Below are 71,405 nucleotides of genomic sequence, written 5' to 3'. Positions count from 1 at the left end.
AAATAAAGTGAATAACGCAAAAATAACAAAAATAATAGCAGGTAAAGAAGATCACACACTGGGGGGAAGTATTGGGTTATGGGGGAGGGAGGTGAAGGGATTAATTGAAATTGTTAAAGAATGGTATAGGATTTAAGAGATTTAAATTTTCATAAAGATTCTATAAGGAAAGCAGAAAAAACAGCAAGAAATATCAAGTACAGTGGTGCCTCGCAAGATGAAAAGAATCCGTTCTGCGAGTCTCTTCATCTAGCGGTTTCTTCGTCTTGCGAAGCAAGCCCATTGACGGCTTAGCGGATTAGCGCTATTAGCGGCTTTTAGCGGCTTATCGGCTTATCTGCTTAGAAAAAGGGGGGGGGGGAGGGAAAAAAACCCGCAGGAACTCGCAAGACATTTTCGTCTTGCGAAGCAAGCCCATAGGAAATTCGTTTTGCGAAGCACCTCCAAAACGGAAAACTCTTTCGTCCAGCGAGTTTTCCGTCTTGCGAGGCATTCGTCTTGCGGGGCACCACTGTAAATGTATCAGGGAGGAGATCAGTGTAAATGAAAACATGAGACTTATGGTTTTGTTACATATGATTTTATTTTGGAGTTGTCTGTTTATTTTGGAGTTGTTTGTTATAAAGGTAAAGGGACCCCTGACCATTAGGTCCAGTCGTGGCCGACTCTGGGGTTGTGGTGCTCATCTCGCTTTATTGGCCGAGGGAGCCGGCGTACAGCTTCCGGGTCATGTGGCCAGCAGGACTAAGCCGCTTATAGAGAACCAGAGCAGCGCACGGAAACGCCGTTTACCTTCCCGCCGGAGCGGTACCTATTTATCTACTTGCACTTTGATGTGCTTTCGAACTGCTAGGTTGGCAGGAGCAGGGACCGAGCAACAGGAGCTCATCCCGTCGCGGGGATTCGAACCACCAACCTTCTGATCAGCAAGTCCTAGGCTCTGTGGTTTAACCCACAGCGCCACCTGCGTCCCGTAAAGAATGTATATTATGTGAATAAAACAAAGGATTTGGAAAAGTGAAAAAAAGAATCTCAGACAGCATCCCCACCTCATCGGAAAGGGACACGTTAAAGCAAAGCATCGTTCTGCACAAATCCTTCCGCTTTCCAGAAAAGGCAGACCCCTTCAGGGCAGGGCAAGAGGCTCTTCTCCATTGGCAAAACTCATCAGCGAGCAATAGAGAGAGAGGTGCAGCTCACATCCTGTGGGGGCACATCTGGTTCTAGTAATGGAAAAAGATGGTACTCGGGAGCAGATCGCGTGAGTCAGCAGACGACTCAGCGAGAAAGCAGGGACAGGGAAAGGCTGAGGAGGACTCAGAGAAAGTGCGGTTGCTCCAGCCAAAAAGCAACTAAGAGGCAACATGATACAAGCCCATAAAATTCCTCCTCCTCTCTCGACGCTAGAACTCGTTGACCTCTCACAAAGCGGAACATTGCAAGATTCAGGTCCATAGCTGTCAACCGCCCTTATTTGGCGGGAAAGTCCCTTATCCCAGCACCGTTTCCCGCTGCTGTCCCTTATTGATGATGTCCCTTAAATTTCCCGGGTTTCAAAGGAAGCAGCTCCTCTCCCTCCCTCCCTGCCGGCCAAGGAGGAGGGAGGCTCCAACTGTGTTGCTTGGCACGTTGCTCACCCAATAAGGAGTCTAAGAACGACTGGGGTGTGGAGCTTGCATGCCTTGTGCCGATCAAATCGGCCGCATTGCCTGGGGACTTGCCTTTGCTCAGCGCTTCCCAGCAGAGAGGTGACGGTGGTTTTCCTTGCTGCATCCCCTTTGCCAGGTTGCTGCACTGTGGGAACCACCGCTTGAGGCTTTGTTTGGCTGCTGGCTGGGCTTTCTGCCTTTGCCTCGGAGGGGCTCAGAAGTTGAACATACCTGTGCTGGGAAAATTCCTTATTTTTGCTGCTGATCCCTTATTTTCGAGGCTGCTGGTCCCTTATTTTCAAATCGGTAAGTTGACAGCTATGTTCAGGTCAGATAAAGGAAAGCAATCTTTCACACAGAGTGGCGTTAATCTACGGAACTCACCGCCACAGGAGGCAGCGCCGGCCACCAACCTAGATGGTTTTGGAAGGATATGAGACAAATGCATGGAGGAGATGAGTGCTATGGGGGAGACAGACTTTTATCTCTCCACTTTCTCCATGCCATGCAGAATTTTATAAACTTGTATCATGCCACGAAAACGTCCTGAATGTTGTGACCTTTGAGGAGTCGCTCCATCCTCTTCAACCAAACACTGGGCCTTTAAACATTACAGCAATGCTGTGGGGTGACCCCATTAAAGAATATATATATATATATATATATATATATATATATATATATATATATATATACACACACACACACACCCACACACCTATTTGCACAGTCCAGCTGTGACATTTGCATCAGGTGCAACAGCTAAGCGCAGCCTCCATGCATCAAATGCAGCCATCTGCCTCTATTTAGCTTACCCACAATTCGCTTTTCAGCAAGAGCAGGAAAATCTGCTTTCCTGTCATCTATCAGGATCAAGAAATCACTTGGATGGTCTTTGGGGGGGTTCTGTGTCCACGTTTTGCAAACCGCAACAGCCAAAAGCGAATCCAAGCACCAACCTCACTAGACAATACAAACGTCATGGGTTCCTCTGAAATCAATCAATCTATTGAAAATATTTATATACCGATAATTCATAAAGGAAAATATCAAAACGGTTCCTCCTCCATAAATTTGTCTAATTCTCTTTTAAGGCATCCAAGCTGCCCAGAGGGGCTGGAGCAACCTCGTCAGATGGGTGGGGTAAAAATGAATTATTGCTACTATTAAGTTGGTGGCCCTCACTGTCTCATGTGGCAGTGAGTTCCAGAGTTTAATTATGCTCTGCGAGAAGAAAGACACCCTTTTATTTGTCCTGAATCCTGTCCTGTTGACAGGGTGGGAATGTCTTTGACTGATGCAAGGGACGAATTAGGAATGGCTTAAGGACTCCAGTTGGTGTGGAGCTGGTTTGCAAAACAAGCCAACAAAGAGTAGTATTTTATAAGAGAGCACAGCATACTGTTTTAGCGGGGTGGTGTGGTGTGTGTGTGACCCCCTAAACACTAGAAATTAATAAATGGAAGGATTTTGATTATTTGGGATAGATATTGGCAAGCTGGAAGGTGTGCAGAGGAGGGCAACCAAGATGATCAAGGGTCTGGAAACCAAGCCTTATGAGGAACGGTTGAAGGAGCTGGGTATGTTTAGGCTGGAAAAGAGGAGACTGAGAGGAGATATGATTGATGTTGTCATTTAGTCGTGTCTGACTCTTCGTGACCCCATGGACCAGAGCACGCCAGGCACTCCTGTCTTCCACTGCCTCCGTCAGATTGGTCAAACTCATGCTGGTAGCTTCGAGAACACTATCCAACCATCTCACCCTCTGTTGTCCCCTTCTCCTTGTTCCCTCCATCTTTCCCAACATCAGGGTCTTTTCCAGGGAGTATTCTCTTCTCATGAGGTGGCCAAAGTATTGGAGCCTCAGCTTCAGGATCTGTCCTTTCAGTGAGCACTCAGGGCTGATTTCCTTCAGAATGGATCGCTTTGATCTTCTTGCAGTCCATGGGACTCTCAAGAGTCTCCTCCAGCACCATAATTCAAAAGCATCCATTCTTCAGCGATCAGCCTTCTTTATGGTCCAGCTCTCACTTCCATACATCACTACTGGGAAAACCATAGCTTTGACTATACAGGCCTTTGTTGGCAAGGTGATGTCTCTGCTTTTTAAGATGCTGTCTAGGTTTGTCGGAGATATGATAGCCATCTTCAAATATCTTAAGGGCTGTCCCATGGAGGAGGGAGTATGCTTGTTTTCTCCTGCTCTGGAGGGCAGGATTCGAACAAATGACTTCAAGTTGCAAGAAAGGAGATTCCGACTAAACATTTGGAAGAACTTTCTGACAGTAAGAGCTGCTCAGCAGTGGAACAGACGCCCACAAGAAGTTGTGGACCTTCCTTCCTTGGAAGTTTTTAAGCAGAGGTTAGATGACCAGGGGGTTGGACTAAATGACCCTTTAGGTCCCTTCCAACTCTATGATTCTATATGCATCTTTGAGAACGTCATGTGAGCAAAGATTTAAAACCAGCACTGGAAACCCAGTGACTGCACAGTAAATAGGAATGTGAACACAGCAACAGTTAGTTAAAATGGAGAGGGCAACCAAGAACCAGGAGTTGTCTTTTTGGAGTCTTCCTTCGTGCATGAAGCCCATGAAATGAATCATTAGAACCAAAAAAATGAAATTAACATCCCAGACATGGAAGCCCAATAGGCTCGCATGTGCGTTAAGAGAGAAAAGTAAACACACACACATCCCTTTTGGAATTGCGAGATCTGAGAACAGCAAACGTCTCTCAAAATAAGCAGAGTCAGCCTGGGAAATTGGACATCAAAACAGGATTTCGGCTTCCCATCGCACTGCTCGCCGTCTGCTTTGAAGACAAGAAGCACAGTTTATTTATTGGCTGTGGATAGGCTTCTGAAGCTGTTTCTGCAACCTATTTTGGACATAATCCTTCAAGGAGGGGACGGGGAAGAAATGCGGTTCAGTCTGCATTGAACAGAGAACCGGCTTCGTTTGCACTTCCCAGAACGAGACACAAATTGAAACCCAGCCACCCCTTGAAATAAATAAATAAATAAATAAATAAATAAATAAATAAATAAATAAATTATTATTTATACCCCGCCCATCTGGCTGGGTTTCCCCAGCCACTCTGGGCAGCTTCCAACAAAACACTAAAATACAATAACCTATTAAACATTAAAAGCTTCCCTAAACAGGGCTGCTTTCAGATGTCTTCTAAAAGTCTGGTAGTTGTTGTTCTCTTTGACATCTGGTGGGAGGGCATTCCACAGGGCGGGTGCCACCACCAAGAAGGCCCTCTGCCTGGTTCCCTGTAACCTCACTTCTCGCAGGGAGGGAACCGCCAGAAGGCCCTCGGCGCTAGACCTCAGTGTCCGGGCCGAACGATGGAGGTGGAGACGCTCCTTCAGGTATACTGGACCGAGGCCGTTTAGAGCTTCTCTGAATTTTGCACAGCTAGTAACGTGTTCTGATATGCACAGGCTAGGGAAAGGTATGCATTAAAACACACCTATACCAGCCAAAATCATGTGTGAAAATTGTGCTAGGGAAACTTGTACACAAAAATGTATGTAACAGGAGACATTCTCAATCTGGAGAAATGAACGTGAAAATGGGAAAATGCAAAACAGAGAGGAGCCAAAATCGACAGATTCACCTGATCCTTAGCTTCAACCCAAATGAGAAGCATGGCAGGCAGTTTAAGATAAGCAAGGCTGTTTTCAGGTGTCACAAGAAACCATGGTTTGCTGTAAAAAGAACAGTGCTTGATATTGAAAACAATGCATTTACCAGAACGTAGGAAGGTGTCTAATGGGTCAGACAACTGGTCCATTAATCTCAGTACTGTCTACACAGATGGGCAGCAGCTTTCCATGGTTTCAGGGAGGGGGCATTGCCAGGCCTAACTGGAGATGCAGGAATTGAACCTGCAACCTTCTGCAAAAGCAGGGGCTCTGCCACTGAGCTACAGCCTGTGAAAATGGCAAGAAAGTACAATGTGCTGGTAAAGGTAAAGGGACCCCTGACCATTAGGTCCAGTCGTGGCTGACTCTGGGGTTGCGGTGCTCATCTCGCTTTACTGGCTGAGGGAGCCGGCGTACAGCTTCCAGGTCATGTGGCCACCATGACTAAGCCTCTTCTGGCAAACCAGAGCAGCACACGGAAACGCCGTTTACCTTCCCGCCAGAGCAGTACCTATTTATCTACTTGCACTTTGACGTGCTTTTGAACTGCTAGGTTGGCAGGAGCAGGGACTGAGCAATGGGAGCTCACCCCATCGTGGGGATTCGAACCACCGACCTTCTGATCGGCAAGTCCTAGGCTCTGCGGTTTAACTCACAGCGCCACCCACATCCCTTATGTGCTGGTAAAGGTAGAGGTAAAGGGACCCCTGACCGACTCTGGGATTGCTGCGCTCATCTCGCTTTATTGGCCGAGGGAGGCGGCGTACAGCTTCCGGGTCATGTGGCCAGCATGACTAAGCCACTTCTGGCGAACCAGAGAAGCGCACGGAAATGCTGTTTACCTTCCCGCCAGAGTGGTACCTATTTATCTACTTGCACTTTGACGTGCTTTCGAACTCTAGGTTGGCAGGAGCAGGGACCGAGCCACGGGAGCTCACCCCGTCGCGGAGATTCAAACCGCCGACCTTCTGATCGGCAAGTCCTAGGCTCTGTGGTTTAACCCACAGCCTCACCTGCGTCCCTAATGCCTATTTCCCATACCGGGAGTCGAACCCGGGCCACCTGGGTGAAAACCAGGAATCCTAACCGCTAGACCATATGGGAGACTATGTTCTGGTACAGCGCCCCAAATTTAGTCACTTTACTGCTGCAAGAAAACGGATTGTTTGCAAAATGATTATTTCTAGAACCAATTAACACGAAAATGAGCTCAAACAAAATATGGGAATTAACCATTAGGGAAATGTCAGGGAAATGGAATAAACTGTCGTGGGAATGCAGCCACAGTGCATTCTGCAAGCCTTGGATCTGCCTGCCCCTGGTCTACAGTACACCGAATGACAACAGCTGTCCGGGGCCTTTCCCAGTGCTAAGCAGAGAAGGCAGGACTGGAACTTGCGACCCTCTGCATGCAAAGCAGATGTCTGCCTCTGGGCTAAAGCAGGGGTGCAGACACATAAAAGTGTAGAATAATCTTGTTGATAACCACACTCCTTCCTTTAGTTTGTTGTTGTCATGAGGTTAATTGGGTTGTCTTCGCTTTTGAAATCCCATCCAAGCTTTCAAGCTGCAAAGCCCATAAAAACAACCAAGCCGAAGAGATTGTTTAGACTCCATATAAATGCAAACCATTTGTTCCAGGCATGTGATCCTCCTGTTTGTTAACCAGGGTGAAGCATTCCCCCTGCTCCGCTCCTAATCTCTGTGCGCTGCAAGACCCCCAGTCTTTGCAAAAAAAGATGTGATTTTTAGCTAAGCTTGGGCATATATACCTGCTAAGGTTTCTCCAAGAGCCCTCCATTAAGTAGATCAAAAAACTTCTGTTTTCCCAGAGATGAAGGCTCCTTAAGAAAAAAAGCATGACTTAACATCACTTTTGCCAAACGTAACAGCCAATGCAAAAGTTCTCCCAGATGTGCAATTTTCACAAATAAGAAACGAAGTGCTGTTTTGACGACAGACTCTCCTCAAAGTGTTACAATCAACTTCAATATATATTCAAAAGGCATGGGGCAGGGAAAGGAAGGTTTTCCAGGTGTAAATGGATCAAAGCTGCCAACATGAGGATGGGTTGTATGTCGTTGGCACCTGTCTGTCTTGAGAGACAATGGAGTGTGCTTCCAGGGGTGAACTCAGCACTGCAGCACTGAAGGTGGAAGTCTGGATGTCATGGGTCTAGCATGAGAATCAGGTGGGTGAACCTCTCACCTCACCCTAGACCAGCCTTTCTCAACCTGTGGGTCCCCAGGTGTTATTGAACTTTAACTTCCATCACCCCTAGCTAGTAAGGCCAGAGCTCAGGGATGATGGGAGTTATAGTCCAACAACATCTGGGGACCCACAGGTTGAGAAAGGCTGGTCTAGAACATGGGCAGGCAAACTAAGGCCCGGGGGCCTGATCTGGCCCAATCGCCTTCTAAATCCTGTCCGCGGACAGTCCGGGAATCAGCATGTTTTTACGAGTAGAATGTGTCCTTTTATGCATCTCTGGGTTATTTGTGGGGCATAGGAATTTGTTGCTTTTTTTCAAAATATAGTCCGGCTCCCCACAAGGTCTGGAAGACAGTGGACTGGTCCCCTGCTGAAAAAGTTTGCTGACCCCTGCCCTAGAATATGCCAGTTTGCATCACCAGGTTGCAGAACCATACTGCAAAATTTGAAAGGTGTCTGTATTCTGTGTTCTACCCAAGTTTGCTTTAATTTTTGCAAGCCTCCTCAAGTTCAGATTCTGGGGAGAAGAGCAGGATATTAATAAACTAGGGTTGCCATACATTTCCAGAATTTCAAAGGCGGAATTGATGTCTGGGGGGGATTTCCAAAAGTTGGCGCTCTGTCCTGGATCTTAGGCTGATCAATCTATTTTATTTTTCTGACGTTTTTGTAAAAAACAAAACAAAAAACAGCTCAACAGCTCTCATGTTTTCCTTTAAAAAAAAACTCAACTATTTTGGGGGTTCCTTTAAAAAGTTCAACAATTTTGGGGGCTTCCTAAAAAAAAAGTTCAACAACTTTCGGGGTGTCCTGGCTTTTACTTTTTGAAATGTGGAAAAATAGGAAGAGGAGGAGGGAGATTTAAAGTTCTGTATCATTTGGGGAAAGGGACACAGGTGGCGCTGTTGGTTAAACCACAGAGCCCAGGACTTGCCGATCAGAAGGTCAGCGGTTCGAATCCCCATGACGGGGTGAGCTCCAGTTGCTCGGTCCCTGCTCCTGCCCACCTAGCAGTTCGAAAGCACGTCAAAGTGCAAGTAGATAAATAGGTAGTGCTCCAGCGGGAAGGTAAACGGCGTTTCCGTGCGCTGCTCTGGTTCACCAGAAGCGGCTTAGTCATGCTGGCCACATGACCCAGAAGCTGTACGCCGGCTCCCTCGGCCAATAAAGCGAGATGAGCGCTGCAACCCCAGAGTCGGCCACGACTGGACCTAATGGTCAGGGGTCCCTTTACCCTTTACCTTTATCATTTGGGGAAATGTGACTGAGGCAGGCTCACTTCTAAACATTAAGCGAACAGAATCCCCCACCCCGGGGATGTCAAAAGATGTCAAACCTGTGACAGCCCCGCTGCACAATCAAGAGGGTGAGAGGAAGAGCAGAAATGAAAGCCAGGTGAGCATATGAGGCTACTTCAGTGGAGGCGAGGTGTTCAAGGAAGGCTTGGAGAAAGTGGAAGCACCCCTAAAGTGTGACAACGTCATAAGGCCCAGGGAGGAAATTGCAGCGGCTCCTATAATTAGATGCATAGCTGTCAACTTTTCCCTTTTCTTGCGAGGAATCCTATTCAGAATAAGGGAATTTCCCTTTAAAAAAAGGGAAACGTTGACAGCTATGATTAGATGCTGCGGAGGGGATGCAGGTTCTCAAATTAGGAACCACACGACTGAAAGCTCTCCGTGGCGGGGGAAATAATGTTGGATTTCCCCCAAAAGGGACCGACGGTTCCATGTGGCAGAAATTCCCCGCAGTTAAGGGTTTGCCACCTTTCCTGCTGGCCCTGTAACGGTGGCCGGAGAGCCAGAAATCGAACGTGAAGCTTTTCCTTCCTCGCTTTTTACCCGCCAGAGGGGAAAAGCACAGCCGGTCTGATTTCTTTGCAGGAATCTGGTGGGGTTGTTCTAGGGCAAAACAACCAACAGAGATGGGGCTCTGCAAATATAAGTAACACAAGACAAAGGTTTCAGGAAACTAAGCAACAATGAAATGATACAGAATAGGACGGCTATTTAAACATGAGCGTCTAAGTGCATGTGCACGGAATTGCAAAACGCAAATGACAAAATACATTTGCTCCAAACCACAGCCACAATGTGGAGAAGGGCTATAGATCAGGGATAAACGATTTGCGTGCAGAAGGTTCAATCCTCTAGCACCCCTTGGGAATGCCTAAAATCCTGGACAGTCGTTGCCAATCGGTGTAGACAATACTAAGGTAGGTGGATCAATGGTCTGCCTTGACTTCCTATGTTTCTATGGCCACGTTCACATCACACCTTTAAAGCCACTTTAAACAGCCATGGCTCCCCCTCCCCCCAAGAATAATGGGAGCTATAGTTCGTTAAGGATGCTGAGAGTTATTAGGAGGGCTCCTATTCTCCTCAAAGAGCTACAATTCCCCGAACGGTTCAAGCACGCTAGGTGCATGCAGCCAGAGCCAATGGCAGGCAGAGAAAACTAAATCGAGCCTTGCCTCCCTGCAGAGTTCTGCAAGGGCTCACCCAGATTTGCCCTTGCCCCGCTGCTTCCCTCCAGAGAAAAGTGATCTTTATTGCTGAATCGGAGCAAACATCAATGGGTTTTTTCCTCCAGGTTGACATTTGCTCAGATTTATCACTGTTGTTGTTCAGTCGTTTAGTCATGTCCGACACTTCGTGACCCCATGGACCAGAGCACGCCAGGCACTCCTGTTTTCCACTGCCTCCCGCAGTTTGGTCAAACTCATGCTGGTAGCTTCAAGAACACTGTCCAACCATCTCGTCCTCTGTCGTCCCCTTCTCCTTGTGCCCTCAGGGTCTTTTCCAGGGAGTCTTCTCTTCTCATGAGGTGGCCAAAGTCTTGGAGCCATCAGCTTCAGGATCTGTCCTTCCAGTGAGCACTCAGGGCTGATTTCCTTCAGAATGGATCGGTTTGATCTTCTTGCAGTCCGTGGGACTCTCAAGAGTCTCCTCCAGCACCATAATTCAAAAGCATCCATTCTTCGGCGATCAACCTTCTTTATGGTCCAGCTCTCACTTCCGTACATCACTACTGGGAAAACCATAGCTTTAACTATACGGAACTTTGTTGGCAAGGTGATGTCTCTGCTTCTTATCACTAGAGAGCGGGTTTTCCTGAGCCTAGAAGGCATGGTAAAAGCAAAAAAACCACTCAGACCCGTGCTTTCCAGTCTTGAGACAAACGCATCCCCGTTAACTGCCCGGAAAAGTTGGGACATCCCATTTTTCCCTGCAAGGAAACGGCAACCATTCTTGGGCGCCTTGCTCTAGCAAGATTTCGGAGCGACATCTTGTCCTGAAAAAAGCGTGATTATTTCCAGGTCCATGATCTCGAACAGGTCACGTGACTCGCATGGCATTTCAGACCCGGAAGATGGCTTCCCAGATTTGGGCCACGTTGTGTTGGAGGGTATGGAAGTGTAGACAGTGCTACCCTCTAGATTGGTTGAAAGTAAGAAGGCACAGCAAGTAGGCACTAGCTAAGAGAGACTTGCGGGCGGCGCTGTGGGTAAAAGCCTCAGCGCCTAGGGCTTGCCGATCGAAAGGTTGGCGGTTCGAATCCCCGTGGCGGGGTGCGCTCCCGCTGCTCGATCCCAGCGCCTGCCAACCTAGCAGTTCGAAAGCACCCCCGGGTGCAAATAGATAAATAGGGACCGCTTACTAGCGGGAAGGTAAACGGCGTTTCCGTGTGCAGCTCTGGCTCGCCAGAGCAGCAATGTCACGCTGGCCACGTGACCCGGAAGTGTCTCCGGACAGCGCTGGCCCCCGGCCTCTTGAGATGGGCGCACAACCCCAGAGTCTGTCAAGACTGGCCCGTACGGGCAGGGGTACCTTTACCTTTACCTTTAAGAGAGACTTAATTTGGCTGTCCACACTATGGGCCAGACTCTACTGCCTCTTTGTCAGGTGGGGAAGATTGTGATAGTCACTGGTTCCTCTTCTGCAAAACGGTTATTCTGTGGTGCCCGCGACAGTTTTAAATTTCCAAACGTACCACAGCTCCCAGGCCTGAGAAAGGTTGGAGACTCCTGCAAACCTATTGAACACTCAGAAGCAGAAAACAATTACAGTGGTACCTCGGGTTAAGTACTTAATTCGTTCCGGAGGTCTGTACTTAACCTGAAACTGTTCTTAACCTGAAGCACCACTTTAGCTAATGGGGCCTCCTGCTGCCGCCAGAGCACGATTTGTTCTCATCCTGAAGCAAAGTTCTTAACCTGAAGTACTATTTCTGGTTTAGCGGAGTCTGTAACCTGAAGCGTATGTAACTTGAAGCGTATGTAACCCGAGGTTCCACTGTACAGCTTATTGAACTGCGTCCACACAGGGCGCAAATGAACTTCTCATAGCGCTGCATGCAAGGCGAAGTGCTAAGTGATTTCGGAGCCAGCCTTTTAAAAATAAAATAGACGCTGTTTTGCAGCCAGCAGATAAGGCGGCTGTTCTTCCTTAAGACACCTCTTTCCAAGCCTGCCTACACAACTCGGGTTTAGCCGTTGCAAGAGTGGAGGGGTTTTTGTTTTGCTTTTGGCTATGCTGATTCCGGTTTCCTGAGAAAGGCTGCAACCGGGGGAGAGACAGAAGACAAAAGTCCACCCAACCCACTCATCGCAAGGGGCCCTGCGGTGAACAGCGTGGGTGGTGTTGAGAGAAGACACTGATTTAAACGGAGGTAGGAAAACTGGAGTGTCTTTGGCACACCCTTTAGGACAATGAAAGATTTTCAGTCTCAGCAAAAAGTACCAGCATGATCGTGTTATTTTAGGATAAGATGGCCACAATAAACACAGCGCCAAAATAATAATGATGATGTATTAGCAGAATACATAAAATCTGCTGCCAGGGGATTGGCTGGGCACTGAGAAGTAATCGCCAGATACTGAAGAGTGGGTCACTGGAAGAAAGGGGTTTGGAGACCGACTTGGAAAAGGGATCAGGACGAGACACAAGCATCAGCAGTGGGTTCCACCAAAACAGTGGGGCCCTGGCTTCTGCTTGAGGACACCAGGTCCTGCATTGTGGAATCAACTGATCTACACTTTAGACTGAACTAAAGGTAAAGGGACCCCTGAACATTAGGTCCAGTCGCAGACGACTCTGGGGTTGCGGTGCTCATCTCACTTTACTGGCCGATGGAGCTGGCATACAGCTTCTGAGTCATGTGGCCAGCATGACTAAGCCACTTCTGGCGAACTAGAGCAGCGCACGGAAACGCCGTTTACCTTCCCACCGGAGCGGTACCTATTTATCTACTAGCACTGGCGTGCTTTCAAACTGCTAGGTTGGCAGGAGCAGGGACCGAGCAACAGGATCTCACCCCGTCGCAGGGATTCGAACCGCCAACCTTCTGACCAGCAAGCCCTAGGCTCTGTAGTTTAGACCACAGCACCACCTGCGTCCATAGACTGAACTAGTCTCCTATTTGAAAAGGTCCATCACATCTCTATTTCCTTTCGCCAAAAACCTTTCCCTGCCTGTACATTTCTCAAAGCTTTCACTTTGCATTTATCTCATCCCTCCCTCTCCAGCCCAATCTGTCCAATTCTTTACATTGGGTTGCCATCCTTTTTAGGCTTACAGGCCAATTTGGGGTTTCAGAGTCCGTCCCCCAAACCCTGCCCCATCGGCCACCCTCCCCCAAGAGACCATGCTGGGTAGATGCATGGGCTTCGATTTTCCGAGGGATCTCCGCAGAAGCTGAATCGGGGAGAACCGATGTGAGCCTCAAAAAGTGAATAGAGTTGAAAGAGGAAGTAGGAACGAGGGGCACACTCTTCCAACTTCCTCTTTCATCTCTACGTACTTTCAGGGGGAGAACAAAGGTAGCTGCTCTCATGACCAAGGGGGCAGTGAGCATATGTGCATGTGTGGGTGTTCAGAGCCTTCGTGGGTTCTAGGGGAAGCCTCAACAGCATCTGAAGGAGAAGCTGTGGTTTCTTATTGAAAGAAGCACACCCAGACTCACAAGGAGCGCTGGCCAATCTCTCTTTCATAAGAACATGGGTAGGCAAACTAAGGCCTGGGGGCCGGATTCGGCCCAATCGCCTTCTCAGTCTAGGAATCAGCATGTTTTTACATGAGTAGAATGTGTCCTTTTATTTAAAATGCATCTCTGGGTTATTTGTGGGGCTTGCCTGGTGTTTTTTACATGAGTAGAATGTGTCCTTTTATTTAAAATGCATCTCTGGGTTATTTGTGGGGCTTGCCTGGTGTTTTTTACATGAGTAGAATGTGTCCTTTTATTTAAAATGCATCTCTGGGTTATTTGTGGGGCATAGGAATTCATTCATTTCCCTCCCAAAATATAGTCTGGCCCCCCACAAGGTCTGAGGGACAGCGGACTGGCCCCCTGCTGAAAAAGTCTGCTGGCCCCTGCACAAGAACATGAGAAGACCCCTGCAGGATCCGGCCAATGGCCCATCTGTTCCAGCATCTTGTTCTCACAGCGACCAACCAGAAGACTGGGGGGAAAGTCGTAAGCACGATTCGAACGCGAGCCCTCTCCCCTCCTAGAGCCATAAGGAGGATTATCGCAACAGGGGAGAGCGTGGTTGACTTTTTATAGAGATGTTAACAAGGAATGGTCAACAGTGCCACCTGGTGGGGAGAGCCAAGCCATACACACAGATACAAGATGCTTAAATGGACAACAGAGCGTTTTTGGTTATCATACTTCACTTCCCGGAGTGTTCTCTCAAGCGGCCATTTAATTACAAAACACTAAAATCACCATTTAGAAAATATTTGACACAAGTTGTATTAGAGCCTTCAGAGGATATCTACTTGAAGTAGTATTTCAGCACCAAAAAAAAACAGGGCAGTTCAACTGATATGTATATACAGGATACATCAAAAATGCTTATTTATAATGAAATCTATACAAAAAAGAAAAATCACGTTAAAAAACCAGTTCCTATATACAGTTCTTTCTTTTCTTTTTCTTTAAAAAAGCAATGTCTTCATTACTAAGTTGTACAGACCGTTTCTTACTTTTTACTATGGTTGATTCAGTCGACGCAACACACACACCTTTAAAAAAATTGTATTATTCGTTGTGCAAACAAAAATGGTAAGGCTTGGAAAAGGATCATCTCGGAAACAACAGAAGGTCAGTAATTTTAAGGTGTGTTTTTTTCCTTTGTAAAGTCTCTTAACAGTCATAATTAAATTTCCTCTTTTTTAAAAAGAAAAAAAAGCACATAAGAACAAAAGAAATGTCTGAATGTCACAACCCACAACACAGTTCCTCTCTCGGATTATCAATGCCCTTTGTTCTGTTTTTGAGACGTATTTCTCCCACCCTGCAGCTTAAAGATCAAACCGTTTCTCTTTACAAAAAAGAAAAGAAAGTATTGAGGTTGCTGGGCCTGTTTAACAGGACCAAGGAGCGTGAAGCTGGAATTCTCTCTTCAGGTTTTCCTATTTTGAATAAATAAAAATAACTTTAAATGTGGGACGATTTCATCTATGCCCGGAAGAAATGTGATTTTCTTGGTGTCTGATCCAGTAAGAGGATCTCCTCGCAGCGTGTTTTCCCTGTGATCCTGAGTGTTCCTGGACAATACTGCTTTGTGTTTAGAAGCGGCTGATCTTCATAAGCTTATTTGAAAATAAAATGGCACATCAGTGCAGGGAAGCCACAACACACACCAGACAAAATTTCTTAAGTGCTTTCCCAGCACCAAAGGACCCAGGGCATGCTACGTTTTAAAAAAATAAAATAAAATTACAAACATCTTGCGATGGGAGTTTCATTCAACTACAAACGGAGAGCGCTGCTGCCTGTTTTCAACCAAGAACGTTTTTAGCAGCTGGTCCAGAATGTCGTAGCAAACAAAAACTTCGGTGACACACCTTTAAGAAATAAAAACCGCCACGTGTTTGTCTTCTTTGCTTGAAAAAAAATACATTCCCACTGTCGTACGGCTAAACCGGCGCGGCAACACCATCTACCTCCGAAATCGTTTCGCGACCACCGCTGTTCCCTGCCAGCGCCCCGATGCTTGGCGAGCCCCCCCCCAAATTGCCTCCGAAGGGCAAAGTGCTTCTGGAGAATACTACAAGGGAGTCATCGACACCAGCAGCTGAGTCTTTGCTTTGCCTTCCAGGGACCGTCATCCTTTTAAAGTGCACGCCGGCATCGCAGGCACGCTACGAGTGTTCGGAGCTCTGCATTGGGCTGGGCTCGGTCCCGTCCTCGTTGCCGCTGTCGAGGTCCTGTTCCATTGCGGTCTCCTCCTCGTCGAGGCGCTGGCTGGTGAAGTTGTTGAGCTCAAGGAGGCCGCTGGGCTCCACAACCACGTTGGAGGTGGAATGGCAGGCCACGGAAAACTGAGGGATCGTCTGGAAAAGGAGGAGGGAAACTGTGCATTAACAGCCATACGAGAAATATGTAAAATAACAACAACAACAACAACAACAATAATAATAATAATTTATTATTTATACTCCGCCCATCTGGGTGGGCTTCCTTCCTCCTCTTTTTGCGGTTCCTTAAATTCATCTTTTCTCTCCCCCCAGTTTACCTGGATCAAGATCTCCGCAGGAATCTCCTCCACTTTCTTTGGGGCGATGTTCTGGATGCGAATGAAGTGGTTGCCGGCAGCCGGGGTGCCCTGCTTCCTCTCTGGCAAGGGCAGCCTGACGGCAGGGGGGCTCGAGGCACAGTCCAGGCGCTTGGGCTGCTGGAGGACCGACGCTGCCATCCCGACCGTGGCCACTCTCAGCACGGAGGCGGGCACGGATTCCGCTTCGCCGGGCACCCCGCCGGTGGCGGGGGAGGCCTTGCTGTTTGGCGGGTCCGCCGCCACGCGGTCCACACTGGTGTCGATCTGGGCTTCCATCATGGACATTTTCAAAATGTCCGCCACCGCCGTCTTTGCGGACACCTGGGCAGGAAAGAGGTTCGGAAGGGGTGCTGCCAGCTTGGGCACCGCGCTGATGCTGGTCACCTTGGAGACGGTGGGCGGCTGGTGGCCTTCAAAGGTTATCTTTGTAACAGAGGATCCTTGGGTTATGATGGGCTGGTGCACCTGGAAATTAAAAGGGGGTTTATGCACGTTAAAGGCAGGCTGGCTGGACGCATGGCGCTACTTAAACCTAAATGACAGTAATAAACACCAGCAATGGGGGCATGATTTTGAAAGTCAAAGTGCTGTGAGACAGAATAATCCATAGCAACATAAGGGGGATAATACGTTAAGAGGCAGGAGAGGCTTTCAGACTGCGAGGTGCCTTGCTTAGGCATCTACAACCCGCAGTCTCGTATTCCTTTGGGATTTACACCCCCCAAAGCATTTCCCTGCTCAATTCCACCCCTGCCCCCACCTCAAAAGGCTCAGAGAGCCAGTTTTAAAAAGAGAGGAGTGACTTTTTGCCCCTAAGCGTCTATGGCAATCGATATATGTTTTTGTCTGCTGATTCATTTTTCCTTGGTTTCCCCTTCGTGGTTTTGCACCCTTCCCCAAGGAAAAGGAGGTTTGCTCTTCTCAAAGAAAGCAGTTTTTACTAAGCTGAGGGTGATGTAAAACGACAAAGGAAGACGTACAATGGAGGTCCTTAGAGTGCCGCCGGGCCTTCGTCTTTACGCTCCACAGAAATTAACAAAAAAAGGTATTACGGGGACAGAAATCAATAACTTTATACCTAAAAAGAAGAACAAAACAAAAGTGAAAATGAAATAAAATCAGGAAATCGGTCCATGCAATGGCAGTTGCAAAAGATCTGTATTTAGAAAGCGTCTGAAACTAATAGAAATCACTAGCCTGGCGGGGCTTCTCTTCCTAGCACAGAGAGGGGTTGCTCCTTCCTTGCACCCAGCTCTGACTTTCAAAAAATACACTCCTGGCACAGCTTAGGTTAAATGTGAGCTTAATCACAGCGCAACTATGAAGTTAAATGGGTGACCTTGGAGCCAGACACTCCCTCAGCCTAAGGGTCACAGCTCAGATCAGCTACCTGGCATGCCAAAGCTCCCAATTTAAATCCCTAGCAGCATTCCCAGGTAGGGCTCAGAGATACCTCTGAAACCACGAAGAGCCTCTGTCAAGTCATGTCTGTCAATGCTGAGCTAGGGAGATCCACGGTCTGACTGCATATAAGACAGCTTTCTATGTTCTTCCTATGCTACCTCACAGGGCTGTAGCAAGGATAAAATGGGGACAAGGATTACCAAGAAATCTACCTTGTGCTCCTTGGAGGAGAGAAATCATCATACATACAGAACGATTGCAACTTATGTGCATTTAACTTGCACAATTTCTACCACTGAAGCCGGGCTGGTTGAAACCGTGCAACTTAAATCCAAGCAAGGTGGAGCATTTAAAAGTTCCTTTGGGCTTCCCTGGCACAGAAAGAGATGTGAAGCTTTCCGCCTTGCTATTGAGGTGGAGGGAGGGCAAAACCCTCTTGGAGCATGGATTATGGGAGGCTCTCAATGTCCCGTAAAGCTGTCTGAGATGCGGCAAGATCTCAAATGAGCATCGCTGTGTTACTTTTATTGTTGTTAGCCGCTCTGAGCCCAGCTTTGGCTGGGGAGGGCGGGATATAATTATTATTGTTGTTGTTGTTGTTGTTATTACTACCAGAGTGGGCACACCGAATAGGCCTTGCCCCCCAAACATAGAATCATAGAGGTGCTCGCTTCGGCAGCACATATACTAAAATTGGAACGATACAGAGAAGATTAGCATGGCCCCTGCGCAAGGATGACACGCAAGTTCGTGAAGCGTTCCATATTTTTAATAAAAAAATTACTAGCAAAAAAAAAAAAAGAATCATAGAGCTGGAAGAGACCCTGAGGGTCATCTAGTCCAACCCCCTACAATGCAGGAATCTCATCTAAAGCATCCATGGCAGATGGTCATCTAACCTTTACTTAAACACCTCCAAGGAAAGAGAGTCCACAATCTCCCAAGAGAGACCATTCCACTGTCTAACAGTTCTGACTGTTAGAGCAGTTCTTTGTGCTGTTTAGTCCGACTCTCCTTTCTTGTAACATGAAGCCATTGGTTCGAGTCCTACCGTCCAGAGCAGGAGAAAACAAGCTGGTTCTCTCTTCCATGTGACAACCCTTTAGCTATTTGAAGATGGCGGATATCTGAAGCAAGGGGGAGATCTTAAAAGCTCCTAAACGGCCTCAGTCCAGTACACCTGAAGGAGCGTCTCCACCTCCATCATTCTGCCCGGACTCTGAGGTCCAGCGCCGAGGGCCTTCTGGTGGTTCCCTCGCTGCGAGAAGTGAGGTTACAGGGAACCAGGCAGAGGGCCTTCTCGGTAGTGGCACCCAGCCTGTGGAACGCCCTCCCAACCAGATGTCAAAGAGAAAAATAACTACCAAACTTTTAGAAGACATCTAAATGAAGCCCTGTTTAGGGAAGCTTTTAATGTTTAATAGGTTATTCTATTTTAGTGTTTTGTTGGAAGCCGCCCAGATGGGCTGGGGAAACCCAGCCAGATGGGCGGGGTATAAATAATTTATTAGTATTATTATTAATTATTATTATTACTACTACTACTACTACTATTATTATTACCCTGGGTTTGCATGGAACGAAAAGAGCGTTTAGCCTCTCTGCTTTGCTTGGAGGGCAAGACCTGCTTGAAAGGCCTGGGCTCTGACAGTGCTGGGCACACTCTCTGTCTCCCACCCGCCCCAACTTGCCAGACATGAGACGGCTCTAAGGGTCTGCGTTCAGGCGGTTTTGGGGTTTAATTGGAACCCTTGGACCCAACCCCCTGCGAATGATATGACTGTATTGTAATAAAAATTGTAAGAGCAGAGGGAAGGGTGCTTGGGAACGGGAGCACAAGCATGGAAAGCCTACAAAGGCCCTATATATTTGCCACTGATTCTCTGCCCCCTTAGCTCTGTCCTCGCCAAAGCCTCAACTTCTTCACAGGCAAATCATATGAGTGCTACCAATTGGCGTCCATCGACAGGAGGAAACGGTGGCTGCTCTGTTCAACATGGCATTACACAAAAGAAATTACCGTGAAAATCCCTGAAACGAGAAGTAATCGACTATAGATTAACAAAAATAAAAAAATAAACTAGAATTAAACAAAGACTTTATGAGATGCCGGGTACAAAACTCATTTCACTGAACTAATCAGTTTCCTCAAAAGGAAATAAAGAAACAAGCTGAATTTCTTATTACTACTTCTTGGTTCTCTTAAATAAGGTTCATGTTCAAAACTTCTTTGAGTTTCTGCCCTGCTTTTTGAGTTTGTTTGAAACTTTAAAACCTCAATTTCTTCTCACTACTGCTGGATTCTCTTAAATAGGGCTATGTTTAAAACTTGTCATTGAGGTTTTTATACCTTTTTTGTAAACTCGAGGAAGCATTTTCTGTTAGGATATTTCCGTTCCACCTTAAAAGAGAGCAGGCTTTGTGAGTCACAGAGTCTGCGTATTTCCTGTTCACAGGATGTTTCTGTTGTGTCTATGCTTTTGTTTCTCTCTGTGCCTGAGCAGACCGAAGCAGGCAGTCATGTTTTTTCTTTGTTCTGACCAACGCTGAATAAACTTCTAAATAATGCTCTTCTGCGTGCATCTTTCGCTGTGCATTATCTGCTGATAGAGCATGCATCTGCTCTGGAATGTCACAAGCTATTTTCTGGAGCTCGTGTCGCTAATTGCTGATACTGTGTTTCTACAGGAGGTCGATGGACTTCCGGAAACGGCTTGGGAGCCATGATGGACTTTGTCTCCCTGGCAGTATCCCAACATTTTCAGCCCTGCTCTTGAGCCCGTTTGATCTCACTTAAAATCTTATAGTTTCTTTATTTCCTTCTGAGGAAACAGATTAGTTCAGTGAAACAAGTTTTGTAGCTGGCATCTCATAAAGTCTTTGTTTAATTCTAGTCTATTTTTTATTTTTTTGTTATTCTATAGTCGATTACCGTATTTTTAGCTCTATAAGACTCACTTTTCCCCTCCTAAAAAGTAAGGGGAAATGTGTGTGTGTCTTATGGAGCGAATGCAGGCTGCGCAGCTATCCCAGAAGCCAGGAACAGCAAGAGGGATTGCTGCTTTCGCTGCGCAGCGATCCCTCTTGCTGTTCTGGCTTCTGAGATTCAGAATATTTTTTCTTCTTGTTTTCCTCCTCCAATAACCAGGTGCATCTTGTGGGCTGGTGCGACTTATAGAGCGAAAAATACGGTACTTCTCGTTCCAGGGATTTTCGTGGTTAATTTTTTTTGCTTTGTGTAATTTCTTGGTTACGTGACTGTCTTTTTTTCACTGTTCGACATGGCAGCTTCCATGGGGCCCTCAAGGCAAGTGGAATTCTCCCCCCCTCAACCCCTCACAGCACCCCCAGCGCCCTGAGTGCTTTACCTGGCTTGCCGGCTGCTTCTCAGGAGGGGTGGAAAGCTGCATCTGTCCCTGGGGCGGCTGGGGCTGGACGTAGATCTTTTGGGCGGTGGGCGCCTGCTGCAGTTTAGGCAGCTGCTGGGTGGTCTTGACGGCCAGGACCTGGACCACCGTCTGCTGGGGCTGGGCCACCAAGGTGGGCAGCTGCCTCTCACGGGCTATGGGGTGGTGGGGAGGAGGGGGCGGTGCTGCCGCCTGCGGGGCATCCAGCTTGGGCTGAGCCAGCTCCTGCGGCAGCGGGGCGAGCTTCTGGTGCCGGATGGAGAGCTGGGGCATCTGGGGCAGCTTGTGGGGCAGCTGTTCTGCCTGGAGGTGGATGGTCTGCTTCTGTTTGGCCTGGAAGCACTGCAGGGTCTTGACCTGAAGCTGCGTCTGCTCCAGCTGGGGCGGCTGGCTCAGCTTCTGCTGCTTCTGTGCCTGCACCAGCGCCGAGCGGTAGAAGAGGCCCGTCTGGGGGTCCAAGGTGTCCATCTCCTCCACCTCCCCTTCCTCTGTCCCCAGCTGCTCGCTGTGCTTGGTGAAGGCCGTGTGGCTGCTCAGGGCCTTGAGGAGAGGGAGCAAAAAGGCGTCAGCGTTCAATGCATTCTTACGGGATACCACTCCCCTTATGAACTAGCCTGGACCCTGCAATTATGATCTGAGGGTTAGAATTCCTGAACTATGACTGCAGTCATGGGATTGTTGTCTTTCACATGACGGTGTATGTTTTGACTTCACAGAGTGGGAAGTGACGGAGACAGGATGTTTGCGTTACTGTGTTCCGTGAAGTGGGACTATTGTCCTTTTTCTCTTTGCTGTCTGATGCTAGAGAGAGAGGGAGCCATGTTGCAGTGTTCCGTGTGTGTTTATGTGTAAATAAAGTAGATTAGCCAAAATGCTGAGTTGCTGAGGTCTGTTATGCAAGCTGCGAAGACTCTGCAGATCTCCAAGTGTGTCTGTTGGCATCGGTCACTGCGATGTTCGGGCAGAAAAAAGCTTTTGAAGCTCCCAAACAATCGACCAGTAGGGAGGGAACATGCCAGTCGGGCATGTGTCTCTGCCAGCGTCCTACTCAAGTGTAGGCTGAACTCCTGACACTGAGGTCCTTCTTCACGTGCCTCCTCCATGAGATGTCTGGAGGGTGGCAACACGAGAATGGATCTTTTCTGAGCTGGCTCCCTGTCTGTGGAATGCTCTCCCCAGGGATGTGTGCCTGGTGCCATCCTTACATACTGTACCCCTAGGTGCCAGGCAAAAACATTCCTTTTCTCCTAATGTTTTGGCTGATTGAAAAATCCGTGGTCTTTTAAATGTGTATGTAAGGGGTATTATTATTATTATTATAGTGGTAACTTCCTTCTCAAACTTAATCTGGTCCGGAAGTCCGTTCCAAAACCAAAGTGTTCCAAAACCAAGGCGCGCTTTCCCATAGAAAGTAATGCAAAAAGGATTAATCCATTCCAGACTTTTAAAAACAACCCCTAAAACAGCATTTTAACATGAATTTTACTATCTAATGAGACCATTGACCCATAAAATGAAAGCGATAAACAATGTACTGCCGTCGCACAATCAATCAATCAATCAGTAGCTGAACTGAGTTCCACACAGTCACAAAAACAAAACAAAAAGAGCCACAAAAAAGCAAAATAAATAGCAAAACCAGACAGGCCTCAGCGTAACACTCAAAACAGAAGTGTGGCACTCAAATTGGATGCATAACACTCAAAATGGAGCACATTCGGCTTCCAAAAAAAAAGTTTGCAAATCAGTACACTTATTTCCGGGTTTGCAGTGTTTGGATTCCAAGTTGTTTGAATACCAAGGCATTTGAGAACCAAGGTACTGTATTAGCTTCTCCGGGGAGGGAGTTTCCAAATCTCTAGCATCAACCCCTCAAGAGGGGAAACACAGCTAGATACCGGAGGCCCAATCACAGGAACCTCTCTGGATCGAAAAAAGGCTGCGCTGGAGAGACAGTTACTGACCTGCTGCATGATGTGGGTGATGGCGCCCGTGGAGGAGGCTGGGATAGATTTCACCACGACCGACGTTTGCGTTGCTGTCTGGGACTGGGCCACGTGCTGCAGCAGAGTCCGCTGGGGCTGGGAGGACTGCTGGTGAGGCTGGGACCGGTGGCTAACTGGAAGTGAGAAAGGGAAGGAAGGACAGGAAGGAAGGAAGGAAGGAAGGAAGGAAGGAAGGAAGGAAAAGATCAACGGTAGCCTCTCAGGGCGTGTCACAAAGCTGCCTGCTCCACTGGAATTCTCATGAAGCCATGGAAAAACTGGTGAGATTTAAAGTAAGTGTGTTCAGCAGCAGTGCTAGTCTTACATGCTGGGGTCAAAGGGACGTGGATCAGCCTTAGCCTCTAAGTGCTTTGAACTACAACTCCCCACAGCACTAGGGCTGGTGAAGTCTGATGTACAGCTACAGGAAGGTGGAGAATGTCACCTAAAGTGACAGTGTAGATCTGGGAGGGGCGGGTGGGGCAGGAAGGAACAGAGAGCACCGCTTCTAAGCGGCCACCACGTTCCAAAACTTGCTCAAGAATGCCAAAGAGTACTGCACGGAGTGGGGTTGTACACTGCAAGGATCCCAGCCTGCACCATTCTCCTACGTGCACAGACACACACACGGGATCTCCGTCAGCAGGTTTCCGGGGGAAAGAGCAGAGACTGTCCTTGATGCATTGTTGACCCCACCTGCGGAGCTTTAACTTCACCCACTATAAATGGAAAAGAGGGTTGTCGACAGCTACTAGCCATGATGGTTATTGCTCTGCCACCACGGCCGGGAGGCAGGGATGCTTCTGAATGCCGGTTGTTGGAAACCACAGAAGGGGAGAGGGGGCACTTGCGTTTGAATCCTGCTTGCGCGTTTCCCGTAACGAGCATCTGGTTGGCCACTGTAAGAGCAGAGTGTGGCACTACTTGGGTCATTGGCCTGATCCAGCAGGCTCTTCTTATGTTCTTATGGCCAATTGTTCTTGGCCATTTGTTCATTCCTACGGAGAAAAGCAAAGGGTGGGTGGAATGGGGCCAAATCCGCTCCCTGCCCTGGGATTCCAAGTCTCCTCCTGCTGAGTCTTTTGAGTCACAGTGGAGCTTGACAGAAAGGTTGCAAGCTGGTTTTCCACCGCTATCCCCAAAACAGGTGGAGTCTTTTGAAGGCTCAGGAAAACCAAGTCCCCGTCAGAATGTCTCGTTTCCCCGTACTTTGCAGTTCAAGTGAACGTACAAGGGGTCTTCCAAAAGCCTACGCACTAGTAAGGCTTAAGAACAAAACCACATTCTTAACACCCTGTGCAAATACACACAAGTGGATAACACAGTTAAAAAGAGCCTGGAAACTGGATCAGGTCAAAGGTCCAACTAGCTGAGAATCCTGTTCTCACAGTGGCCAACCAGACGCCTACCAGGAACCCTGTGGACTCATCCTGGTTAAAGGTGCCATGTTTTGGGTCTTTTCTATCATCTTCTGTATCACAGCAATGGCACAAGTGAAACTCGCTCTTGAGTAATTGCTTTAAATAACTCTGCCCTCGCAGAAAATTCTGTACACCAAGAAACTCAAAGGAATCCTGGTTAATCATTGTGAGTAGGCAAAGGCCCAGCAATGTTATGCTTTAAAAAACAACAACCACCAACGAGTAATTTGTTGGCACACTCCAGTGAGAGAGAAAAAAAGGCAGTCCTAAATCTTCAAAGGAAGTGTGGGAAATCAATAGGCTTATTAAAATCCAGCAACAGTTACCTAGGAATTTACCCAGGCTAAGATCCAGACCATCTCCACACCTCTTCCCCAGTTACGTAGTTTACATAGATGCCTTGTGAACAAGCCTCTATGTGGTCAGAAGCCTCCAGATGACTATTGGAAGCTGTCAATTCTCACAACTGCTACAGTCACCCACACAAAGCTTCCTTCCAGACCCTAGAGCAGCGGTTCTCAACCTGTGGGTCCCCAGATGTTGTTGGACTACAACTCCCATCATCCCTGAGCTGTGGCCTTGCTAGATAGGGGTGATGGGAGTTGTAGTTCAACAACATCTGGGGACCCACAGGTTAAGAACTGCTGCCTTAGAGCCATCAGTCACATGCTTGCCCACTCCTTGCCAGGCTTTTCTTCGCTTTTTGCAATGGTGCAGAGGAACAAGTAGTCACGGCAACGTTCTAGTTCTCTCTGCTACCACAGAAAGGCTAAAATGAAGTGTCCGTGGTTGACAGTAGCAGCTGTCAGAACCAACAGCCAATACAGTCAACTGGAGACTTCAAACTGCTAATCTATAAGCATTTGAGCAAAGCTTTCCAATGTAAAAAATACAGGTGAAACTTGAAAAATTAGAATATCGTGGAAAAGTTTATTGATTTCAGGAATTCAACTTAAAAGGTGAAACTAACATATGAGATCGACTCATGGCATGCAAAGCGAGATATGCTTCTACTTCTCAGAGATCCAATCTTGCTCTATTTGAAATCCTTGTTTTGCTGATTTCATTGAATATTCTAATTTTCTGAGATGGTTAATTTGGGGTTTTCATCAGCTGTACATCATGATCATCACAATGATAACAAAGAAAGACTTAGCATATCTCGCTTTGCATGTCATGAGTCTATCTCATATATGAGTTTCACCTTTTAAGTTGAATTACAGAAATCAAGAAACTTTCCCACGATATTCTAATTTTTCGAGTTTCACCAGTAGAACAAATCAAGGCTTGACATATCTCACTTTGCATGTCATGAGTCTATCTCATATATTAGTTTCACCTTTGAAATTGAATTAGTGAAAGAAAGGAACTTTTCCACGATATTCTAAGTGTTTGAGTTTCACCTGTAAAATAAAAAATTGGAAACCTAATGTACTGATCCAGACAAAATAACGGATCCCAATGCTGATGCACACCAGCTGTATAAGGTCACCCCAAGGGCCTCCAGAACAGTCTATAAATTTTGTTAATGTCTTTTAGAAATAAAACATCTAACCTATGTGGCTTTGGAGGTATTCTTCCGAATGTGAAGGAATACAGTGCTGTCTTCCTGAGTCTGCAGATAGACAAAGATGTTAGAGATACGAGAAGAGGCGATTTGCTCTGCTCATCTCCAAGCCAGTGCTTGCTCTAAAGCAAAACCAACTATTTATCGTGATCCGCCCAGGACAGGAGTCTTCCCCAGCCCTGTAGACGCTGGGGCTTGAACCTGGGACCTTCTGCATGCAAAGCGAGTGCTCCAACCAGCGTGTTGCAAAATGTTCCTCAAATGCAAACAGAGCGCCGGCTAGATCAGAACGAAGACTAACCTAACATCCAATGCCAGCTTCAGCACACGTTCTGCAGGAGTCAAGCCATGAAGTGGAGAGGAAGGGTAGGCTATATAGCCACCAAGGAAATTTTCGAGCGTTAGGGAGGCAGACATCAAGTGCTCTGCATTGCAGGGGGTTGGGCTCAAGGACGCTTTGGCTCCCACCCAACTCTACAGTTCTATGGTTCTGTTTGACAAGAACCTGTGGCAAGCTATTCCACAGGCTCCGTTATTTGGGCAGGGGTGTGTGTGAGAGGGAGAGTGGGCGAGAGGGGAGACATACAGCGGTTGAGAAAAGCAGCCACCTACAACCTTCCCAGATACACACCTTGGAGACTGCCTCATTCCCAAATACAATCCATAAAGCCAGGCAAAAAACAGGATCTGCTAGGCATGAAGGAGGGATGGGAAATGGAGAGGCCTTCACAGTACTTCCAAATCCTGGAGTTGTGAGTTGGTTGTCCCCCTTTTTCTTGGAGGGGATCAAGTGCGGGTAGTGAGAGAGGCACTCTGCATTTACTCAGAAGCTCCACTAATTCCTGAACATGGTTCAGCTGCAGGCTCCAAGATGGAGCCGTAGTACAAATTACACCCCAACTATTCTCTCTAGCCAATTCCCAGAGTTGGCACTTTCTTCTGCCCAAGATCTGTCAATGCTCAAAAGTAAGAATTTAACAGCAGCCCTGCTGATCAGATCACAAGGCCTAGGAAGACCTTCATTCTCTGCCCCAAAGTGGATAACCAGCCCACAAGCAGGGCATTAAAGCAACAGTCCTCTTTCCACTGTTTGTCCCCAGGTAAAAAGGTAAAGGTAAAGGGACCCCTGACCATTAGGTCCAGTCATGGCTGACTCTGGGGTTGCAGCGCTCATCCCACTTTATGGGCCGAGGGAGCCGGCGTACAGCTTCTGGGTCATGTGGCCAGCAGGACTAAGCCGCTTCTGGAGAACCAGAGCAGCGCACAGAAACGCCGTTTACCTTCCCGCTGCAGCGGTACCTATTTATCTACTTGCACTTTGACGTGCTTTCAAACTACTAGGTGGGCAGGAGCTGGGACTGAGCAACGGGAGCTCGGGGATTCGAACCGCCGGCCTTCTGATCGGCAAGTCCTAGGCTCCGTGGTTTAACCCACAGCGCCACCCGCGTTCTCAGGCAGGTTGCCTCTAAATATGGAAGTTCCATTTAGCTATCATGGCTACTAGCAATTGATGCAACTTCTCTTCTGCCAAGGATTTCTCTAATCCCCCTTCCAAACCAAGCGCCACAACCACAACCTGTGGCAGCAAGTTCCATGCTAATCATGTACTCTTCAGAGACAATCTACTCTAAGCACCCCCAAACTCGGCCCTCCTGGTGTGTTAGGACTACAACTCCCATGATCCCTAGCTAACAGGACCAGTGGTCAGGGATGATGGGAACTGTAGTCCCAAAACATCTGGAGGCCTGAGTTTTGGGGTGCCTGAGCAGGGCGCTCTCTGCCCTGCTCATTCATTCAGAGCTCTACTGCATCAAACCTGCTTCCCCAAGAGATTGTTTTTTTGCGGTAAGGAAAGTGATGGGAATGCAAAGGAAAGCAAGGGATAGCACATCTTCTAAATCAGGATGGATGCTCAATAAACTGGTCGTTGGGAGGTCCCAAAAGTGTGAAGTTTTCCGCATCCTGCTTGCAATATATATATATATATATATATATATATATATATATATACACACACACACACACACACACACACATATATATATATAGGTTCCACCAGGACCTTATCCCCCTCGCATGTCTCTTACGTGACTCACCAGTGGTGATGTATTCTGCAACCAGTTCTGACTCCACCACGGCGATAGAGGGGCTTTCTGGAGAATGTCGCTTCTCTTGGGTCATCTGGATGGGAACTGCCATTTGGCTCAGATCAATCGTTGGCTGCCTTGGCTTGGATTCCAATTTCTCCTTCACTGCTCCGGCAATAGGAGGAAAAAAGGAACAGAGAACACTGTTGTTGCTTTTTGTTTTGGTCTCAAGACTAAGCAGATGTTATTTTTATTTCAGACTATCACCATAATTAAGGGGAATAGAATTTTTAAAGAGTGGCAAAGAGCGATTTCAAGATATATTTGGCAGGGCAAAAAGCCAAGAATTCAATTTAAGTTGCTAACAGATATAAGAGAAAGGGGAGGCTTTGCCCTGCCGGACTTGAAATTGTATTATGAGGCATCATGCCTTTGCTGGTTGAAAGAGTGGATTAAACTAGAAAATAATGAATTGTTGGACTTAGAGGGGTTTGATAATATATTTGGATGGCATGCGTACCTATGGCACGAGAAAAAGGGAGTCCATAAAGGTTTTGAGAACCACATCTTCCGAGGTCCTTTAATCGAGGTATGGGATAGGTATAAAAACCTATTAGAACCTAGAATGCCACGCTGGCTATCACCTCTAGAAGTTATGAGCATAAAGAAAACCAATATGAGAAGTAAGTGGATAACATGTGGTCAACTGCTATTTAAAGAAGGAGGAAAATGGAAGATAAAACCTTATGAGCAGGTTAAAGAACATGTATATGATTGGTTGCATTATTTCCAAACAAATGAGATGTTTAGGAAAGATGGTAAAGAACGAGGTTTTGCGGACAAGGATTCTAAATTTCAGAGTGAAATTATAGATAATGATGGTAAAAATCTATCCAAAATGTATAAGCTGTTGTTAGAATGGAATTTAAAGGATGAAGAAGTTAAATCGGTAATGATTCGTTGGGCCAGAGTTGTGGGTTACAATATACAATTTGAGGATTGGGAAAAATTATGGAAGGAAGGCCTAAAATTTACTGCATGTATGACGTTGAAAGAGAATGTGATGAAAATGTTTTATAGATGGTATATGACACTGACAAAATTAGCAAAAATGTATAAGACATGCAATAAGTGTTGGAAATGTAAAGATAAAGAAGGTACTTTTTATCACATGTGGTGGGAATGTAAGAAAGTGAAAGACTTCTGGGAAAAGATATACAATGAACTGAAGAAGATTTTAAAATACACATTTATAAAGAAACCAGAAGTCTTTCTGTTAGGAATAGTAGGAAATGAGATAAAAAGAAAAGACGGTAAATTTTTTCTGTATGCAGTAACAGCAGCAAGAGTGTTACTGGCCCAGAAATGGAAACAACAAGAAATACCGACTGTGGAAGAATGGAGAATGAAACTGTTAGACTACGCAGAGTTAGATAAACTGACAGGGAAGATTAGATACTTAAGAGACCAAAAGTTCATCGAGGACTGGGGGAAATTTGTGGAATATCTGGAACATATAAGTGAGGGACAGATGACGCTAAAGGGATTTAAAGAAGCACTGTGAAAAAGTAAGAAGTATTGTCTAAAGGGAATAGGAAAAAAGAGATAAATAATGTCAATATAAATTTGAGGAATGCGTAATTAAAATTATAACTATGGATGATTTACGGAACAGCTGAGGGAAGTCCTAAAAAAAGAAATAAGTTGTGAAAAACGATGTGAAATTAATGTTTTGTTTTGTCTTTTGATGTTAATTAATAAAAATTTATATGCAAAAAAAAAAAAAAAGACTAAGCACATAAGCCCCCAATGATGCATGCCAAAAATTTTATTCATTTATTTATTGCATATCTTTGCCAGTTTGTAATTCAAGGAGATGTACAGGCAACTCCCCATTTTCATGCGCAACTGCACACATGTGCATCGCTGCAAAGTGGCATGAAAGGTGCAAAGCGGCTAAAAGAGCACAAAAAGGGCAAAAATTGTGCGAAAACAGCATCTGTTATTGTTTAGTTGTGTCCGACTCTTCGTGACCCCCTGGACCAGAGCACGCCAGGCACTCCTGTCTTCCACTGCCTCCCGCAGTTTGGTCAAACTCATGCTGGTAGCTTTGAGAACACTGTCCAACCATCTTGTCCTCTGTTGTCCCCTTCTCCTTGTGCCCTCCATCTTTCCCAACATCAGGGTCTTTTCCAGGGAGTCTTCTCTTCTCACGAGGTGGCCAAAGTATTGGAGCCTCAGCTTCAGGATCTCTCCTTCCAGTGAGCACTCAGGGCTGATTTCCTTCAGAATGGAGAGGTTTGATCTTCTTGCAGTCCATGGGACTCTCAAGATTCTCCTCCAGCACCAGAATTCAAAAGCATCAATTCTTTGGCGATCAGCCTTCTCTATGGTCCAGCTCTCACTTCCGTACATCACTACTGGGAAAACCATAGCTTTAACTATACAGACCTTTGTCGGCAAGGTGATGTCTCTGCTTTTTAAGAGCAGAGCTCTTAAACGTCATCTAGCCATCCCATAAGCCTTGGCAAAGGCAATCCCAGGAGCCTTTGCACCGACGCTTGAGGCCTGTGGAGAGTTGGAGCTCGAGCAAGGAGGTTTGGAGGGAGCGAATGTGTGGCTTTCAGGCTTTTTCAATGGTGTTCCAAACATACGCAATTTCACTTAAACATGCGGTGCCTCAGTACATAACCTCCGCGTAAATGGGGAGTTGCCTTGTACATAGTTCTTGCTCTCTTCATTTAATCCCCTGTGGGGTAGGTTAGGCTGAGAGGTAGCGACTGGGCCAAGGTCACTCAGTGAGCTGCACGGCCGAGTGGGGATTTGAACCCTGGTCAGACAATCTAACCACCACGCCACACCAGCTCTCTAGGGAAAGGGGGTGAGCAGCACACATAGACAGGACCAAGACCTTTTCTGCCACTGAAATAAAAACGCAAGTTAGTTGACGCAAGGGAACCACAGGTGCTCCGGGATCAAGAGCGCCCACCTGTTGTCTGCTGGAGCTCCAACAGCGCTTTAATTGTCGAAGTGGCCGACTGGGATTCACTGGAGACGTCCTGGTAGATTATGGTGGGGCTGGAGTCCACAGCAATCTCGTGTTCTGACCAATCCTGGCTTCGGGAGGCAATGACGTGAACCACAGGCTGGGAATCTGAGACACAAAGGAACATAAGATCGTAAGGAGAGCCTGCTGGATCAGGCCAACGGTCCAGCATCCGGTTTTCACAACGGCGAAACAGATGCCTGTGGAAAACCTGTGAACAGGATTCGAGCGTAAGTGCAATCTAAATAAAGGTAAAGGGACCCCTGACCATTAGGTCCAGTCGTGGCCAACTCTGGGGTTGCGACGCTCATCTCGCTTTATCGGCCGAGGGAGCTGGCGTACAGCTTCCGGGTCATGTGGCCAGCATGACTAAGCCGCTTCTGGCAAACCAGAGCAGCGCACGGAAACGCCGTTTACCTTCCCGCCAGAGCGGTACCTATTTATCTACTTGTACTTTGACGTGCTTTTGAACTGCTAGGGGGGCAGGAGCAGGGACTGGGCAACAGGAGCTCACCCCATCATGGGGATTCGAACCGCCAACCTTCTGATCGGCAAGTCCTAGGCTCTGTGATTTAACTCACAGCGCCACCCGCGTCCCTTTAAGTGCAGTCTATGCTCCTGCAGTTTCCAGCAACTTGTATTCCAGCCATCGATGGCCCTCTCCTCCATGAATCTGTCTAATTGTCTTTTAAAGCCATCCAAGGTGGTGGCCATCACTGTGTGTTCTATTATTTTATCTGCCCTAAATCTTCCAACGTTCAGCTTCATTGGATGAAAAAATTATCTCTATTGTCATTGTCCCATACAGAACAACGAAATTGAAAAAATCTACATCAGACATTCAAAAACCAACAAGTCTGCTATCCCAGCTATCCCAACCTGGTTAGCCCCCTAAAAACTCTGAAACCCCATTTTTAAATACAATATACTCCCATAGAGACTTCTTACACTGCATTTAAAACCAAAATCGCATTTGGATAGAAATTGTTTCTCAGGCGGCTAGTCCTGGTCTTTATAACCCTGTACCTTCTTCCAGAAGGCAGAAGCTGAAAGAGATCATTTCCGGGGTGCGTGCTATCCTGAGCTATCTCTGCAGCTTTCTTATGGCACCTGGCAGCATAGATTTGATCCAAGGTGGGAAGAGTGCACCTAATTATTCTCTCCGCGGTCTGGACACCACTTAGAGAAGGGGGGCATCTCTAATGAATTGCTTTTGACCTTTCCCCTAGCTAAGCCGCAGGCCCATTTTACAGCTGGGGAGTTTGTTGGGTGCCAACTCTTCAAAACGAATTTCATGTAACTTCAGGGATGTCAAAGCTGCTGTTCTCCCCACCTCCTCCAATTTGCACTTTGCTGTTTCCTGTTGGCCATCGATCTAGGAGCCCATGTTTTCTTACGAAAATGATCACAGACAAAGATGGAAATAGGAGGAAAGCAAGTACTGTTGCATCAGCAGGTGTGCAGGCTCTGTTGTGGGTGTGCATGGAGCCACATGTCCTTTTAAGGGCACTGTGCTTGCATGCTATGATTAAGGAAACGTGGTAACCGGGACTAAGGGGCTGGCCACCAATGGGAACTGTCCAAGCTGTAGAATTTTATGATTCTAACTCCATTGACAGATACGCACTAACAACAGGATCAAAGGACATCTTATGAGCATGCAGAACAGTTGGGGATGCAGAGCTCAGAAGCCAAGCTCATGAGGCCAGCCAAGGCCAATCTGCTCCCGAAGTCCCACAGAATCAATGAGTTGCAAAGGAACCACTAGCATCATCTAGTCCAACCCCCTGACATGCAGGAATCTTTTGCCCAACGTGGGGCCTGAACTTACGACCCAGAGATTAAGAGTCTCATGCTCTACTAACTGAGCTGTCCCCAGTTTCGTCTCAACTCGGAAGTCCCCCAAAACCATCACGCAACCTACGGGAAAATATAAAAACCAACCCAAGCCGCATTACGCTAGGAGATCTATGCAGGTTTAACCTTGGGAACCCTGTGAGGATTCTGTTGAAGAGGAGCTGCTGTCTGTGTACGCCTGGGGCTCCTCTTTCACCTCTGGCAGCAAAGCATTCCCCGCCTCCACCACCCGGGAAGCCTGCTGAAGGGTTTCGGTGACCAGTTGCCTTGTCTGCTCACTCACAACCGTTGCCTGGAAGGTCACTGGCTTTGGCTTGATAAGGACCTGAAAAGAAGGGGGGGACAGTTTACAGCGGGGGGGGACACTTGTTCACACCAAGGGCAATGTTATCTCCATGCAAAGTTCTTGGGGCCCACATTCCGGCACCGGGTGGGACAAGACCCAGACCCAGTTCTCCCCACAGAAACAGAGGCATATGTTTAATTCCACTAAAGATTCGGCTTTCGTTTTTTCAGACTTTTCTTTAAAAAGGCTTTTTTTGTGGGAGGGGGGAAGTGCTCTCCATCACCCTTTACCTCTCCCGATTGTGCCCTCAGCAATCAAAGTGGAAGAATATAAATACAGTCCATAAATAGCAACACCCTAAAGGTCCCTAAGGAAGTCAGATTAGCCTCAAACCAGAGCCAGGGCCTTTTTAGCACTGGCTCCGGCCTGGTGGAATGCTCTGTCTCATGAGACCAGGGCCCTGCGGGATCTGATTTCTTTCCGCAGGGCCTGTAAGACAGAGTTGTTCTGCCTGGCCTTTGGCTTGGAATCTACTTGATCCCCTTACCCTCTTTCCTTTCTCCTTCTGTGATGGTACTCCTATTTGGGGACTTCCCTGGTATTTTCCTGGCCCACGTAGGACTAGTCTGGATAGTTGGCCTTGGTGAAGATTCGACATTTTCATCCCCAAAAAGTTTTTGATTTGAGTTTCTACTGAAATGAGGCTGCATTTTAATGTTGTACTTTAATCTTGTTTTTAAGTTGTATTTTATTCAGCAGTTTTTATACCTGGTGTTAGCCGCCCTGAGCCCGGTCTTGGCTGGGGAGGGCAGGGTATAAATCAAAATGATGATGATGATGATGATGATGATGATGATGATGATGATGATGATGATTATTACACAGCTGAACTGGCCCCACAGTTAAGTCAAAGCCTCAAACTTCAAAATGCAATTGTGTCCTGGAAAACTGGAGGTTGCAAAATCCATGGACTACACAATATGATTTCAAACATACACAGCTGAAAGATGCTGGTTGATATCCTACAAGCAAGGTAGAGAGCTTGAAAGTTCTTTTTGCAGCAGGAAAACTGGGCAAAAACCAGCTGTTTAGCTCTCCACGTTACTGGGGAAGCAAGACTTTCTCCATACACTGGCTCCAGAAGCCCAGGGACGCTCCCACGAGATCTAGTGGCCACAGCCCAGACCCAGTGTGCAGAGAAGGCCTTGCTCGCCAAAGCAAGGCAGAGTTAAAAAGCTATTTTATGCTGGTGGTGAAACACGTTAGCCCTGCCCCCCCCCCCGCCCAAAGTTCTTAAGCATACCTGCGTTTTACCCTGCTGCCCATAAACAATTTTGGTCGGGATGATTTTGGTAGCTGGCTGGACGGCAGACCCGATCCCTTTTGGCTGCGTGACGATCATTTTGGTAATGGGCCTGGTGGCAGTGATGATGGCTGGCTTCGCTCCAGCTGGCACCGCTTGGATCGTTTTCTCTCCCTGAGGAAAAAACTTGCAGGTTTGCCTTGGTGAGACTAGGCCAGAAAATTAAAAATTCACACCCATTATATGACTTAACTCACTTGCTCTCCTCTCATACTCCACCTGCATGGGACCAAGCAATTTCCCCCTATGCAATGCAAAGGGTTAAAAGCCCTGTAACTGCATGCTTAAAGGTAAAGGGACCCCTGACCATTAGGTCCAGTCATGGCCGACTCTGGGGTTGCGGCGCTCATCTTGCTTTACTGGCCGAGGGAGCCGGCGTACAGCTTCCGGGTCATGTGGCCAGCATGACTTGTTGGTTTCTGCTCTCTTCACTGTGCAGCGAAGTGCTTGTTACGAGACAGGTGTTTACATTCCACAGTCTGTGCTGTGGAGTTTCTCACGGGAAAGGAGACTGGATGTGACGTACACTGGTTTCCTGTTTTTCACACTGTGTTCTCTCCGTGCTTTAGAGGAGAGAGGATGCTTTCTCTGCTCCGGCAGAGGCAAGATGTTTTTCTGTAATCTACCAGCTTTGAAGTGTAAATAAAGTAATATAGAGTATGTGGCACGTACTCCTCATCATTCCGCTGTGCTTGGGACACTGCAAAATCAACATGACTAAGCCACTTCTGGCGAACCAGAGCAGCGCACGGAAACGCCGTTTACCTTCCTGTTCCTGCCAGAGTGGTACCTATTTATCTACTTGCACTTTGACGTGCTTTTGAACGGCTAGGTTGGCAGGAGCAGGGACCGGGCAACGGGAGCTCACCCCGTCACGGGGATTCGAACCGCCGACCTTCTGATCGGCAAGTCCTAGGCTCTGTGGTTTAACCCACAGCGCCACCCACGTCCCTACTGCATGCTTAGTGGAGAGCAAACTATACACAAAACTTAAGGATGGACCATCTGAGTAATACATTTGGCACCAGCTTGGCTGCAGGAGTTGCCAGAAGGAGGGTCTACTCTTTAGCCTTTTCTTCTCCCAAAGGCCTCTTCCGCAAGGCAGCGGGTATTGATGATGATGATGAAATAGCGATAATCACACTCCCTCTCTCTTACCCCCGCATTTAGCAACGTCGTGACCACGTTTTTGCCCGGAAGCCCTTGGATGGTGGTTCCTTTCCCCGTCGTCTTCTGCACGACTATCACGTTTGGCTTGGACGTCACGGGGATGGTTGTGATTTTGGTCGTAGTTCCTTGGTTGCCCGAGTGGGAGGGGAAATAGAAAGGAGGTTCGGTTAGAAGCAGCAGTGCTTGCCCCATTACTGCTGCGGTTCCCCCGTGGCCATACAATTTAAAACGGCCTCATCCAAGCACCATTTAGGGGGCACCAAGTACAAGAAAATACCAATGACACTCCCTTCTCTCTATTCCAGGCAGGGGGACCCATAACCACTTCCCCACTCCATGCAATGGAGGGAGCTAAGCTGGCCAGCAGTCACTGGGGAGCTATAGATACAGGGGCTTCCAGAGCATGCACCAGAGGGCACAGGGACCCTGGGAAGGGGACAGTTTGCTAGGCCAGGGGCACAACCTCATATCAGGTCAGGTCCAACTGGAAAAACTGACCGGAAAAGCAGTTTTTTACCTGCCAGAGCAGATCTCAGTTAAAAACAGGAGACCGTGTCGTCTCATGTGGCTTTGCAGCTTATCATCGGTAAAACACCAGCAAAGTCACAGGGTGAGGGGTGCTGTGACGCATCATGGAGGGGGCTGGGGTGGGGATGGGGAATCATGCAAAGGTTTCTAGAGCATTGCAAGTTTTGGGTACCTTTTTGTTGGAAATAGGTCTTCATCAAGGAGTTACCTTTCAAAAAAAAAAGCGAAAATACAACAGCTTGGTCTACACGCAGTGGTATTTGTTCGGAACATTGCCAACTTCCAGGGGGAGGGGTATTTGAATTAAAATACAAACAGACTAAAAATATGCCACTGTTACAGATCAGCATTCATTTGTCTTTTCGACTACAAAGAAAAATGGAGTTTCCATGCGTGTGCCAGCGACTGCCGTTACTGCAAAGATTTATTGCTGATTCGCACAGGAAGCAGGGAAAGGCTTCCTCCATTTTTATTTTTTTAAAATGTATTTTGTTTTGCAACAAAAACAAGACAGCATATATCATCATAAATGTACGAGTAACATATAGTCAAGAGCATTGGTTAAGTCTCTGTCGTACTGTGATACATTTGCTCTTCTTTACTTATGACTGGAATTCTCCTTCTTTGTAAACAAAGACGACACTATAAACAATCGTATTTCAGAGTAGGTCACTTGCTGGCAGCGGTGGGCAGTTACATTCCTTTTGTGCTATGTATTTAATAAACGTGGCTTGCAGCTTTTCTTTGTCATTCTTAAACTGTTCCTTGTACTTCGCCTATTGCATCAGTTTCCCCCTCAATGCAATGTTCAAGTTTGCTGGTACTATTCAGAGAGCAAGTTGTCTCCTAAATCTTTCCACCTTCTAGCTATTGTCAAGCGTGCTGACGGTAAATTTTTTAATAAGTCCTTATTTGTAACATTGTGACTTCCCTCATCAAATCTGAGTAATAACCACCCCAGGATCTAGGATTTAGAGGTTTTAGGGGGGTTTGAATGTTTTATGTAGTTTTTCAATTTCATTGTTCTGCATGGGAAAATGACAATAAAGATATCGTATATCGTATCGTATATCATATATTTAAGTCTAGTTTCTGACCAGTGACAAGTCCCATTTCCTAACAGATACTTTCCCTGGAATTCCTCTATCTTTCCATCCTGGGACTATCTATCGATATCTATATAACTCTATCTTATGTGTTGGAGTGTGTGTGGTTTATTCACCTGTTTCTGTTTTGATTGCGTATTTTGCGTTTTTATATTGTAATTTTACCTTGTGAACTGCCCTGAGACCTGCGGGCATAGGGCAGCATATAAATATAATTCATCAATAATTATAATGATAATTCCTTCTTGCAGCCTACTGCTGGAGCCCACTGTTCAAACATACAGCAGCAACACACAGACAACCCAGCTGAAGCTCCATTGACCCATCTGCTCCCTGCTTTTTTTGAGAAACAGGCCTACCTACCGGAAACGATATTGCTGCTGATTATCTTGCCTCCCAGCGTAGCAAGCGATTTGGGGACGACCGTGATGATGCTGCCGCTGGTGGTTTTGACGTAAGTGGCGGCGCCCGGCGTGCCGGTCATGCGTGTCCCAATGGACGGGCTGACCGTCGGACGAGTGTAGGTCGCCTGAGTCCCTGGTTCAAAGGGGGGGGGGGAGGGAAGACAGCAGAGGCATCAGCGGAAGGAACCGAAGCTGTGAGCTGAGAATCAGAGCTCAGCCATTGTATGAGCCACTGTTCAGAAAGTGGTGCCTGAGTTTCGATTCTTCTCCTCCCACCGTCGCTTTCCCCTTGTGTGTTGTGCTTTTTAGACTGCAAGCCTGTGGGGAGCGACGGCCTTGTTTTGATTGTATCCAAGCTGTTCCAGGAGCCTTTTTGGCTGAAGAGCAAGGGTACAAATGTTTTAAATGAACAGACACCAATGGGAGGTGAACACTGCCAAAACTGTGCGCATGCACATAAGCACACACAAACCCCGGACAGGTGGCAAGCCTAGGGTCTCGGCGAGGCGGACATGGGATAGCAGCACTTCAATGTCCCTCTGTGCAAATGCCAAATCCCTGCACACAGAAAATCAGCATGTCAGGGAGAAGGCTATAACTGTGCACGTTATATGCTCACATTTATTCCGTGAGCCGCCCTGAGAGCTGCGGGTATAGGGTGCTATATAAATTCAATTAATCATCATCATCACCCCTTGCAAGTGGAGAGGTGTCTTGGCTGTTCCACAGGGCAGAATGCTCCTCAACACAAACACACAAGTCTTTGGAAATTGAAAATCAGCAGGTCAGGGAGAAGACTAGGTAGGAATCCTTGTCTCTGACATGTTGATTTGGCAAAGTGTGGACCCCACATCATAACAAAGAGGAGAATGGAGGAATCGTTTTTTAGTACACAAACTTACTTGTATTCTCATGTAAGTAGGCTAAAAATGATTCAAATATGTCAAACAAGCTGTATTGTATGATAGTCTTCACTGCGCCCTAGGTACATCACCATTTAAGCTTATTTCTCAAGTTTAAAATGCTTTCCACCCTCTACGGAGCATAGGAAAGAATCACTCACCAGCAGGGGCTGTGACCAGTTTGGTTGTCATGATGGTCCCATTACTGCTCACCACCATAATAGGGGAATTGCTACTGCTGGGCAAAGTTGCTGTGACTGGCTTGGGAAGGATTTTGCTGGGCTGCACTTGCTGGGTGATTATTTTGACCCCTAGGAAAGAAAAGAGGCATCACGAGTGGGAGGTGGACGTCAGAAGCAAACATTAAAAAGGCCAAATAGCTAAAGAAAGACAGAACAAATCATTCCCCGCAACACAGTGGAGCCACATCACAAGAGCATTTATAACTCGTGCAAATTCAACAATATGTGCTTGGCTGAAACTCCATTCCAGATTAATTCTAGTCTTTTTCTTCTGCCTGCAGCTCTAACTGCCCCCTCCTTCTGCGTTCGTCCCTCCTCCTCTGTCACCCAGGAGGCCACTGCCTAGAACTGATCACCCCACTGCTGCTTCCTTGCCCCTCGGCCCTTCACTTGCCTGACCTGCCTCTTCCTCCTCTTCAGCAATGTCTAGGCAACACAATGACCATGTACATACGCAATTGACAATCTTTATAGAATTCCTTCAAATCATAACAAGTACAAAATGAAATCTTTAGTCTCAAAGCGTCTGAATGATATGAAAATATCAAATGCTGTGGCAGTGCTTATGTAATAATGTAGTCACTGCATTTTCATTACATACATTCATTCAATATAAGATGGGTTTATGAAGCAATTCTATATCCTCCCACCACGCTGAAGAAGTCTATGAAACAGTAGTCAATATCCGGAATCAATGTTCAGTGTTGGACATCGTATTTGCTGAATACACAAAGCTTCACAGCTTGTCTTTCATCATACAAAGTTTGGTAAAGGTAAAGGTAAAGGGACCCCTGCTCATTAGGTCCAGTCGTGACTGACTCTGGGGTTGCGGCGCTCATCTCGTTTTATTGGCCGAGGGAGCCGGTGTACAGCTTCCAGGTCGTGTGGCCAGCATGACTAAGCTGCTTCTGGTGAACCAGAGCAGCGCACGGAAACCAGAGCAGCGCACTTATTAACATAGGTAAGTTTGATCAAACGACATGTCAGCGATGTTGCGCTCAAGGGTTAGGTATCAGCGAGGAGAAGTTTGATCAAATGAATAAATGCATGTCAAGAAAGAACTGAGCATATGAAGTTGAATGTATGTAAATACACCAAAATTTTGAGGGAGAATTTCCTGAAGAAAGAAATTAAATATTGTAGCTTAATCTAAGAAGAAATGTAACATATGGACTTGAAGGTTTATAAATATATGAAAACAGAGAGAATTACTGAAGCCCGAGACTTCTTCATGGGCAAAACAGGTGACAAATGCTGGCACCCTGTCTAATTCTTGTGCGTGACATCGCTGACACTTTGTTTGATCAAACTTACCTTTGTTGATATCTACAGAAGCCTGGCTAAAGGAACGTTAAAGACTTAATAATAATAATAATAATAATAATAATAATAATAATAATTTATTATTTATACCCCGCCCATCTGGCTGGGCCTCCCCAGCCACTCTGGGCGGCTTCCATAGAAACTAAAAATACAGTAAAATATCACACGTTAAAAACTTCCCTGAACAGGGCTGCCTTAAGATGTCTTCTGAATGTCAGGTAGTTGTTTATCGCTTTGACATCTGCTGGAAGGGCGTTCCACAGGGCGGGCGCCACTACCGAGAAGGCCCTCTGCCTGGTTCCCTGTAGCTTTGCTTCTCGCAATGAGGGAACCACCAGAAAACCATCGGTGCTGGACCTCAGCGTCCGGGCAGAATGATGGGGGTGGAGACGCTCCTTCAGGTATACTGGACCAAGGCCGTTTAGGGCTTTAAAGGTCAACACCAACACTTTGAATTGTGCTCGGAAACGTACTGGGAGCCAATCTTCCTTTTGGACACAATTTGAATGAGTTTTCTGTTTGTGGCTTCTGTAGTAGATTTTGTACATAGCTCTCTCAATTTTTGGATTATTAATATGAGATTTAGAATGTAGAATGGTTTGGTAGCGTTTTGTGTGCCGCTTATGTGGTGATTACTTTATACTGGTCTACTACGAGAATTAGCAGCATAGGCTCATTTCCTCAATCCCTGACATGGCGGCAGTGAGTTAACACCCGGAGCAACCCATCGATTGGTACCTGATTCCTGCTTGATCTGGATGGTAGGCTTAATGCCTGGCGGAAGGGGAGACTGCTGGGGGTGCAGGCCTGGCTGCTGCTGCTGCTGCTGGGAAGCCTGTTGTTGCTGTTGCTGTTGCTGCGCAGCCACGGGGGAAGCCTGGGTTAGCTGCTGCTGCGGCTGGGCTTGCTGAAGCTGCTGCTTGGGAGACGGCTGTTGTTGTTGTTGCTGCTGCTGCTGTTTAGGAAACGGTGTCAAGATCTGGGTCGGCGCTCCCACCAGGGTCTTGGGCGAAGGCAACCGGGCCGCTGCGACTTTAATGGCCGATGTGCAGACTCCTTGAAGAGAGGAGGCAGCCATACCCTGGGTTAGTCGCTTCAGGTTAAATCTTTTCAGGTTGCGTCCCGCGGCGACCCAGAAGTAACGGAACGGGTTACTTCTGGGTTTCGCCGCTCGCGCATGCGCGGACACTCAGAATGACATCATGCGCATGCACGGCAAATTGCGACCCGCGCAGATGTGGGTTGCGTTCTGTTCATGATGCGAACAGGGCTCTGGAACGGATACCGTTCACATCCAGAGGTATCACTGTAATAATAATAATAATAATAATAATAATAATAATAATAATAATAATAATTTATTTATACCCCGCCCATCTGGATGGGTTTCCCCAACCACTCTGGCAAGCTCCCAACAGAATATTAAAAACATAATAGAACAGCAGACATTAAAAACTTCCCTAAACAGGGCCACCTTCAGATGCCTTCTAAAAGTAAAATAGTTATTTATTGCCTTGACATCTGCTGGGAGGGCGCTCCACAGCGCAGGCGTCACCACCAAAAAGGCCCTCTGCCTGGTTCCCTATAACCTCACTTCTCGCAGCGAGGGAACCGCCAGAAGGCCCTCGGCGCTGGACCTCAGTGTCCGGGCTGGATGATGGGGGTAGAGACGCTCCTTCAGGTATACAGGACCGAGGCCGTTTAGAAGCTGTTAGCATGTGACATTGGCCACACCATGGTAAATAGATTTGACTGACCAGCTAAACCAGGTGAGGGTAGCTGATGGGTGTCAAACCCTCGGTTTATTTCCTTGACATCTGATAGGAGGGCATTCCACAGGGCGGGTGCCACTACTAAGAAGGCCCTCTGCCTGGTTTCCTGTAACTTCACTTCTCGCAATGAGGGAACCGCCAGAAGGCCCTCAGAGCTGGACCTCAGTGTCCGGGCCGAACGATGGGAGTTGGGACACTCCTTCAGGTATACTGGGCCGAGGCTTCCCAAACTGCAGCCATTGAGTTTCATTCGCGTGGCCCGCGGCATGTCTGGGGGTTTGTGGCTGAAGACGCCCCACCCGTTGCATCCAGCACCCATTTATACAGGCAACCCCCAATTTGCATGGGGATTACATTCCAGGTCAGAGCATGCGATGGTAGAGCACGCATAAGCCAATTTTCCCCCCATTCCCGGCCACTTCCAGGTTGTAGCGATGCACATGGAGGCGGTCGCGTGTCGACTAGACGTATGTAACTCTGTCGTCGCCTACAGTTGCATTTTCAGCACTTCCTCTATTTCTTACGTTGTTGTTTTTAACGTATTGCAGATTAGAATATGGAAGAAACAAAAGAAGTAATAAAAATGCGACTGGAAAGAATACAGCACCTAGCATGGCACTTGACTATTGCTGCAACAGCAGGAAGTCATGGGACATGCGCAGAGTGCAAATGAAGCAGTTTACTGCCCCAGGATTTTTGCAGCACTGAAAGTGGGCTTGCCTCTAACTGCCCCATTACCAACAATAGTAAGTACAACTAATCATACCCAGTTTTCCCGAAAATAAGACAGTGTCTTATATTAATTTTTGCTCCCAAAGATGCGCTAAGTCTTATTTTCAGGGGATGTCTTTTTTTTTCCATGAAGAAGAATATGGCACACATTTATTCTCTAATTGCGAGTCAGCCAGACTCCATCAGGGCAGAGCGAGCAGCAGGCGGTAGCATGTACTGGCGGCGGCGCGGGCTCTCTGATTTAAAGGGACCTCGAACTGCCTGAACAGCTCTGGCTGCGCTGCAGCCAATCAGTGAGCTGCGCAGTGGCACCCGCCGTCACAGTCCAGAGGAGTCAGAAGCCTTACGGTAGCTTCGGGGGGCCTTATATTCCAGGGAGGCCTTATGTTCAGGGGAGGTCTTATTATCGGGGAGGTCTTAATTTCGGGGGATGCCTTATATTACAGCAAGAGGCAAAACTGGAAGTACCGTATTTTTTGCTCTATAAGGCTCACTTTTTCCCTCCTAAAAAGTAAGAGGAAGTGTGTGTGCGTCTTATGGAGCAAATGCAGGCTGCACAACTATCCCAGAAGCCAGAACAGCAAGAGGGATTGCTGCTTTCACTGCGCAGTGACCCCTCTTGCCGTTCTGGCTTCTGAGATTCAGAATACTTTTTTTCTTGTTTTCCTCCTCCAAAAACTAGGTGCGTCTTGTGGTCTGGTGCATCATATAGAGCGAAAAATACGGTGGGTCTTGTTTTCGGGGGATGTCTTACTTTCGGGAAAAGACTGCAAGTGCAGCACACAAAGGAAGCCTTGAAGACCCTAATGAGATGTAGCACGCAGTTTTCAGCTGCACCTATCTTTTCACCCGAGGCGGTGGGTGTCGCAATCTCTTCCCCATGCAAAGCCAACATCTCACCCTGTGCAACTGTGGACATAACCACGGAGGGCGTCGAGGAGACCACGGTGGTCACAGCGACCGTGCTGGGAGCAGAGGAAAGGGTGGAGCAGCCCCCAGTGGAGGCGCTGGTAGAGGTGCTGGTGGAGCTGCTAACCAAAGAGGACTGGGAAGCGGTGATGACCACCGGCTGCTTCTGGGTGGTCGAGGCAATGACCGACGTCGGGACGAGCTTGGTGACGGCCGCGTAGTTGTGAGACTTGGAGAGGATGTTGGGGACAAAGGTGGAGCTGGGAGAGGTGGTGACTATGATCACCTGGAAAAGAGAGCACACAAAAAGGTTTCAATCATCACCCCCTGTGCCGACAGCCCCTCGCTGTTGTTTTACAGGGTCTGCTCCCAAAAGGAGCATTTGTCCATTCAGAGTAAGGGTAACGCTGCCATCGCTCTCAACTGGCTTTGTGACAATAAATCGTGTAGCCCAAACTGACTGGTTATTATTGCATTTGCTATCAATATGCGATTGAATGACAACCTGCAAAACGTGGATGAGGCTTGAGGTTCACTAAAACTTACTTACAGCCTGCCATTTCTCTTGGGAGCAGCTCTTGGGTTGCACCCGCAGACAAGGCTATCTCATTTCCCTGCACAGCCACCCTATGAGACAGGCTGTTAGGGGAGTTGGCGGCCTGTGACTCCGCCCTATTTATGGGACCAAACGTGTGCTGGTGCACAGGCAGCATTATCTTTTGAAATGTGGTTTTACTGAAGGGAGAAGACATCAGCACATAACAGAGGAACTCAGGGAGAAAAAACGACAGACAATTAAACAGAACTGGTGTTGCAGGGTGGTGTCAATAGCAGTTTCCAGTCTGTAGACTGGGACTGGGCTGAGCCTCTACCCCGGTTTGTGGGTGAAACAGCCTCCGCACATTTGTGAGCATACTGCAATGCGAGTGGCAAACTTACTGGAGCTCCTCACACTTCTGATTGGCTGGCCCCCGCTATTCTTTCCCAGACTGGGAAAGCCAGAATGGCGACAGCAGGTAGCTCTGAAGGGTCACTTGCCAGAAATATATGCTCCTCAATTTCACAGTGGCAGGGATTGCACAGGGACTGTAGACCAGGCACCCTCAAACTTAGCCCTCCAGATGTTTTTGGGACTACAATTCCCATCATCCCTGACCACCGATCCTGTTAGCTAGGGATGATGGGAGTTGTAGTCCCAAAACATCTGGAGGGCCGAGTTGTTGTTGTTTTATTGGAAATTTCAACACAATGGTTTTATCAAAAATACATCATCCACATTATTATTCTTTTTTCCCTCCCAACAAAAAAACCCAACCTCCCACCCCACCCCCAGACTTCCCTCAGCTCCTTTCTCAACACATATTTCTAGCTGCATGTTATAAAATTGTAAAGATCCTCAAGTTGTCTATCTACATATTACAATAAACAGTTTCTTGGAGGGCCGAGTTTGGGGGTGCCTGCTATAGGCTAAGGAAACCTCTCGTTCTCAGCCGCACATACCGAAAAGCCCTACCCACCTTCTGGGTTGTGGTGTTGGTCGTCTGTGTCGACGGCTTCGTGAAGGTGATCTTCACAGGGGACATGTGGGGCGGCAAGGAGTTGGCTATGCTCTGCATGATGCTGCTCATCTTAGGGCTGCCGCTGACAGGCACCGTGATGGTCTTGGTGACTGGTGTGGCGGCCTTGGGGACCTCCTTCAGGAGGACTGGGGAGGAGCTGGAGGAGTTGGTGCGGCGCCGTTTGCGGGGCTTCTCGTCGTCATCTGAGCAGCTCACGCCTGCCAACGAGAGAGACGCCTCAGTCTGGTAGCACTGATGCACCCAGAGCACTGCTCAAACCTCCCCAGCCCAAGCTGGCCTACATGCCAAGACACAACCTGTTCTGGAAGAAGTTCAAAGAACATCTCCAAAAACATTGTAAAATGTTTGAATGTTAAAATGATGTTGGGTATAAAGATAATATGGCATCAGTGACATAGTAAAAAGAAATATGCAAAAAAGTTTTAAGAAAAAAGGGCATGACCAGAGTAAAATTATGTCGAAGCTAAATAAATGAAATAAGGGAGAAAGGAAAACCGAAGACATAATAGGTTGAAATGTAAAATACTAAATAAGATTGGAAAGAGGGTAAGGAATTGCCGAATTTGATTGTGTAAAGGGGATTGCAGAAAAGGGAGATGTGAGGAAGTCAGGAAAGAGGGTTATGAAGATGGTTAGTAAAAAACTAGATTTTTATGTTTTTTCTGTTTGTTTTTTCTGTTATGCCTTTTATTGTGTTTAAATGTTTATGTTGAATACTTGTTTTATTATGCAAAATATTAATAAATATTATATATATATATATATATATATATAAAAGACACAACCTGTTGACCACTGACCTCATCAACTGCTACTCTCTAGCGGGGAGGTGAGCTTTTAATATGTCACTATATTTGTATTTCCAGTTCGATTTGGTAAATCTCTCCTGGAAAGGCTACTGTTTGATGCAACCGGTCTGGGAAAATTAAGGAGTAGACGCCTACAATTGTTTCATTGGAACTGAGAGAAAATAGCGGCTGCCAGCAGCAAAAAGTCTTTTGGATGGATTCGGCAGAAATACCAGCGTGTGAGGAGATGTTGCACGGACAGAGGGGTATCATACAATTAAATCCACACAGAAACAACTCATTCTACTTCAGCTCGCTTGTGGTAACAACTCGGAGACAGCGAAAGAAGGAAAACGACAGAAAGAATTAAAGGAACAATTACAAATGACTATTAAAAGCAGCAGAGATATGAGATGATCAGAGTCCCCCCGAACTCGAAGCATGGGAAGCCCTAGCAAAAAAAATTATAATTCGGCAGAATATTAGGATTATTTGAAATGTATATGTATAATTTGGAATATTTAATGTGATTTGATTGTTAAAATGGAAAACTCAATAAAAATTATTTTTTTAAAAAAAACAACCCTGCTACTCTCTAGGTGGTCATTTGGAGACACCCACACACCCCCAAGCTCCGGGGGCGTGGACTTTGGCTGCACCACTGACCAATGCTTACCAACCAGCATCTCTGAATCTACACATTTACACAGCTCAAACTGCTGGCTGTTTCAAACACATTATTACATCCATCCATTCATTTTTGCCAAGCCCAAAGGGCAGCTACCAAGGTTTGCAGGACATTGTGAGCAGTGTTGGGGAAGGCCTGGTGTATGGCATTCAAAATCAAAGATCCGTCAGGCCATGCTCGAGACCTTGGCTGCCTCTGGAGGAGGCTGGCCCTCCTTTTCCTTGGTGTCACTTACTCTTGACGTAAACGGCGCTCCCACTTGGCAAGACGACGACGTTGGAAGCCGGGCTGGCGGGCCTGGGGGATTTCACGGTCGCGACGCTGCCGCTCGGGACTGGAGTGGACGTCGGGGTTGAGGTGGTGCTTGTGTAGGAATAGCAAACCACCACTGAAGAGAGTGAGAGAGAAGAATAGGATATGCGTCAACCGAAGCGTTTTCATCTGTCTACTTCATTCATCTCCAGCCTACACTCCAAGGGGCGAGAGGTGGAATACACAGTCTGCCTCCACAATAACCCTGTGAGGTATGTTAGGCTGAGAGGCAGTGACTGGCTCAAGGATACTGGCACCCGTCAGACGTCTTCTGGAGCAAGCACACAATAAAGGGCCTGAGATGATGATCGCAGGGTCCAGGTTGGATCATATGGGGAGAGGCAGTCCTGAGCCGTTTACATACAGGTCAAAACTACCACTTCGAATTGGGCCTGGAAACTAATTGGCAGCCAGCACAGTTGGGTCAAGGCTGGGGCCTTCTATACAAGTGGTAAGAGGGGCCCTGATATAGGTGTCAAAGGTTTAAGGATCGAGAGTCCAGCTCCCATCAGCCCCACAGGAAGCAGTGATGGTTACGATGGCTTTAAAGGAGGATTAGACAAAATAAAATAATAATAATAATAATAATAATAACAACAACAACAACAACAACAATAATTTATTTATACCCCGCCCATACAACAACAACAATAATAATAATTTATTATTTATACCCCGCCCATACAACAACAACAACAACAACAACAACAACAACAACAATAATAATAATAATAATAATAATAATAATAATAATAATAATTTATTATTTATACCCCGCCCATCTGGCTAGGTTTCCCCAGCCACTCTGGGCGGCTTCCAAATGTATATTAAAAACAATACAGCATCAAACATTAAAAACTTCCCTGAACAGGGCTGCCTTAAGATGTCTTCTGAATGTCAGGTAGTTGTTTATCGCTTTGACATCTGAAGGGAGGGCGTTCCACAGGGCAGGTGCCACTACCAAGAAGGCCCTCTGCCTGGTACCCTGTAGCTTTGCTTTTCGCAGCGAGGGAACCGCCAGAAGGCCCTCGGCACTGGACCTCAGTGTCCAGGCTGAACAAGGGGGGTGGAGATGCTCCTTCAGGTATACTGGACCGAGGCTGTTTAGGGCTTTCAAGGTCAGCACCAACACTTTGAATTGTGCTCGGAAACGTACTGGGAGCCAATGAAGATCTTTTAGGACCGGTGTTATATGGTCTCAGGGGCCACTCCCAGTCACCAGTTTAGCTGCTGCATTCTGGATTAGTTGCAGTTTCCGAGTCACCTTCAAAGGTAGCTCCACATAGAGCGTGTTGCAGTAGTCCAAGCGGGAGATAACTAGAGCATGCACCAATCTGGCGAGACAAATTTCTGGAGGAGAGAGCTATTGATGGCTGCTGGACATGAGAAGAAGAGTTTGGATTTGATATCCTGCTTTATCACTACCCGAAGGAGTCTCAAAGCGGCTAACATTCTCCTTTCCCTTCCTCCCCCACAACAAACACTCTGTGAGGTGAGTGGGGCTGAGAGACTTCAGAGAAGTGTGACTGGCCCAAGGTCACCCAGCAGCTGCATGTGGAGGAGAGGAGACTCGAACCCGGTTCCCCAGATTACGAGACTACTCCTCTTAACCACTACACCACACTGGCTCTGTCCTGCCTCCACAGCTGGAGACAGCAATGCTTCTGAATGCCCGGTTGCTGGAAACTTGTGGATTTCCCACAGGCATTTTGAGGGCAGGAAGCCGAATGAGATAGGCCATTAGCTTGATCCAGAAGGCTTCTCTTATGTTCTCAGATGCCATCATCAGGGTTGCTGGGACCTGTATCCCAGCAACAGCTTGAGGAAGAGAGGTTCCGCATCCCCGGGTGAAGGCCTAAGCCCGGTGTCCCTTTCGAAGCATTAAGAGCATCCTTCTCCCATTCCCAATATCTGAAAGAGAGGAAGGCCACCTACCCTCACCTTCTTTGCTTCCTGTCTCTGCTGGGGAAGGGAGAGCTGCGTTGTGCTGGAGTGCCGCGTTGGCAACAGCGTTTGCCGTGACGGTGAAAGCGGTTTGGGGAACCAGCCGGGGCATCAGAGGGACGAGGCGGCGGCCTTCAATCGACCACTCAGAAGAGCTGTTGGGCCCAGACATACTAAGGAGAAACACGCAGGTCTGTAAACTGTCCGTTCCAAGTCGTTCTCCCATTCCTAAATACAGTGGTGCCTCGCAAGACGAAAATAATCCGTTCCGCGATTCTCTTCGTCTAGCGGTTTTTTCGTCTTGCGAAGCAAGCCCACTGACGGCTTAGCGGATTAGCGCTATTAGCGGCTTAGCAGCTTTTAGCGGCTTAGCAGCTTAGCGGATAAGCAGATTAGCGGCTTAGAAAAAGGGGGGGGAAGGGGGAAAAAGTCGGAAAAACTCGCAAGACATTTTCGTCTTGCGAAGCAAGCCCATAGGAAATTCGTTTTGCGAAGCACTTCCAAAACGGAAAACCCTTTCGTCTAGCGGGTTTTTCGTCTTGCGAGGCATTCGTCTTGCGGGGCACCACTGTAGGTCTTTCAAACCGGAAAATCTCTCTCCAGACAGGTATCATGAACCTCCCCGAATCCACCGCCAGGTGGGGTGGACTGTAAATTCACCCAGCTACTGGACAGAGCACACAACTTTGTTGACAGTCCCAGATCCTAGAACCTTCCGCTCAAAATGGATCTCCATTAGCAAGGCATCCGACCAAAACCTTGGTGAGAGGTCAAAGTCTAATTTACTGGGTGAAAGAGACCAATGGGCTTATTCAGAATATGGTCATTTCATGGGATGGGAAGGATCCATAGCTCAGCTGGAGGGCACCTGTTTGCAGGTGGAAGGTCCCTCGCTTTTCCGGTTAAAAGGATCAGGTCACAGGTGCTGAGCACTTTTTTTTATTTTTGAGATATTCCGAGAGGGAATTGATCAAGTCCAAATATCCTGGGTCCTAGTCCAAGTACTTCAGCGAATACACCACAGTTTAAAAGTGTACTGTTTAGCAGATTGCAAGTGTCAATTACCACGGGGCAAAATACACTGAATTGGGAGTAGGTTTGAAAGAACCAGAAGCAGTGGTCTTGCAGAAAAACTGGCCCACTGGAGTTAACCAGAGGTAGAGCCAAGCAAGGGTAATGCTAATGACAGTTCTCAATCATTTCCCCTCTAAAAAAAAGTCACCGCCTATCACTCAAACCTCATTCTGGAAGGATATAGCTCTATATGTATTTAGCTTATGTTCTCACCCCTCCTAAAACCTGCTCCCGAGGTTCAGTTGGCTTTTACCAGGGGCTGAACCTTTAGTGTGGCAAGCACTGGGTATGCGAAACTCCTTGCCACTAGAGGTTCAGCAGGAACCATCCTTGCTCATTTTCAGACACCTTCTAAAAACTGTGTTATTCAGATGGGCCTTTCGAACCTAAGATTCCTCATCAATCAGCTCTCACAGGTCTGCTTGCCTTTTTTTTATTGTAATACTGTTACATCTTGTGATATTTTATATGAAAACGTGGCTTATTAAAATCAAACAAATAAAGCAAATAGGCAGTGTTATTTTTGTGATATTTTTGTGATATATTACCCGTTCATGCACGACTGCAGGTTTAACTTTTGAAAACCAAAAGTGGTATTCTATTTGTTCATTTCAGGCATTTGTATATCACTTAATTGTTTGCATTTCTTAATTTAAAAAAAAAACTTAAAGGGATTATAATATGCCCCCCTCCTTACTTGTGAGCAATCGTCGTCAATCGCTCATCATTGACGGCCCTTCGAACTTCAGCTCGATGCCTTTCTGTTGAAATGCTGTTGAAAGACACCAAAGTGTTAGACACAGAGGTACAGGCCAGAAGGCTTTGAAGGCCTTAAAAATCAAAGTGAAATGGATAGCTGTCAAAAGCAATGCTATAATGGGGCTTAATTAGCCCTGCCAGCAGAGACTGGTTCAACTGTCCAGACTTCAATGCGATATATATCGTCTCCCAATGCCCTTCTGTTTCGTCAGACAAACAAGCTTGTCTCTGCACAAAAATAATGAGCGGAACAAACCTAACATTCAATAACCCAGGGCACTTTGTGGCCAACTTGGAAGTCACCCTTAGCAAAAGAGCTTCCCTGAGATTGCTCAACTGGAGTTCTGAAAATACATTTGAGTCTACGCATTTTGTGGACCTTTATCGAGACCGAGTTTTTATTCCCCATCTAGTCTTCTTGAGTACCATGTGGTCCCTTTCTCCTCAAATGCAAGTTTCCATCGCCATCAACAACCAGCCATTGCCTTTGGGACGCATCAACAGCCAGACAGTGGATAGTATCCAACGTAGTGCAAAATACCGCATTCCATCAATGTAAAGATTTCTGCTTGCACCCCCAAATCTGTTCTGGGGTTTCCGCCAACCCTCTGGAGCAGATCTGGAAAGGGCACAGGGTACACATGGGGAAAGGAGGGCGAGAAATTATCGCTGCAGAAGCATAAATCCTTGCACTGACAGAACCACTGGATACTGCTGACTGCGTTTGGGAAATAAATAGACACCATGGTTTGCCAAGGATTCACCATCCTTAACGGACACTGTCTTCCTTTATATTGTAACTGATGGTCATGTTTAATTTTCTCAAGGTCAGCAACAAAGACGGTACCCACTGGGAGCAGACAGCTGCATTTAACATTTTCTAAAAAGCATTTTGCCCTGAATTGGCTTTGTGCTGCACTGGCTGCTGTTTTTGTTTCTTCCTGTGGTGTGTTATTTTATGATGTTATTTTAATTGACCATTGTGCAAGCCACACTATATATTACTTAAAGGGGAGGTTCTAAATTTAATAAAGGGAAGCTTTCATACGGCATATGGCAAGTCAGGCACTGTATCAATAAATAGGAAAGAAAAGAATAGCAGGGCCTTTTTGGTGATGGCGCTTGTTCTGCGGAATTCTCTGCTACCTTCTATTGAAAATAACAGCAATTCAGTGCAAACTAAGCTATTCTGCCAGTCCGTTGGCTGTTAGATATATGTGTTTATTTTTTGGTGCTGTTCGTTGCAGCTTTTAAACTTGCATGAATTAATGGGTTTCAAGCATTTAAGGTTTGTAGTACTTTGTTGTATTGCAAGCCACTCCTTGTGGGGTTGAATGGGCAGGGCACAAATCAGAATGTTCCATCTACCTAAGCACTTTGGAGAGTTCTCCAAGGATGTCTTTCTTTTCCTTTGTGAGATCCCCCTGAGCGCGCAAGGCACTGATGACACCGGCATATGCCTCCAATTCTATAAAAGAAAGGAGAAAGATTAAAAGTGAACAATACATGGGAGGGGGGAAGAGAGATCAATAAAAAGATCACAGAATCATAGAGTTCTAAGGGACCTCAAAAGCCCTCTAGTCTAACCATGTGCGGAAAAATCTGCCTCTGCAACATCAGGGGGGAGCCTATGGCCCTCAAGGTATTACTAGCCTATGATTCCCATTGCCTCTAACCACTGGGCATGCTGGTCGGGGATGAAGGAGTCCCCCAACATCTGCAGGGCCATAGGTTCACTACCCGTGATCTCTGGCATCCCTGATAAGTGGCTGTCCAGCTTATGACTGGAAACCTTTAATGAAGGGAAAATACAGTAGTGGGAAAATTTTCACCACATGCTTGCTGTCACTAACACAACATAATAACCAAAAAGGGGACAACAACCCTCAAAGCTTTGCTGATTAACTTAGTGTCAGCTAGCACAGGGAAAAGTCCCTGATGAGTAACGATACAGAGACTTACTACTAACATCGATTAAGATGAAACACATTTTTGGGGGTCCTCTAGCATTACCCTAGAAGGTTCCCTCATTCATACAGCAACAGCCAAGGCAACATTTTTCCACCTTCGCCGCATCATGCAGTTGGTCCCTTACCTTTCCCGCCCCAACCTGGCCACAGTGATCCATGCGACGGTCACCTCCAGGCTTGACTACTGTAATTCACTCTATGCGGGGCTGCCCTTGAAGCTCCAGCGGGTGCAGAATGCTGCAGCAAGGCTCCTCACAGGGTCTCTGCCATGGGAGCATATTCACCCAGTGCTTTTCCAGCTGCACTGGCTCCCGGTGGAGTACAGGGTCAGGTTCAAGGTGCTGGTTTTGACCTTTAAAGCCCTTCACGGCCTAGGACCCTCGTACCTACGGGACTGCCTCTCCTGGTATGCCCCACGGAGGACATTAAGGTCCATAAATAGCAACACCCTAGAGGTCCCGAGCCCTAAGGAAGTCAGATAAGCCTCAACCAGAGCCAGGGCCTTCTTAACACTGGCTCCGGCCTGGTGGAACGCTCTGTCTCATGAGACCAAGGCCCCGTGGGATCTGATTTCTTTCCGCAGGGCCTGTAAGACAGAGTTGTTCCATCTGCCCTTTGGCTTAGAATCAGTTTGATTCCCTCCCCCTCTTTCTTTTTCCATTCTCCTCCTGTGAAGAGGCTGCATCCTAAAGTTTTAATGTTGTATTTTAATCTTTTTTAAATTGTATTTAAATCAACTTGTTTTTATTATTGGTTGTTAGCCGCCCTGAGCCCGGTCTTGGCTGGGGGGGGGGCAGGGTATAAATAAATTATTATTATTATTATTATTATTATTATTATTATTCCTACAGTCCATCTTGGGGACCCAGATCTCATTCAGACATGTGTAGCCAGTGTCAGGTCAGTGTAAAGAAGACAACCCGTCCCCCCCAGCAAAGAACCCCATAGGCATACCGAGTTTGCGAAGGATCCTTTTGCATTCATCCCTGCTGAGATCCAGCAGGGTTGGCCACACCACAGGCATTGTTCCCCTGTTGGTTAGCTCCCACGGAGCTCAGCCTCCCTGCAAATGGACACAAATCAAAGGAAGAGAAAAGCAGGCTGATGTTGCAGGCTTCCAAAGGCTAACCCACCAAAGCAATACCAGGCGCCTGTGCCACTTGGAGGGGGGACCAAAGTTTGAAGAATTTAACAGTGGTTAACAAAGTCCCTGGTGCACAAAGGTAAAGAGTCTCTCTGCCTCGCTTTCCCCAAGGGCATGTTGGGACCAGAAGGAAGTGGGCTGCAGAAATCTGGCCTGTGTAGACTCTCTGGGACCGTGGAACCACCTCAAAAGGGGTATGTTCCATAAAAACTTGAGTTAGAGAACACAGGAAGTTGGCCTTATACTGGGACAGACCATTGGTCCGCCTAGCTCAGTTACCAATATATAGACAACTGTGGACAGATTCTCTCTCTATCCAGGAATGGGCACAGACGTCAGGTAAGTCACTTTCATTATCCTCCAAACTGCAGATAGGAAGACAGAGGCAAAGATGCAGAGAGAAAGAGACAGAGTGAAACTGGCTTGACTAAGGCCGCCATGTGAATTCATGATAGATGCAAGATCTGAACTGGGACTTCATCATTCATGGCTCAGTCTATGAGCCTCTATGCTACACCAGGCCACAAGCCAGGAAGGGGACTGGGGCACATGAGAGGAGGAAGAGGAAATCAAGTCAAAAGCTCAGGGCACAAATGGCTGCTACACCCACAAACCGAAATTGTGACCTGTCCTTTGTACAGTGGACGCTTGGGTTGAGAACGTGATCCATGTGGGATGCACGTTTGCAACCTGCAACGTTCGCAACCCACGGCTGTGCACATGCGGGTTGCGATTCGGCACTTCTGTGCATGCGCAAAGCACGATTTAGCGCTTCTGCGCATACGCGACCGCCAAAACCCGGAAGTAACCCATTCCGATACTTTCGGGTTTCAGCGGTCCGCAACCCGAAAAAACACAACCTGAAGCAGCTGTAACCCGAGGTGTATGACTGTACAGTACTGAGATTTCTCTGTTTGTGCAGTTTAAATGCTGTGCCTTCAACCTATGTTTATTTTCCCAAGGCAGCTAGCAGAGCAGTAAAAACAAGAAGCGTACTGTTTAAAATAAATGAATATGAAGCATTAAAAATTAATGCAGCAAATTAAAACAAACTAAACAAAAAATAATGGATTTACCTAGAGCAGGAGGGTGGGATCGTTTGTCTCTTTACTTTAGAGCTTTTCATTGGGTTGGTTATATTATATATTATATTAGATTGCAAAGCCGGAATGGCAAATCAGTGGGCCTCAAACTTCCATCAGCCCCAGATCAGGAGGTGGTGGTGATGGCAGCTGCGGTCCTGCTTTGTTGTGCAGGGTCACGTGTCCCTAATTTTCTTTCCTTTAATTCCCACACAGACACTTCATGCAGAAAATATATATACCATTGCTTCTTGTTCATGTACCATCATCATGCTTATTTCTGCTCAATCGGAGGCGGGAGGTCAGAAGGGTCAGATTGGAGCAGGAACAGCAGGGTGCATTCGTTTACCAGAAGTGAAAAACTGGGCTGCTCTGAAACACCAAAAGACTCAATTCTAAACCAATTAAGAAATCAAATCCCCAAACAATCAATTATTTACAGCCAACAATGTTAAGCAAATAAAATACTGGTGCAAATGAGATGCAGGAGATTTAACAGCCCTTGCCTGCCTTTTATCTCAAAGCTCAGGGGGGGTGAAAACTATAGAGTTATAATATTTCTTAAGAGGAAATTAAAGGCATATATAACACGGAGAGAGAAAATGGAGGTGATGAGACTATTGCTGTTTTTGAAATGGTGCTCCAACGGTGCTTTAGGTTGGGTCAACCTAAAAGACCTGCTTTACATGGCACCAGACTCCCAAAGTGTTGTGGAAGCAAAGAGACCCATCTCATGTCCACTCATCTTTCATGGACCCCAGAGACAGCAAAAGAAAAAGAAAAAGAAACCCTTACAAAACTAGCCACTGGAGTTCAGGAAGGAAATGCCAGCAACAGGACCGATGCTGAATGGTAAGAACTGGAAAGGTCATCTAAGGCCATCTAGCCCAAAGCCCTGGCTCACGGCAGAAGTCTGCAACTGCGGCGTCCCTGGCAGATTGTCATCAACCTTCTGTGTGGTTCAAAACCACAAGTGAAAAAGAGCCCATCGCCTCCTGAAGATGACCGTTCCACAGCTGAATAGTTCATACCACTAGCAGGTTCCCCCTAATGCTTAGCCAAAATCAGATTCCCTGCTATCTTCCACCCATTTGATCTGGTCTGGCGCAACAAGTTTGCTCCACCGTCTGCATGATGGTCCTCCAGGTAAGGACCTCTTGACCAGATCTCCCCTTAAACTTTTGTTCTCCAGATGAAAACCATGCCCAGCTCTTTCAGCCGCTCCCCCTAGGACTTTGGCTTCCAGATACAGCAGCATCCTAGTCACCCCCTCTGGACAAGTTCCCTCCTAACACGACTCTGTCTGCAGGACACACGACAACATCAGGACTGTTTCCCTACAAAACTCTGAGGAAAGCCAGTGCCAAGTGTCTCACGGCAGGGAAGGATCTGTTCATTAATTTTATTAAGACAGCAGACTCGAGGCGGCACACGAGAAAAAAAAAAAAATAGAAGGCATCAATAGAGGCGAAATACAATACAAAAGAAACATAGCTGAAAATCGGGCATGGGGCGCAAGCCTGGGCACTGTGTTATGGAGCTCCTAGACTGCCCAGATGACAGGCCACCCCTCTCAGACTCGCTGATGTGGTCCAACGGAAAGGCAAGCCATTTGTTAGGTACCAGCTTGGCTGCAGGGGTTGCCAGAAGGAGCACGAGTACCATCCAACCATCCTAGGGACTCCACTCCCAATTCGTGTTGGGTTTTTACTCCTTAGCCTTCTTCTCCTGAAGATATCCCGCAACACAGAAGAGGTTTAGGATCAGAGCTTTCCTTCCTTCTCCAAGATGTCTCCCTTCCCAGGAAGACAAGTCCCCAACCGCCCCTCACTTTCCTCTACAGCGGGGGTTGTCAACCTGGTCCCTACCGCCCACTAGTGGGCGATTCAGGATTCTAGGTGGGCGGTAGGGGGTTCTACGGCACAAGCTGAATCCTCCTTCCATCAAGCACTGGTGGGCGGAAAGGGAATTGAATTTCATTATTTTGATCACAGACCAGCCCACATACAATATCAAGGAAGTCATAAAACACGATAGGGGTACATTTGAATTTGTAATTAGGTATAACAGGGACACTACAGATATAGCAACAGTTAAAAAATACAAATTAAAACTTAGTCACAAACATATAACCTAAAATTATCATTTAAGGCCTTAATCATTATGATAGCACAGCTTGTTCTCTAAGTTTTATGGCAATCACACAGAATTTGGCTACCCTTAACGTGATCTCGGGATCCTTGTCCTCTACCAGGGATTTTAGACACTGAAGTTCAGATTCATTTGGAGATTTTTGCTTAGCAGGGGCAATAAATAACGAGCGTATATCCCCGTAGAAACGGCAGCATAACAAGGCATGAGACACAGTTTCTACCTCCATTAAGTCTCAGGGGCACACTCGTTCCGCGTATGGTTTACCCTCGAATCTGCCCTGCAGTAAGGCAGAGGGCAGCACGTTGAATCTAACGAGGGTAAATGACCGTCTGTATTTAGGTATTTGTAATTTTGAAAAATAATTTGCTGAGGTAAGCAAAGAAGACAAGCCCCATCTGCCCCTCACTTCCCTCTACAGAAGGGGTTGTCAACCTGGTCCCTACCGCCCACTAGTGGGCATTTCAGGATTCTAGGTGGGCGGTAGGAGGTTCTACGGCGCAAGCTGAATCCTCCTTCCATCGAGCACTGGTGGGCGGAAAGGAAATTTTACCATCAAGAAAGATGCATTAGTGGGCGGTAAGTATAAAAAGGTTGACTACTCCTGCTCTACAGAACATGCAGAAAATGCCTTCTTGACAACTGGACCCACTACTGGCCTCGCCCGCTCGATCCGCCATAGCCTGTCTCCACATGCAGGGGAAGTCCCCAACATACCGAGGGTTTGACACCCATCAGCTACCCTCACCTGGTTTAGCTGGTCAGTCAAATCTATTTACCATGGTGTGGCCAATGTCACATGCTAACAGCTTCTAAACGGCCTCGGTCCTGTATACCTGAAGGAGTGTCTCTACCCCCATCATCCAGCCCGGACACCGAGGGCCTTCTGGCGTTTCCCTCGCTGCGAGAAGTGAGGTTATAGGGAACCAGGCAGAGGGCCTTTTTGGTGGTGACGCCTGCCCTGTGGAGCGCCCTCCCAGCAGATGTCAAGGCAATAAATAACTATTTTACTTTTAAAAGACAACTGAAGGAGGCCCTGTTTAGGGAAGTTTTTAATGTCTGATGCTGTATTGTTTTTAATATTCAGTTGGAAGCTGCCCAGAGTGGCTGGGGAAACCCAGCCAGATGGGCGGGGTATAAACAATAAATTATTATTATTATTATTATTATTACTCTAAGAGCCACAGGTGGAGGCTGAATGCAGGGTGGGGACCAAAGGTGGACAAGGTACCCCTGAGAAGCACAACTTGTCCCCCACCAGAGATACTCCCCCCTCCCCTGAAACCCCACACACCCTACCTTTTGATACTAACATAGCACAATCACAGTCCTGATTAAGCCACTGCAAACCTGGCTGGGGCCCTCCTCCACAAAGCAATGAATTAATGGTTAGTTTGGCCTTAATAGCCCCCCTGGAGCTATCTAAACAGCATATCCACACCCACACACTGGCAGCAAGGCCCTCAGGTCACGGATAAACGTTCTGGATTTGGCAGCGCAAAAACAGTTACCACCAGAAAAGCAGGTGACACCAAACTGGTTTGTCAACTGACCTAAGGATTTTGATTTTAAAACAGATCAGCTACATCTTAACTAGTTGAGCAATTAAACTTGAATACATATGCCTGTTATCAAAACCTTCTTTATGACATGTGGAAGGAAGAGATGACTTAATGAACAAGACGCTACTTGTGCAGAGAAGAAAAGGTCAGCTTTCGTATTTGCCGTTTCTTCTTCCCATTTTTTTAAAAGTAATAAACCAGAGCCAAAGTGAGTGTCAAAATTTACCATATTTTCCCATGTATAAGACACCCCCATGTATAAGACTGCAATTTAGGGACTCCAATTTAAGAAGAGATTGCCCCCGTGTATAAGACGACCCACAGTTTTTCACATAATTTTAAATTTAAAAAAACCTGGTCTTATACATGGAAAAGGACGGTAATTGTGTTTCCTTAATTCCAAGCCTCACAGATTCAAGTTTGCCCTCTCTGTATACCAATTAGTTAACTAACAGTGCAATTCTGTGCATATCAAACATTAAGCCCATCTGAGTTAAACGGGACTTACTCTCTGGTAAGTGACGTCAGGATTGCAGCCTAATTAATGCTTTTAATTGAAGGATCTCAGAAGAGTTTGCCACTCCTCCCCACCCCAAATTTATACATGTTCTGTTCTGGACAGAACCAGAAAACAAAGCAAAAAAAACTTTGATGAGAAGAGGAAGAGGAACACACAAACTGTACATGCAGGACAGGAAATGTGCCATCTGATTGATGTTGCTGAACTACAACTTCCATCAGGCCCTGCCTGGAAGGTCAAGGATCAGGAAAGATGGAAGCTGTAGGCCAATAACATCTGGAGGACCACAAGTTTTCCATCCCTGGCCTGGTGGGTCCATCATGCTACGTAGGAACTGGCCGCTGGAGCATTAAAACTTGATGGCCATAAAAACTGACGCCCAAGATGGAAAATGAATCACTGATTTTGTGCGTGCATGCTGCTGATTCTTGCAGAACCAGATCCTATTTTACTTAATAGTCAAATCAACCGAGAGCAACACACAACTTCCTCACAAGTAGGCAAACTCAAGGCTGCAGGCTTGGTGAGGAAAAGGGTTCAAAATGGGCTGCCACATTGAGAATGAATTTGTCAAAGCGAGAAAAAGGGGCATATTTCATTCGACAACAGACTAACTACCCACTACTATTTGCAATGGTGGACAATGAGGATTAAGGGGAGAAGGAAAGGGGCCAACAAAAGCAGACCACAGAGAAGGAAGGCCGGAAAAGAGGGCAGGGAGGAGGGGGTGCCACAGAGGAATCTCCGGTGGGAAAGAAAGAAATGGGTCCACTTGGCAAGAACCCCTTGGAGGAAAGGGAAGAGAATCAGAGGCAGAAACAGAAAAAGCAGCTAAGCAAATCAATCAAACGGCAGGCAAGGAGGAGGGAGATGGGACACAGAAACGCTCTTTCTTTCCTGCCCTTAAAAACAAGATAAAAACCATAGAGATGAATTGGGGAAGAGGGAGGCAGGCATGCAAAGTAGCACCAACCAAGGAGTGCTAAACGGGGAGGGGGGCAGTTATTTCCTTATTGCACCCCACACAAAGGTGTGAATGAATATATATATATATATATATATATATATACACACACACACATACACACACATATACACACACACACACACACACACACACACACACACACATATGGGAAGGGAAAGGGCTGGGGAAAAGGAATGCATGTAAAGATCATCAGATGGGGAGGGTGAAGAGGAGAAAGGTAGGGAGAAATGTAACAAACACATCCAAACTACTCCCCCCGCCCCACTTTTTTTTTTATGGGGAAGGGAGACACATGGGGAAGGAGGAGAAATAAACCCAAATCAAGGAAGAGGAAAAGGAAGCTGGGAGGAAGAGAGAGCAAAGGTAGCAGGAGCCCAAACGTACATAAATGAGAACCAGGCACCAACCAATCAGCGGTGGAATCCGATGAGAGGCTACGCCAAACAACAATATACCCAAATATTACATGATATGGAAAAGAAGGCGATTTGGGGAGGGAGAGACTTCGAGAGGTGGAGAATATCAGTCAAATCGAACAGCTGGAAACGGAGAAAGGAGGAGGGCAGATAGGAAAAATTACAGTTCTCCGTCTTTTTTGACTCTCCCCCGAAAGCAGAGGGTGGGAGGCAGGAATGAGGAAATTACAGATAAACCACATATAGTCTCTTCTGTGCCCCACTAGCACACCCACAACCCCAAAAAAAAAAATCAAGGGGGAGGGGAAAGTAAATAAAATAATAACGCAGCCAATGAATGAGGAAGGGGGTAGTAAATAGAAGAGATGGAAAGGAAAGAGGGGCGATGGTGTTTGTATCTCTATTTTCTCTTCTTCCCAAATATTGGGGGGGGGGGCGTTGAAGAGAGGCAGGCGGAAAAGGAGCGATCCTATATAATTGAGGGTAATGAACTCCTTCGATGTAGGAAGGGAGCTCCATCCACCTGGAAGCAGCGGGAGATGTAGATGCAAAGAGGTGGAAGGAAGGAAGGAAGGAAGGAAGGAAGGAAGGAAGGGAGGGAGGGAGGGAGGCAGGCCATTATTTCTCCCCCCCACACACACAAAAAGAGACGAGGGAAGGAAGGGGATGAAGACAGGCTTGCAGAGGAGCCGCCCCAACCAGTCCTGGAACTGAGGCAAATCAGCTCCCATTCAAACTGGGGGTGAAATGGAAGGAGAGAGGCGATCATTTATTTCACACACAAGAAGGGAAAGCAAATCTCCCTGAGATAACAGGGAGCTGCCTATTTAACCCACTGGGGTTGGAGGGAAGGGAAAGGGCGACGAATAATAATAATAACAATTATAATTATTTTGTCTCCCACCACCCCGCCAGAAAAAAAAAGAAAAAGAAGAGCTGCTGTCAGCGAAAAATAGCTTTTCTCCTCAGTTTACGCCAATAAAACTCAGAAACGTGAGGAGAGCCAAGCAGGGAAGGAGAGACCTGAGGAACTCCCTGCGACAGGCCTGCCCTTCCCCCCTTTCAAAGGAGGAAGAGGAGGGTCTTGCTCTTCCTCCTCTTCTTCCTCGCTCTCTTCCCTCCCCCCCCCCCCTCAATTCCCACCTCCTCCTCTTCCTCCTCCCCGGGAGACCCACCTGCCGCTCCTCCCCCGGGGAAACCATGGGTCCTCCCGCGCCGCCCGAGCTCGGCGGGCACCTTCGGCGTCTGAGGCGGCGGGTTTGTTTGGCGTCGGCGCCAGCTGAAGGGAGCCAAGATGGCGGGCAGAAAAGGCCGCCGCGCGCAGGCGCGGCACGCACGCGCAGAAGGGGAGGGGTGGGGGAAAGGAGGCCGGCGCCCCCCCGAGGCATTCTGGGGGATGTAGTTTTCTCGAGCCTTTGCTTCGAACGCCGGCGGGTTGGAATCAATGAAGCGCTTCCGGCTCCCGAGAGCAGCGCTTTGGCTGAGGGCGGCCGAAGAGGAGGGGGGGGGGGGGGGGGTTGGGAAATCATAGAGTCGTGGAGCTGGAAGGGGACCCACAGGGGCATCTAGTCCAGCCCCCTCCACCTCCTACCAATGCGGGGGTCTCGGCTAAGATCATCCGTGGCAGGATGGCCGTCCAACCTCTGCTTTGGAAACCTCCAAGGAAGGAGGATCCAACATCATCACCACCATCTCCAGTGGCGGGCTGTTCCACAGTCGAACGCGGTGCCGGATGTACGTATAAGCTAAACAAGCTATAGTTCAGGCTCCCACTCTCTTGCCCCCCCCCCCCCCAAAAAATTAAAGATTAAAAACAGTGGATGTATAAGATAAAAAACAAATAAAATAAAAGCTACATGCAGCAACAGTGTTTTGTGTTGTGCCATCACCTCCTGGCAAATAGAAGGGGAAGAAATGGAGGCAGTGAGAGATTTTACTGTCTTGGGCTCCATGATCACTGCAGATGGTGACAGCAGCCACGAAATTAAAAGACGCCTGCTTCTTGGGAGAAGGGCAATGACAGGCCTAGACTGCATCTTAAAAAGCAGAGAGATCACCTTGCCAACAAAGGTCCGTATAGTAAAAGCTTTGGTTTTCCCAGTAGGGATGTACGGAAGTGAGAGCTGGACCATAAAGAAGGCTGACCGTCGAAGAATTGATGCTTTTGAATTATGGTGCTGGAGGAGACTCTTGAGAGTCCCATGGACTGCAAGAAGATCAAACCTCTCCATTCTGAAGGAAATCAGCCCTGAGTGCTCACTGGAAGGACAGATCCTGAAGCTGAGGCTCCAAGACTTTGGCCACCTCATGAGAAGAGAAGACTCCCTGGAAAAGTCGTTTAGTCATGTCGGACTCATGTCAGAGTGCAGTGTGCTGTTGTTGTTGTTTAGTCGTTAAGTCGTGTCTGACTCTTCGTGACCCCATGGACCAGACCACGCCAGGCACTCCTGTCTTCCACTGCCTCCCGCAGTTTAGTCAAACTCATGCTGGTAGCTTCGAGAACACTGTCCAACCATCTCGTCCTCTGTCATCCCCTTCTCCTTGTTTCCCAACATCAGGGTCTTTTCCAGGGAGTCTTCTCTTCTCATGAGGTGGCCAAAGTCTTGGAGCCTCAGCTTCAGGATCTGTTCTTCCAGTGAGCACTCAGGGCTGATTTCCTTCAGAATGGAGAGGTTTGATCTTCTTGCAGCCCATGGGACTCTCAAGAGTCTCCTCCAGCACCATGGTTCAAAATAATTCTAAATTCATATGTATATTATTTTTTTTATTTCATCAGATTTGCTATGTCCACCCTGTGCAGACTGGGTGCAGCCAGCGGCTCCTTCCAGATAATGCTATGATTCCCCCCCCCCCATTATTATGTTCCAGATGTGTTCCTCTCTCCCTGTCTCAGTCCAAAGTGCTGACATCAGGCACAACGGACCAGACATTAGCCATGGAAGCCACAGATCAGAGAGCAATGCACAATGCTCATTTAAAGCAGAGGGGGAAAGCCCATCTCGCTGACAGCTTCTCGGTGTCAGGCTTGACTCGGGCCAATTTTTTTTCCACGGAAATTACCAGGTTGGAGTTCCCTGGAAATGCTGCAGGGACCTCGGCACTAATGGAGCCTGGAGGAAAAAGCAATAAAATTAGGAAACTCCTGTCAGAATCCTGGAGCTCATTCCTGCCACGGGGCGAGTCTTGGGTTCACGACTGTCATCAAGCCGTCAGGCAAACCTGTTTTCCTTTCTTAGAAAAACAGTGAAGGATCCGTTCCCCCCGCCCCATCACCCCGGTTTTTCTCTGTGTGCATCGCTCCCAATAGCATGTTGAAATTATCTGCAATTTTCCGATTGGATTGCGTGAACAGGGAAGAAAAGAAAACGTATAACTTAGCTACAGCACAGGGAGACAATGCTGTTCCTCTTCTCTGGTTTAAATTCAGTCCTTGTTTAAGTTTGGGGTTAGCCGCTTAATGGTAAGACCAGTAGTGTTGCAATACCAGCTTTTTGTATGTGTGTGATTGTCGGGACGTTGTGCTTGTGTAAGTGTCTCTACTCTCCAGAGACAGTCCTGGATTCACAGAAGCTGTCCCAGTTTCTGATTTGATCCTGATTTGGTCCCAGTTTTCCTTAAAGGTAAAAGGACCCCTGAGCGTTAGGTCCAGTCGTGACCGACTCTGGGGTTGCGGTGCTCATCTCGCTTTACTGGCCGAGGGAGCCGGCGTACAGCTTCCGGGTCATGTGGCCAGCATGACGAAGCCACTTCTGGCGAACCAGAGCAGCGCACAGAAACGCCGTTTACCTTCCTGCTGGAGCGGTACCTATTTACCGTATCTACTTGCACTTTGACGTGTTTTCGAACTGCTAGGTTGGCAGGAGCAGGGACCGAGCAACGGGACCTCACCTCGTCGCGGGGATTCGAACTGCCGACCTTCTGATCAGCAAGCCCTAGGCTCAGTGGTTTAACCCACAGCGCCACCGGCGTTCCTCACTTTTTCTTAGGGCATCCCTATTTTCATTGGAAAAGTGTTGGAGGGTATGGAGTTCTGTGGCCCCCCGAGCCAAGGAGATACAACCTTTAGAAGACATCTGTTTGCAAAAGAGAGAGAGAGGACAGATTTACCAATTTGTTCTTTCCTCCCGCCAAAAAATAATCGGGTGACCTTGACAAAAAAAACCACCACTCAGCCTTGAGCTGAAAACAGCATGCAGATGTTAAACGATGAATTTGAAGCACCTTCTTTTCCCCAAAGATTCCTGAGAACTGTGGCTTGTTAAGTGTGCTGAGAATTGTAGCTCAGTTAGGGGATAAACTACAGTTCCCAAGATCCTTTGTTGGAAAATAAAGTGCTTTAAATGTATGGTATATGCTCTCTGGCGTAAATTTAGCCTATGGGTCGGCAAACTAAGACCTGTGGCCCAATTGCCTTCTAGATCCAATATAAGACAAGTAGAAGCTACTTGAATTTATCAATTTGGCTTAGGAATAGAATATGACTAAACTGTAAAACATTATGGGAGAAACTATGAAAAGAAGTAAAGAAAGTAATTTGGAAAAGTAAATTTTGTTAGAAAGAAGATATTGGAAAACTGTTACAAGGGGATACAATGGAATTCGGTTGGGGGGAAGTCAGTTAACAATGAAAATTAAATTGGATTTTAGAAGGATTATGTGCTTATTTGTATGCTCTTTTTTCTTTTTTGTATGTTATATTTGTTATAAACTTAGAAAACCAATAATTGTTTTTGAAAAAACCCCAAAAACCAATTGCCTTCTAGATCCGGCCCGCAGGCAGTCCGGGAATCCAGGCACCCGCACAACGTGCGCGTGTGATGGGTTTTTGCGACTCAGCCAGGCTTGGGGGTCAAAAGTGAGGCAGGCGGCTGCTTGAGAGAAGCCCCTTCTCCATCTGTCGCTCGTGCGCAGATGCGGCGTTTGCCAGTTCATTTGAAAATGTTTAAACAGGGGAGAGAGAAAGGGTTAAAAATTTAGACCAGTTGGAAAGCCGGAGGCGGAACCTACCTGTTTATAAAAGGGCTTACCCCGAGGTTTGAGTTAGTTGTTGGTGGTTAGTTGGTTGGTTTGGTGGTAGTTGGAGAAGCAGCTGGAAATAGAGAGACAGTTAGGGCAGTGGGTTCTTGAGTGAAGGAAGAGATAGAGAGAGGAAAATAAGACTAAGAAAGTAAAGAGTAACAATTTTTGGAATGCTGTTAAAATTTGTTTGTGTCTGAAATAAATTACACTCTTCTTTATTAACTTGACACAATTCTGTGTCCAGGGCAGCTGTTTATCAGCTCTGTCTGGTACGCAGGATGAGACCCTCCCTGCCCGCAGACTCTCTCACCAGTGGTGCATGCTCTAGTTATCTCCCGCTTGGACTACTGCAATGCGCTCTACGTGGGGCTACCTTTGAAGGTGACCCGGAAACCACAACTAATCCAGAATGCGGCAGCTAGACTGGTGGCTGGGGGCGGCCGTCGAGACCACATAACACCGGTCTTGAAAGACCTAAACTGGCTCCCAGTACGTTTCCAAGCACAATTCAAAGTGTTGGTGCTGACCTTCAAAGCCCTAAATGGCCTTGGTCCAGTATACCTGAAGGAGCGTCTCCACCTCCATCATTCTGCCCGGACACTGATGTCCAGCTCCGAGGGCCTTCTGGCGGTTCCCTCATTGTGAGAAGTGAGGTTACAGGGAACCAGGCAGAGGGGCTTCTCGGTGATGGCACCCGCCCTATGGAACGCCCTCCCACCAGATGTCAAAGAGAACAACAACTACCAGACTTTTAGAAGACATCTGAAGGCAGCCCTGTTTAGGGAAGCTTTTAATGTTTAATAGGTTATTGTATTTTAGTGTTTTGTTGGAAGCTGCCCAGAGTGGCTGGGGAAACCCAGCCAGATGGGCGGGGTATAAATAATAATATATTATTATTATTATTATTATTATTATTATTATTATTATTATTTCCTGATTGAGAATGTAGTGATTTTACCGGGTTAGCAGCGGATTAGTGGGGTACTGGTCAATACTCTGAGACGACTGGGGGCTCCGTACGAACACCACAGCAGCAATCTTTTCTTCCGGGGTGGGAGAGAGGGGAAAGGAGCCACAGTTCGGATTTCCACCATGGAGCTGCCAAGAGCGATGCTTGCCGCTGTCTATGGCGGCGGTACTCCCTGCCACAGGAAGCAAGGAGCGCCTCGGTAGCTGCACTCCAAAACAGTTCTGCGTTCTGCTGGGGAGGCCGCATGTTAGCTACACAGTACGAGCCATGGAAAAGTAATTAGCAGCCACCTCGTCTTCCCTCTCACGGGGAAATGAATATTTTTGTTTGAGTGGCGCCGGCCTGACTTAGCGTGGCCAATGGCTTTTTCCTGTGCGCATGCATGCGCACATGCTCTCCAAGGCTGACAGGAATGGCGCACTTACCTCAGCCCCCCACCCCGCCTTACGAGATAAATAATAACTGTCAATGCGTAAAATGCAAATGAAGTGGATAAGGGAACCCCGCCCCCCAAAAAAATCACATCTGGGCAAATTTGTGGTTCCAAGGTTTTTTGCCAAAAATGTTGGTCATAATCATGGCAACATATAGTCCGGCCCCCCACAAGGTCGGAGGGACAGTGGACCGGCCCCCTGCTGAAAAAGTTTGCTGACCCCTGGTTTAGCTTTCTGTGGTTACTGGTTCCGGTGCTGAATAGTCATATATTGTTGGAGAGAGACTGAGTTGAGAAATAAGACCAAGGGTACGTATTGATATAGGAATGTATTAGATAAAATGTAAAGAAATATACAACAATAAGAGTACATTCACTTGTAAAAAAGGAATATACAACGGGACAGACAAAAAGTCCAAAGTGTTGGTACATATATGATTTTGGAATAGTTTTTTGTCCTTGTTTTGTTTCTTTAGGTATATAAACTTTGTATTGTCGTAAGATAGTCAGGGACAGTTTACATGCTGAAAATTATATTATAATAAGCCTTGTAATGTAATATTGAAGGAGGTGAGGACAGGTGACCCCACCTGGGCCCGAAGTCACCCCCCCAACCAAGCCTCAAAACTGTCCAAAATTCCTTTCTGTCTTCTAAAAATCCACAGCGAAAGTTTTCCTCTGTTTTCTCACAAGATGCATAGGCAAATCATTACTTTTATCAGTACAAGAGAGCTTCATAAAGGCTAATGAATAGACTCTGTCAGAGCAGGCCTGAGAACTGACTTTGATGTCATTCAGTTGCAACATCTTTGGACATGCTGAACCGCTCTCATTCACCTTTCCTGGGAAGGGTGCCAAGAGTCCACAATAGTCCCAAGACAGGAGCTTTCTGTTCATGCTCAGAAGAACTCATGGGGCAGGACTCCTGAGGGAGGAGAAAGGGGATGGAACTGGAAGGGGAATATATGCTCTGTGCAAATGACTGTGAACCCGTGCTTGTTTGTGAACTATCACATTTGCTCCTTCTACCAGTTCATGGATGGTAGAAATACAGTGGTGCCCCGCAAGACGAACGCCTCGCAAGACGGAAAACCCGCTAGACGAAAGGGTTTTCCGTTTTGGAGGTGCTTCGCAAAACAAATTTCCTATGGGCTTGCTTTGCAAGACGAAAATGTCTTGCGAGTTCCTGCGGTTTTTTTTCCTTCCCCCCCCCTTTTTCTAAGCCGCTAAGCCGCTTATCTGCTTATCCGCTAAGTCGATAAACCGCTAAAAGCCGCTAATAGCGCTAATCCGCTAAGCCGTCAATGAGCTTGCTTCGCAAGACGAAAAAACCGCTAGACGAAGAGACTTGCGGAACGGATTCTTTTCGTCTTGCGAGGCACCACTGTAAAAGCTTTTTCTCCGAAACTATTCCTTGAGTGTCTGTTGACTCCCATCTCCCTTTCCCGGGTGCAATATTTTTCCCACCCAAGGGCAAAGCCTCATAAGGCTACAATATGATAATGTTTACCGATGTAACATAAGAATGTTAATAAATAAATAAAACTCAAAAAAGAATAGTCATATATTGCTTGTGAATGGATGCGTGTGTCAGAGAGAGAAAATGAACAGAGAGAAATGAAGTTATACACACATACAAATTTATGCAGTTCTTATTTCTTTAAGTCTGCAGGAGAAGTTCAGGAATGAAAATTATCTACTTGTGGCCACTGATCTATCACTATATCACCTGTATGTGGCTCATGGTAGAAATTGCATGGCCATTTTAAAATTAATCCACACAACAAGAAACTCTAGCAGAATTCCTACTCACCCGCCCCAGAGAAAAGATAGAAACCAATAATGTTCCTTGGACTGTGGCACGATGCAGCTCTGAGCCTCCCAACACGCTAAAAACATAAAATTAAATGTGAATGTACATCTGGAAAGCTCTTTAGAAAAACATACAGCAAATGCATATTTGAATGCTGATGGTTTCAAAGGCAGAGACGCACTAATATTAACTGTATGCACGTAGAGGGATTTTTTGAAATGTAAAGGGGGATTCTCTCAGTTAATCTAAAGCACGCATATACTTAAAAACTCACTACCAAACAGGAAAAAGTCTTTTTAATGGATCAGCTCTGGATATTTTATTATACAAGAGCCATTTCCAGGACACTTGGGGTGAGTGTGAATGTCTGGAAGCTTTATCACAAAGGAGTTTTGTTTGTTTTTTAAGTTGGGTTTTGCCTTGGTCTTTGCTAAAACAATGGGTTGGAGGCTGTAATGGAACAAATCCTTTAAAAAAAAATAAAAATCAGGGCTGGCTGGGAGCAATGGGAATAAATAAATATGGGGTAATAAACTCCAGAGGGACGCAGGTGGCGCTGTGGGTTAAAGCCTCAGCGCCTAGGACTTGCCGATCGAAAGGTCGGCGGTTCGAATCCCTTCGGCAGGGTGCGCTCCCGCTGCTCGGTCCCAGCGCCTGCCAACCTAGCAGTTCAAAAGCACCTCCGGGTGCAAGTAGATAAATAGGGACCGCTTACCAGCGGGAAGGTAAACGGCGTTTCCGTGTGCGGCTCTGGCTCGCCAGAGCAGCGATGTCACGCTGGCCACGTGACCCGGAAGTGTCTCCGGACAGCGCTGGCCCCTGGCCTCTTAAGTGAGATGGGCGCACAACCCCAGAGTCTGTCAAGACTGGCCCGTACGGGCAGGGGTACCTTTACCTTTACCTTTAATAAACTCCAGAGCAGATTTCTGAAGGAGTTCAGCTCGCCACACTCTCAGTAATCAAACCTAAATTTCAAACTGCATTCCTCAGAGGAATCACATACCCTGTGGGATTTTTCAAAGGAAGGAACCTTCCTTGCAACCCAGGGCAGTCAATGAAGCCTCAAAGTCTTCAGCACACATAAATGGCTGCAGGTTTGCTTGAGCATAAGCTTCCTTGAAGACAGTGGGGCTGGCTTTTGAGTGAACATGGTTAGGAGGAGGTAAGAAAAATCATACTGCCTTTCATCAGAAAAAGCAGGACTGCTCTGACTTCCCTCAAATTAGCCTAAGAATTATTGTTCAGTGGATTATTATTATAATACATTTATTTATATGCCTTTCCCCCTGTCCAGGGACAAGGTGGCTTACAGATAAGATCACAAGCAACCCCCTTTCTTACCATCCTCTAAAAAAAATAATCAATAAAATCAATAATTATTTATTAAGTTTGTTTGTTTAAAAGGTAAAGGGACCCCTGACCATTAGGTCCAGTCGTGGCCAACTCTGGGGTTGCGGCGCTCATCTCGCTTTACTGGCCGAGGGACTAAGCTGCTTCTGGCAAACCAGAGCAGCACACGGAAACGCCGTTTCCTGCTTGGTGGGGGGTTGGACTCGATGGCCCCTGTGGTCTCTTCCAACTCTATGATTCTATGATTCCCGCCAGAGCGGTACCTATTTATCTACTTGCACTTTGACATGCTTTCAAACTGCTAGGTTGGCAGGAGCAGAGACCGAGCAACAGGAGCTCACCCCGTCGCGGGGATTCAAACCGCCGACCTTCTGATCGGCAAGTTCTAGGCTCTGTGGTTTAACCCACAGCGCCACCAGCGTCCCTAATTAAGTTTGTTTACCACCCTATTATACCTGCAGGTCTCAGGGCGGTTACAACATAAAATCGGAATATAAAAAACAAATTATCCCTTCCTCTCTCACTTCCCAATGTAGATGTTGGTGTGCTCAGCCCCCTAAGTGTCCAGGATGAGCTTGGTGCATCCCAAACCTATTCTTATTATTATTAATTAAATTTCTATACTGCCTTTCATCCAAGCACCACAAGGCAGTTTGCAAAATAAAAATATTGGTGAGAGCCTGTTGGGCTTTTGCACATTCTACTGCTCCTCTGAAATGTGGTAGTAGGACACTGCAAAAGTCCATCACCTTTCTGCTGTCCTCAACATCGTCTTACTATTGTGTTATTCCCCCTGCTCCGACCATCCATTTGTCTGGATTGCCTTTAAAAATCACGTTATTTTCTAGCTCTCCCAACCCTCTCCTTGCGCATGCGCACAACCTTCCCGCTTCAGGCTCCTCCAAGGCGCAGGCGCGTTTGAACGTCCCATGACAGAAGAGAGGGGTGGGACTCCTTATTTGCATAGAAGAAAGAGCGCAGGCGCAGGAGCTCTGCATCCGGGTATCCCGCGGGAGACCTGAGTCCGCACAGTTAAAGAGAGACAGACGAAAAGCTCCACAGGCAAAGGTCACCAGGGGTTATGGGAATCGTGAGATAATTCCGGTTGCCAGTAAACAATGCAAGCGGCTGTACCACTTGCTTTCCTCTTCCCTCCCCGTTCGTTTTTCCTTTTATGCGGTGTTTCTTAGGTTTCTTCACATCCTTTCTCCCTTTCCTTTAAAAATAAAGTAAAAGTATCGAGTTATGCT

General features: G+C 47.0%; 1 protein-coding gene across 9 annotated transcripts; it reads right to left on the bottom strand.

Annotated features, from left to right (window-relative positions):
• Window positions 1–14,057: 14,057 nt before the first annotated feature.
• EMSY (EMSY transcriptional repressor, BRCA2 interacting) lies at window positions 14,058–61,894 on the bottom strand. Of its 9 annotated transcripts, XM_079973329.1 has the most exons (24): window positions 61,746–61,870; window positions 55,176–55,305; window positions 53,662–53,770; window positions 52,106–52,205; window positions 50,676–50,750; window positions 48,896–49,077; window positions 46,884–47,036; window positions 45,110–45,369; window positions 43,584–43,878; window positions 40,918–41,235; window positions 38,776–38,925; window positions 37,672–37,845; window positions 36,375–36,410; window positions 35,663–35,799; window positions 34,445–34,618; window positions 32,982–33,180; window positions 30,942–31,106; window positions 27,962–28,117; window positions 25,854–25,913; window positions 23,725–23,875; window positions 22,857–23,007; window positions 20,854–21,432; window positions 16,040–16,546; window positions 14,058–15,857 (listed from the first exon to the last, which is right to left on the bottom strand). In XM_079973329.1, exons 3-24 carry the CDS (start codon window positions 53,729–53,731, stop codon window positions 15,666–15,668), a joined length of 4,284 nt encoding a protein of 1,427 aa, XP_079829455.1. In that variant the 5' UTR covers window positions 53,732–53,770; window positions 55,176–55,305; window positions 61,746–61,870; the 3' UTR covers window positions 14,058–15,665. The 9 variants fall into 9 exon arrangements, 8 of the variants coding, with proteins under 8 accessions (XP_079829455.1, XP_079829454.1, XP_079829456.1 ...); XM_079973328.1 differs by lacking the exon at window positions 55,176–55,305 and having other exon boundaries at window positions 61,746–61,894; XM_079973330.1 differs by lacking the exon at window positions 55,176–55,305 and having other exon boundaries at window positions 48,902–49,077; window positions 61,746–61,894.
• Between the last annotated feature and the right edge of the window lie 9,511 nt (window positions 61,895–71,405).

Source organism: Podarcis cretensis (assembly GCF_951804945.1).
Source record: "Podarcis cretensis genome assembly, chromosome: 4".
In the NCBI taxonomy this organism is placed as follows: Eukaryota; Metazoa; Chordata; class Lepidosauria; order Squamata; family Lacertidae; genus Podarcis; species Podarcis cretensis.
Note: the sequence above shows the minus strand (reverse complement) of the source record. Positions and strands in the feature narration are given on the sequence as shown.

Bases quoted from the DNA above. Each gene is read 5' to 3' on its own strand.
- EMSY (XM_079973328.1), bottom strand. From the start codon at position 53,731: ATGCCTGTGGTGTGGCCAACCCTGCTGGATCTCAGCAGGGATGAATGC. The intron at 33,181-34,444 runs GTATGCTTAAGA...CCTTCTTTTCAG, and splicing joins GGCAGCAGGGTAAAACGCAG to GTCCTTATCAAGCCAAAGCC. The intron at 28,118-30,941 runs GTGGGCGCTCTT...TTGCCGGAGCAG, and splicing joins GGAGCTCCAGCAGACAACAG to TGAAGGAGAAATTGGAATCC.